This window comes from Balaenoptera musculus, chromosome 8 (assembly GCF_009873245.2).
Source record: "Balaenoptera musculus isolate JJ_BM4_2016_0621 chromosome 8, mBalMus1.pri.v3, whole genome shotgun sequence".
NCBI lineage: Eukaryota > Metazoa > Chordata > Mammalia > Artiodactyla > Balaenopteridae > Balaenoptera > Balaenoptera musculus.
The window spans coordinates 30,291,835-30,363,923 of record NC_045792.1 but is presented as its reverse complement, the minus strand read 5'-3'; the positions used below and the strand labels follow the sequence as shown (position 1 = coordinate 30,363,923).

Below are 72,089 nucleotides of genomic sequence, written 5' to 3'. Positions count from 1 at the left end.
TACCTGTGTAGTTTTTCTTAGTCCAGATAGATATATGAAAGCAGACTGCAGGCTCAAAATCCAGCTGAAAAAAGAATTCATTAGAGATAGCCTCATCCACCAGAGGGCAGACAGAAGAAGCAAGAGGAACTACAATCCTGCAGCCTGTGAAACAAAAACCACATTCACAGAAAGATAGACAATATGAAAAGGCAGAGGGCTATGGACCAGATGAAGGAACAAGATAAAACCCAAGAAAAACAACTAAATGAAGTGGACATAAGCAACCTTCCAGAAAAAGAATTCAGAATAATGATAGTGAAGATGATCCAGGACCTCGGAAAAAGAATGGAGGCAAAGATCGAGAAGATGCAAGAAATGTTTAACAAAGACCTAAAAGAATTAAAGAACAAACACCTAGAAGAATTAAAGAACAAACAAACAGAAATGAACAATACAATAACTGAAATGAAAAATACACTAGAAGGAATCAATACCAGAATAACTGAGGCAGAAGAATGGATAAGTGACCTGGAAGACAGAATGGTGGAATTCACTGAAGACAGAATGCTGTGGAACAGAATAAAGAAAAAAGAATGAAAAGAAATGAAGACACCTTAAGAGACCTCTGGGACAACATTAAACACAAGATCATTCTCATTATAGGGGTCCCAGAAGGAGAAGAGAGAGAGAAAGGACCTGAGAAAATATTTGAAGAGATTATAGTTGAAAAATTCCCTAACATGGGAAAGGAAATAACCACCCAAGTCCAGGAAGTGCAGAGAGTCCCAGGCAGGATAAAGCCAAGGAGAAACACACGGAGACATATAGTAATCAAACTGACAAAAATTAAAAACAAAGAAAAATTATTGAAAGCAACAAGGGAAAAATGACAAATAACATACAAGGGAACTCCCATAAGGTTAACAGCTGATTTCTCAGCAGAAACCCTACAAGCCAGAAGGGAGTGGCATGATATATTTAAAGTGATGAAAGGGAAAAACCTACAACCAAGATTACTCTACCTGGCAAGGATCTCATTCAGATTTGATGGAGAAATCAAAACCTTTACAGACAAGCGAAAGCTAAGAGAATTCAGCACCACCAAACCAGCTCTACAACAAATGTTAAAGGAACTTCTCTAAGTGGGAAACACAAGAGAAGAAAATGACCTACAAAAACAAACCCAAAACAATTAAGAAAACGGCAATCGGAACATACATATCGGTAATTACCTTAAATGTGAATGGATTAAATGCTCCAACCAAAAGATACAGGCTCGCTGAATGGATACAAAAACAAGACCCATATATATGCTGTCTACAAGAGACCCACTTCAGACCTAGGGACACATACGACTGAAAGGGGTAGGAAAAGGATACTTCATACAAATGGAAATCAAAAGAAAGCTGGAGTAGCAATACTCATATCAGATAAAATAGACTTTAAAGTAAAGAATGTTACAAGAGACAAGGAAGGACACTACATAATGATCAAGGGATCATTCCAAGAAGAAGATATAACAATTATAGATATCTATGCACCCATAGGAGCACCTCAGTACATAAGGCAACTGCTAACAGCTATAAAAGAGGAAATCGACAGTAACACAAAAATAGTGGGGGATTTTAACACCTCACTTACACCAATGGACAGATCATCCAAACAGAAAATTAATAAGGAAACACAATCTTTAAATGACACAATCGACCAGATAGATTTAATTGATATTTATAGGACATTACATCCAAAAACAGCGGATTACACTTTCTTCTCAAGGGCACATGGAACATTCTCCAGGCTAGATCACATCTTAGGTCACAAAGCAAGCCTCAGTAAATTGAAGAAAATTGAAATCATATAAAGCATCTTTTCAGACCACATCACTATGAGATTAGAAATCAATTACAGGGGAAAGAAACGTAAAACACACAAACACATGGAGGCTAAACAATACATTACTAAATAACCAAGAGATCACTGAAGAAATCAAAGAGGAAATCAAAAAATGCCTAGAGACAAATTACAACGAAAACACAATGATCCAAAACCTATGGGATGCAGCAAAAGCAGTTCCAAGAGGGAAATTTATAGCAATACAAGCCTACCTCAAGAAACAAGAAAAATCTCAAATAAACAATCTAACCTTACACCTAAAGGAACGAGAGAAAGAAGAACAAACAAAACCCAAAGTTAGTAGAAGGAAAGAAATCATAAAGATCAGAGCAGAAATAAGTGAAATAGAAACAAAGAAAACAATAGCAAAGATCAATAAAACTAAAAGCTGGTTCTTTGAGAAGATGATAAACAAAATTGATAAACCATGAGCCAGACTCATCAAGAAAAAAAGGGAGAAGACTCAAATCAACAGAATTAGAAATGAAAAAGGAGAAGTAACAACTGACACTGCAGAAATACAAAGGATCATGAGAGATTACTACAAGCAACTCTATGTCAATACAGTGGACAACCTGGAAGAAATGGACAAATTCTTAGAAAAGCACAACCTTCTGAGAATGAACCAGGAAGAAGTAGAAAATATGAACAGACCAATCACAAGCACTGAAATTGAAACTGTGATTAAAAGTCTTCCAACAAACAAAAGTCCAGGACCAGGTGGCTTCACAGGTGAATTCTATCAAACATTTAGAGAAGAGGTAACACCCATCCTTCTCAAACTCTTCCAAAAATTTGCAGAGAAAGGAACACTCCCAAACTCATTCTATGAGGCCACCATCACCCTGATACCAAAACCAAAGATACTACAAAAAACAAAATTAAAGACCAATATCACTGATGAATATAGATGCAAAAATCCTCAACAAAATACTAGCAATCAGAATCCAACAGCACATTAAAAGGATCATACACCATGATCCAGTGGGATTTATCCCAGGGGTGCAAGGATTCTTCAATATATGCAAATCAATCAATGTGATACACCATATTAAGAAATTAAAGAATAAAAACCATATGATCGCCTTAATTGATGCAGAAAAAGCTTTTGACAAAATTCAACACCCACTTATGATAAAAACTCTCCAGAAAGTGGGCATAGAGGGAACCTACCTCAACATAATAAAGGCCATATATGACCAACCCATAGCAAACACCATTCTCAATGGTGGAAAACAGAAACCATTTCCTCTAAGATTAGGAACAAGGCAAGGATGTCCACTCTAGCCACTATTATTCAACACAGTTTTGGAAGTCCTAGCCACAGCAATCAGAGAAGGAAAAGAAATAAAGGGAATTCAAATTGGAAAAGAAGAAGTAAAACTGTCACTGTTTGTAGATGACATGTAACTATACATAAAGAATCCTAAAGATGCCACCAGAAAATTACTAGAGCTAATCAATGAATTTGGTAATGTAGCAGGATACAAAATTAATGCACAGAAATCTCTTGCATTCCTATATTTTAAGGATGAAAAATCTGAAAGACAAATTAAGGAAACACTCTCATTTACCATTGCTACACAAAGAATAAAATACATAGGAAGAAACCTACCTAGGGAGACAAAACACCTTTATGCAGAAAACTATAAGACACTGATGAAAGAAATTAAAGATGATATCAACAGATGGAGAGATATACCATGTTCTTGGATTGGAAGAATCAATATTGTGAAAATGACTATACTACCCAGAGCAATCTACAGATTCAATGCAACCCCTATCAAATTACCAATGGCATTTTTTACAGAACTAGAACAAAAAATTTCATAGTTTGTATGGAAACACAAAAGACCCCAATGGCCAAAGCAATCTTGAGAAAGAAAAACGGAGCTGGAGGAATCAGGCTCCTGGACTTCAGACTATACTACAAAGCTACAGTAATCAAGACAGTGTGGTACAGGCACAAAAACAGAAATATAGATTAGTGGAACAGGATAGAAAGCCCAGAGATAAACCCAAGCACATATGGTCACCTTATCTTTGATAAAAGAGGCAAGAATATACAATGGAGAAAAGACAGCCTCTTCAATAAGTGATGCTGTGAAAACTGGACAGCTACATGTAAAAGAATGAAATTAGAACATTCCCTAACAGCATGCACAAAAATAAACTCAAAATGGATTAAAGACCTAAATGTAAGTCCAGACACTATAAAACTCTTAGAGGAAAACATAGGCAGAACACTCTTTGACATAAATCACAGCAAGATCCTTTTGACCCACCTCCTAGAGAAATGGAAATAAAACCAAAAATATACAAATGGGACCTAATGAATCTTAAAAGCTTTTGCACAGCAAAGGAAACTATAAACAAGATGAAAGACAACCCTCAGAATGGGAGAAAATATTTGCAAATGAATCAATGGACCAAGGATTAGTCTCCAAAATATATAAACAAGTCATGCAGCTCAATATCAAAAAAACAAACAACCCAATCCAAAAATGGGCAGAAGACATAAATAGACATTTCTCCAAAGAAGACTTAGAGGTGACCAAGAAGCACATGAAAAGCCGCTTAACATCACTAATTACTAGAGAAATGCAAATCGAAAGTACAGTGAGGTATCACCTCACACCAGTTAGAATGGGCATCATCAGAAAATCTACAAACAACAAATGCTGGGGAGGGTGTGGAGAAAAGGGAACCCTCTTGCACTGTTGGTGGGAATGTAAATTGATACAGCCACTATGGAGAACAGTATGGAGGTTCTTTAAAAAACTAAAAATAGAATTACCATATGATCCAGCAATCCCACTCCTGGGCATATACCCTGAGAAACCATAATTCAAAAAGACACATGCACCCCAATGTTCATTGCAGCACTATTTACAATAGCCAGGACATGGAAACAACCTAAATGCCCAATGACAGACGAATGAATAAAGAAGATGTGGTACATATATACAATGGAATATTACTCAGCTATAAAAAAGAACGAAATTGGGTCATTTGTAGAGACGTGGATGGATCTAGAGACTGTCATACAGAGTGAAATAAGTCAGAAGGTTAAAAACAAGTATCATATATTAATGCATATATGTGGAACCTAGAAAAGTGGTACAGATGAACAGGTTTGCTGTTCAGAAATAGAGACACAGATGTAGAAAACAAATGTATGGATACCTAGGGGGGAAAGTGGCAGGAGTTGGGGGGTTGTGGTGTGAAAAAAAAAGAATTAATTATATAGGACTGAATAAATTGATGTTGGAAACTTTTTTTCATTATTTATTTTAAATTTCAAGAACCATTATGAGGCTTGAAAATGGAGAAAAAAGAGATCACTAAGTGTTCTTTCAGTGGAGTGGTCCTGAGTGTTGTCTAGGTGATCCTCCAGGGATTATTTAGTTGTATTTGATTATTTCACTGTCTGGTTGACTAATCTATTTTATAGCTGTGTAGGGATAGGAACTAAGTTGTAGAAAACCGATAACAATCTAAGTTTTTCCAGTCCACGGTAATGCAAACAGTCTTGTCCATAGAAATGCAAGGAGTCTAAAAAACAAAACAAATGAAGAAACAGTTTCATAGAAACAGAGAATAAACTGGTGATTGCCAGAGAGGAAGGGGAGGGGCTTTGGACCAAATAGGTGCAGGGGAATAAGAGGTACAAAACTTCCAGATAGAAAATAAATGTCAAGGGGATACAATGTACAGCGTATGAATTATAGCCAATAATATTTTAATAACTTTGTATGGTGACAGATGGTTACTAGACTTATCATGGTGATCAATTCATAGTGTATATAAATGTCAAATCACTACGTTATGCACCTGAAACTAATATAATATTATATGTCAACCATACTTCAATTAAAAAAATTTTAAAAAGGAATGCAATGGCATATTGTCTCATAGAGATAAAACTTTTAAATGTAAAATTTATATTTAATTGACCTATAGAATTTTAACCAGTTTTGTGTTTATTAGCAAAATCACTTCAATGTTCCTATTTGCACATATATATTCTCCAAAATCTCTTACTAGTACACTCATTAATTAATTGAATAAACAAATTCTTTGACATATGTTTATTTTATGTTTGTTTGAGAGTCATAATTTTACCTTTTAGAAAATTATAGTTTGGCAGTTTGGGAGGTTACACTGAGAAGCCCAAATGGGCTGTCTTGGCAAAGTATCAAGTAAACCGCATTTCTGGAGAAGTTCACTAATGGTTATATAGCCTGGACACATCCTTTCTTGGCCTCCAGAGTGAATTCCATGTAACAATAGAATTTTAGCTTTGCTTACTCTGTTTCTCTAGTTTTTCTTCTCTCTCTACTGATTTTCCCATAGTCAATAATATATTCCCAAGTGGTTGCATCAGTGACTGGAAATTTGGTTTTATAGCATAACCATTTGATGATGTTTCTAGATGATGGAGATGAATTCTCTGTTGCATGAGAAACAACAGAGAAACTGATTGGTTAGTCTTTTTTGTTTGTTTTTCTGTTCATCTATATTTTCGTGAGCTCACATCAATTCAGAATTTTGTGCCCCCTGGGAAAGAGGATAACTCTTTAAGATCTAGGCCAGTTTGTTTTTGTATTTCTGTGTTTATTCTTGACTGGGCTGAGGTGTGAGGCTGAATCCATAAGTTCACGCTCTTCCCATCCTTATTTCTTCTTTCTTTCATAATGTGCAGCAGCAAGTAGAGAGATCTCTTGAAGGTTACTCCAAAGCCCATGAAAGTGAAAGTTCTGGTAAACCTGGGGCTCTGCTGATGGGGGCCAGGCCATCTAGGAGCAATGTTGGCACCAGGCTCGGTCACCTCTCTACCACTTGTGGTGGCTAAGTACAGACAAAAGCACAGGTAGCTCCCCAGGAGGAAGCTCAGCACCACAACAAACCCCAACAGGAAGACAATCCTTGGGAAGGTCAGGAACAGGTGCTGAATAAGAAAGACAGTGTCAACAACCTGCAAGTGTCCAAGGTCATCAACATAAGTCTCCAGATACAAGTCTGACACCACCAACTGGACCAGAAACAGTGCTCTCCACAGCCATGGTGGCAGCTTAGGCTGTCACCATCAAGAGGAAGAAGAGGCAGTACCTGGTATTCCAGGCCCCAATGCAGTTGTTCATCCACACACAGTGATGGTCAAACTGGTGTAAACACCAGTTATACATGCTTCAGTGCTTGGATCACGCTGGTTTCCTTAAATCACACATAGAGCACTTCATGTTCTTTGGGAACATAACTTCATCGAATTCATAAACTTGAAGAAACAGTAATTCGTTTGCTTTTGTTATGGTACTGGGGTTGGTTACACAACTTAGGGCAAAAACAAACAAACAAAACAGGTTTACAATCAGCAGCCGATAAGGCAGAAAAAAGGTAATACAAGAAGAACTCCAGCTCTTGACAAAGGCAAAATATTTCCCAGGTGTATTTGGTATAAACTATCCCTTGCAAGATGAGATGCAGGATAACGAAGGTGTGGTTCCGTGTATGAAAGTGGTAATGAAGCAATCTTAGCATGGGTCTCCAAAGACATTCTGGAATCATACAGGAAAAGGAATCTGTGCTCTTCCTCTGACCAGGCCTTTCAAGCAATGGGTTTTTGAGCAGATGCAGATTGTAACAACACCAATCAGCACCAAAGCCAGGTAGAACAAGAAGAGAACCAGAAAGTCCATCCTGGGGGAGGTGATTCAGGGTCCCCAGCCTACATATATCTTTTGTTTGGATAGTTTTCAGCTGGCAGCTCTGGCATTCCTCCTCCAAACATTCACGGAGAATTCAAACGGCATCTCCTCTTGTGCAGTGGCATCTGCCTGGCACAACAGGTGGCACCCAAAGCTGCAGGACATGGTTCCTCTAAGACAGCGGTCCCTAACCTTTTTGGCACCAGGGACCGGTTTCGAGGAAGACAATTTTTCCACCGACAGTGGGGGAATGGTTCAGGAGGTAATGCGAGTGATAGTTCAGGTGGTGATGTGAGCGATGGGGAGAGGCAGATGAAGCTCCGCTCACTCACCCACTGCTCACCTCCTGCTGTCCGGCCTGTTTCCTAACAGGCCATGGCCTGGTACTGGTCTGCGGCCCAAGGGTTGGGAACCTCTGCTCTAGGAGGCTGGATCTGGCACCAGGATCCTTACATAATCTTAATATGTCCCAAATTCACAGAAAATTAGAAAAGTAGTTTTAATATAGTAAATGTATTATTTTTTAAAATTCTTTTTTACAGATACTATTAACTCAAACATCTTAAGAATTTAAGTTCACATAATAACGGTAAGTCTTTGGCAAATCAGAATGGTTTAATAATCTTGGTTTTATGAATAAAGCTAAGTCTTTTCTCTGATTTATTAGTGTTAAGTATTATACAAGTATACACTTTATTTTATTTTAAAATAAGAAATGAGTTTGTTTCCTCATGAACATACTAGTTAATTTGTACTTTCTCAGTGAGTCCTTCCCTGACTTAGAACACTTTAAGTTAAGAACTACACCTTAACCCCTGACTCCCAATTGCCTGACACTGCCTTACAAGTATTTTTCCCATAGAACTTATCATCTTCTAACATACTATATAATTTAATCACTTATTATGTCTACTGTTTATTGCCTGTCTTTCTCAGGCACATGGGAAGCTCCATGAGGGCAAGGGCTTTTGTTTTGTTTGCTGACATAATTCAAGAGTCAAGTAGATGCTCAATAAATATTTTTGAATAAATTAATGTGGAATTGAGGCTGAATGCCAGCAAAGATGGGAAGTCAGTAACAGGATATATAGTCAGCCTGACCAGTTCCTGAAAAATAACTTCTCTCACTCCTCCCCAGACTAGACACTAGAAAATTACAGAAATAGCAGCAGCCCTCAGAAATTCTCAGAACCTATTGTTGAATTTCTGAGGTGTCCCTGAGGGGAGGATCCACTGATCAGGTTGAGATATGAGAGTGGTTGAGTCCAGACTTCCAACACCAAGCTCCCTGTCCTGAGGTGCTTCAATTTCTTCCTGGCCCCTAAACTAGGCAAGAAGGCACAAACTAAGATGAAGGCCCTCATCCCTCCCCCAGCTAGGGACACTGATAATCCATGAAAATATGAGCTCACAGAGCAAATAAGTGAGGCATCCGAGGAGAGAAAGATGTCCAAAAGAAAGTTCACATGCTGAAAACCTATATCTGTGAGATAGGCTGGGACCTGGGAACTGGGACCTTTACTGGAGTGCTTGCACCTGGGAAAATGTCTCCTCCAGCAACAGAATACAAAGAAACCTACAAGGGACTAAAAATAATTGCTTGCATGTGAAGTTGGGGCAAATTATGAACAATAAGATACAAAAAGGCCAAAACCCATCTGCCACTTCTGCGGTGTCGGGAGCAAAAGCAGGGTACTGTGCCTGATCCCTGCACACAGCACCACCAAGACCACATAGAGAAATATTGAAAGACTCCAGAATCAGATTGCTAGAGTTTTTCATGTGATACACTTTCCGGAACAGCCTTTACTTTCTGTAGTAGTTTGAAGCCTGCTTCAAATATAGTGAAATTTCCGTTCATATGCATGTAACCTATTTAGGTTTCAGGCTTTCAAACTAAATTTGATCTGGCTGAAACTTATTCACATATTTTTGTGACTAGCCAGTAATTAGCAAAGAGTGAGAGTAGGGGGAGAGAGGGAACGAGAGAAAGATACAGAGAAGGAGATTGATTATGTAGTTGTGTTTATGGGACGTGGAAGTCCTGGCAGTTACACCTAACCACTTTAGGGTATTAATATTATGAAAATAACAGAACTGAACTTCAGGTTCACTTGTAGGAAGGAAAATCTGAGACTCCTTTCCTCTTTCCTTCTTTCTTGCCACCTTTTCCTTATTTGGGTTTCTGTAGCATGTGTGGTTTGTGCTACTTGCTTGGCAATTAGTTAGCATTGATTTTATTCTCTGTGCACATTCATGTACATTTCTAGTCTTACCTGTGTGACCGTGGAAGTAATAATACCTCTCAGGGTTACCACAAGTCTCAAAGCAGATTAGGTATGTAATGATGCTTGAAAAACTATGGTACTAAATATAACTCTGGGACACCAGCCAAGTGATCTGGGGGTTCAGCCAAAGTAGGGTTATAAATCTGTGTACTGGAACAAACACTGAGGCGAGGGCCTGTTTGCACACACTTGGTTAGGCAGAAGAAGGTGTACATCTCTGGGATTCATCCTAACCCTTGGTATACTGGCCCACTGGAGAGCAAGACTGGCCCTTCTGATATGAGTGCCACTGATGGCTGGACTGAGGTTCCAGGCATAATGGTTGTTTTGAAGATTGACTTGGGTACTGGGGAAGGCCTTGACTGAGTGACTCTGGCTTTCAGGCAAAGACAGAAGAATGTGGTAGAAAACTTGCTAGTCACTTTCTCTGTAAGGCTTGGTAAGATTAAAAATAGAAGTGTTTTCACTTCTATTTCTATTTTCACTTCTATTTTAAGAACAAAATGGCTTTAAAAAAAAAATCTTGAAACTTCTTTTTTAACCTTTTAATGAAAGTCCTAGGCTACCAACAACTTTCTTCCAGAAGAGCAATCCTTAAGATTTTGTATTTTCTTTTGTGATTTATTCTTTGATTTTTGTACCAAAAAATGTAAATACCAAGGGAGGAAAACCCCTCAAAACCTTGAAAACTCTTGTTGAAAATTAAACCATGTTCTTGAAGAGGGGAAGAAGAATGGATTAGTAGACTGAGCACTGGATGTTGATTAAAAAACTTGAGATCTTTTTATCTGCTTCCTTATTCTTTTATAATCCGTTTTCCCTGAGTTTCCTATGGGGGAAGGGGGCTCAAAACGTTGTAGATAACAATATAAGGGCTATCTATGACTCCCAAATTTCTAGCTCCAAATTCTTCCTTGAACTCAAGCTTTTATATCTACTACCTAATTGGACATTTTCTCTTGGATGTGTAATAGGCAACTCAAACCCAGCAAAGTCAAAATTTCCCTCTTGATTTCCAGCCCTCATAAACCCATTCTTCCTTTAATCGTCCTCATTTCACCACCTTTCTCCCACTTGCTTAGGCCAAAAACTTTGGAGTCATTCTTGACTCTCCCCCACCCTTTTATTCCCTAAAATCCCACAGGCACTTCAGGAACAAATCCTGTTGGCTTTACCTGGAAGAATTTCCTCGATCTGACCATTCTTAACATCTTCATTGCTCCTTCCTTGGTCAGCACCGTCATCGTCTCTCCCCCGGCAAATGCCACTGTCTGGTGTCCCTGCACCCACTCATAAGCTTTTACAAGCTCTTTGCCACCTGGCAGCCAGACTGACCCTTTGAAACCTAGCTGAGATCATGTTATGCACCTGCTCAAACCCTTCTCACGTCATTAGCGTGAAGTCGATCTCCACAGGTGGCCTGCAGGTTCTGGGTAGTTTGGCTGGCTTTCTCTCGGGCCTCACCTCCTTCTACTTTTCTTCTCCCTCGCTGCCTCCAGCCATACTGGCCTTTCTGCTGTGCCTCAAATGTGCCTGACCCCTTCCTAGCTGAAGGCCTTGCACTTACTGCTTCCTCTACCTGAAACCCAGAGACACCATGTCTCCTTCCTCCCCTCACTCACATCTTTGCATAAATTTCCCTGACTCAGCATATCCTTTCTCTACACATGCTTTTATAAAATGGCACTCCAACACCCTTTATCCCCTTCCCTGCTTTGTTTGTTTTTCACATCATTTTTAATGTCTTTAATTGCATCTAGATTTATTTATTCATTTGAATATTGAATGTCTCTCCAATTAGAATGTAAGCTCCTTGAGGGCAGAAGTTTACACTTGAAAGCAGCTGGACCTAGACTGGTACCCACATAAAGTAAACACTTAATCAATATTTTTTCATGCATTAAGAATGAGTACTGAGGGGGATGGTGGGATGGCTAGGGCCTTCAAAAAAGGCTGAATTATTTGTGGAGATAAAACTGTTTTAGGGAAGGGGTGAAGTCTTTCAAAATAAATGGTCAAAAATTTATTAACTTCCAGAAATTGTCAGTTCATACATGCAAATATGCCTAAAGTTTAGTCAAGTGACACACTACAATTGTTGGGCAGCCTGTGATTCATGTGGAATGTGCTCTAATAGGACTTTTGACATCCCATCCTCTACCGAGGCAGCTGTGAACACCCAACCTCAAAAGCTCACATTATTTACACTGCATTACAGTCCTGGGCTTTTCCAAGAACAAACAAATTGCTAACTATTTACACAGACTTGCTTTTTTTCCCCCACTGCAGATGAGCTAAAATGGGTTTGAATGTTACATTTCTCAACTGGTCTTTTGCAACAGTTTTTTTCATCCTTCTGTCCTTATCTTTTCTGATCTCTCCCTCTACTCTTGTAGGAACAACATGCTGCATTGTGCAACAAAGGTTTAATATTATCCCCAACCATTTAAAATGATATATTGAACGAAAGGAAAGTATGTTGGATTAAGATTAATGGAGAAGAGATTAACACGAGGATATGTGCATTAGAAGCATCTTCTTTTGGACTCCAAAGTCACTCACTAATTTCCTACTCTAACTTATTTACCAGCAGGCTTCCCAATTCTGCTCTATTTCAATTCCAAGAGTCTAAGTGGTGAAAGCAAGGCAGAGATTATGGCATTTTGAGTATAATAGGATGCCTTTTAGTCTTGCCATGTTGACAAGCCACTTGGGGATGGGAATGAGACCAAAGACAGGCTCAGCAGATGGAAGATAATCAGAAGATGCTGTTTAGGCCTACTCAGGCCTGTAGGAGGGAGACACAGAGAATCTTTTGGCCTAGACTTTTCTATGATCCATTATGGGAGTCTAAAACTCCAACCTGTTGACAAACATTATGCATTTCCTCTCAAATGGTACTTTGCTGGGTAATTTGGCTATAAATATTCACAAAAAAACCTTCAATATCATTGTACATATAAATGAAAGCACTTGAAGACCCTGTGATATGTTTTTAACATATCACACAGAATTCCAAATAAAAAACGGTAGTTCGTTTGTGATCTACCATGTGAAATGGAAGTCCAAGGTGTTTCCAAAGAAACATTTGAAAAAGAACAGAGGACCTAGAAAGGTGGGTCTGCCATTTCACACCAGGCTAACTGGAAGAGAGCTTGGTCCAGCCACAGAAAATTTAAGGTTGAGCTGTTAGGGAAGCTCCTCACCTAGGTGACTCCATTTGTCCTTCAGTAGCCTTTCTGGTACTTTCCAAATAGTTATCACTGAGGTTAATAGGACAATACACAGAGGTCATCAGAAAGCAAACTCTGTTCTGCTTCCTCTTGATCTCAAAAGAAGCAGTCAAACTACACTTTGTTCAAAACTGTTATTTAACCGAATATTTTTGCACTGTTATTCTGAAAACAAGTGAGGAGCATATGTTATAAATTACTTCTGCACAAAATTCCTCTTTCAGATGAGCATATAAATGCTCTGACTGAGTTCTGACACAAACAAAATCACTATTTCTTGTGTTTTAGAGAGACTATATCTTTCCAAAATACATACAACTATATCTGGAAGCCAGTTCTCTTACTCAACAAAGGAATAAGGATTTGTAAGAATTACTTTCGGGGAATGGAGGTTAACCACAGTCAGCATATTATTTGATTGTTGATTTAATTTGGAATTTGGAAAAGAAAAATTTCAGGTCACTGGTTATCAATCCTTGTGGTACTATAGCTCAGCTATCTCAAGGGATATACACAAATTCTCCAAAGCATCTCAAAATAAAATTAATTCCAATTACTTCAAAACCAACAGTTATAGACCCCTTATAAGGTACCAGGGACTATCTAGAGTTCTACATATTTTGACTCATATATTTAAGCCTCTAAATATCCCTAGGATGTAAGAACTATTCTTACTGTAATTTTACAAAGGAGGAAACTAAGACAGAAATTAGGGAACTTGACCAACCTCACAAGGCTAAAAATAGCAGATCTGGGGTTTGAATTCAGTCAGGCCTCAGAGCACATGCTTTTTGCATACAGTAACATTCATTTATTTAGTGAAGTGTTTACAGTGGACATGCCCCTTGGCTAGCCCTGGACGTAAGGAGGACATCTGGCTGGTTGTGCTCGGCACCAGATGCCTTCAGGCTGATGTTTCATTGCTATGGGGTCCCTGTCACAGCTGACCAGATTGCATGGCCTGCACAGATAATTGCACCACCTTGATCTCCTTGCTTATTATTTAAAACAAATAATAGGTTTATTGAGATATAATTCACATACCATATAATTCCTCCATTTAAGGTGTACAATTTAATGGCTTTCAGTTATTCACAGATCACCTTTAGCGTGTCATCCATCACCTTTAGCCACCATCACCTTTAGCGTGTCATACCCATTCGTAGTCACAGCTGCCCCCTCCCTCCAGCTGCTGACAAGCAGTAATCAGCTTTCTGAGTCTATGGCCTTTCCTATTCTGAACATCTCATATAAATACGATCATACAATATGTGGCCTTTTGTGTTTGACTTCTTTCACTTAGTGTAATGTTGTCACATTTCATTCATGTTGTAGCATGTATTAGTCCTTTCCTAAATTGCCAAATAATGTTCCAATATGTGAATTTACCAGATTTTAAAAAATCCATTCCTCATTTGATGGCCATCTTTCTACTTGTTGGCTATTACGAATAATGCTGCTGTGAACCTTTGTGTGCACTTTTTTTGTGTGGACATATGTTTTGATTTATCACAGGTATATACCTAGGAGTGCAATTGCTGGGTTATGTGGTAACTCTATGTTTAGTGTTTTGAGGAGATGCCAGACTGTTTTCCCTCCTTGCTTGTTGATACTAAGAAGTTTTCCTCAGCTGACTGTTTTTGAAAAAGTGAATTTTCTTACTCTGTAGAGTCAGTTGACATTGGAAAGCAGGGATGCCAGATTTTGTCTTCAACAGTCAAAGGTTCAACATCTGGTTGGCTGTAAATAGCCACTTTCAGTAACAGAAACCAAATGGAAAGTTTAGAGTAACCTTGAGTAACTGCCCATCCTTCTTTTTATTCAACATTTTATTTTTTTAAAAATATTTTTCTACTTCTTATATTTTATTTTTTAATTTTATTAATTTTATTATTATTATTATTTTTGGCTGCGTTGGGTCTTCGTTGCTGTGCGTGGGTTTTCTCTAGTTGCTGTGAGCTGGGGCTACTCTTTGTTGTGGTGTGTGGCTTCTCACTGCAGTGGCTTCTCTTGCTGTGGAGCACAGGCTTTAGGCACGTGGGCTTCAGTAGCTGTGGCACGTGAGCTCAGTAGTTGTGGCTTGCTGGTTCTGGAGCACAGGCTCAGTAGCTGTGGGGCATGGGCTTAGTTGCTCTGCGGCATGTGGGATCTTCCCGGACCAGGGCTCGAACCCGTGTCCCCTGCATTGGCAGGTGGACTCTTAACCACTGCACCACTAGGGAAGTCCCCAGTCCCTTCTTAATATTGTCTTTTTAGTGAGTGTATGAAACAAATTTAATAAATGATGGTAATAATTATAGCTAATATCTGTTGAACACTGTAGATGTTCCAGTCTATGAAATATGTTAAATGTATTTTATCATCTAATTGTAGAAGTACTGAAAACTTTTTTTAATTGAAATATAGTTGATTTACAATGTTGTGTTAGTTTCTGGTGTACAGCAAAGTGGTTCAGTTATATGTATACATATATATATATGTTCTTTTTCATATTCTTTTCTGTCATGGTTTATTACAAGATATTGAATTTAGTTCCCTGTGTTATACAGTAGGTTCTTGTTGTTTTCTATTTTATATATAGTTGTTTGTGTATGCTAATCCCAAACTCCTAACTTATCCCTCCCCTCCCTTTCCCCTTTGGTAACTATAAGTTTGTTTTCTATGTCTGTGAGTCTGTTTCTGTTTTGTAAATAAGTGCATTTGTATCATTATTTTCGATTCCACATATAAGTGATATCATATGGTATTTGTCTTTCTCTTTCTGACTTACTTCACTTAGTATGATAATCTCTAGGTCATTCCATATTGCTGCAAATGACATGATTTCATTCTTTTTTATGGTTGAGTAGTATTCCATTGTATATATATACCACATCTTCTTTATCCATTTTTATGTTGATGGACATTTACTTTGCTTCCATGTCTCAGCTATTGTGCATAGTGCTGCTATGAACATTGGGGTGCATGTATCTTTTCAAATTAGAGTTTTCTCCAAATACATACCCAGGAGTGGGATTGCTGGATCATATAGCAACTCTATTTAATTTTTTGAGGAACCTCCATACTGTTTTCCATAGTGGCTGCACCAATTTACATTCCCACCAACAATGTAGGAGGGTTCCCTTTTCTCCACACCCTCTCCAGCATTTATTATTTGTAGACTTTTTAATGATGGCCATTCTGACCGGTGTGAGTGATACCTCATTGTAGTTTTGATTTGCATTTCTCTAATAATTAACGAAGTTGAGCATTTTTCATGTTCCTTTTGGCCATCTGTAGGTCTTCTTTGGAGAAATGTCTGTTTATGTCTTCTGCCCATTTTTTGATTGGGTTGTTTGTTTTTTGTTATTGAGATGTATGAGCTGTTTGTATATTTTGGAAATTAAGCCCTTGTCAGTCTCATTGTTTGCAAATATTTTCCCCCAGTCTGTAGGTTGTCTTTTTGTTTTATTTATGGTTTCCTTTGCTGTGCAAAAGGTTATAAGTTTGATTAAATCCCATTTGTTTATTTTTGCTTTTACTTCTATTGCTTTGGGAGACTGACTTAAGAAAACGTTGCTATGATTTATGTTAGAGAATATTTTGCCTATGTTCTCTTCTACAAGTTTTATGGTGTCATGTCTTATATTTAAATCTTGAAGCCATTTTGAGTTTATTTTTGTGTAGGGTGTGAGGGAGTGTTCTAACTTCAATGATTTACATGTGGCTGTCCAGCTTTCCCAGCACCACTTGCTGAAGAGACTGTCTTTTCTCCATTGTATATTTTTGCCTCCTTTGTCAAAGCTTAATTGACTGTAGGTGTGTGGGTTTATTTCTGGGCTCTCTTTTCTGTTCCATTGAACCATACATCTATTTTGTGCCAATACCATGATTCCTGTAGCTTTGTAGTATTTTCTGAAGTTTGGGAGGGTTATGTCTCCAGTTTTGTTCTTTTTCCTCAGGATTGCTTTGGCAATTCTGTGTCTTTTATGGTTCCATATAAATTTTAGGATTATTTGTTCTAGTTCTGTGAAAAATGTCATGGGCAATTTGATAGGGATAGTGTTATATCTGTAGATTGCTTTGGGTAGTATGGCCATTTTAACAATATTAATTTTTCCAATCTAAGAACATGGGATATCTTTCTATTTCTTTGAATCATCTTCAATTTCCTTTATCAATGTTTTATAGTAGAACTACTTAAATGTAAGATTAAAAAAAAATAGGAATGACAGACAGCTGTATTTTATCTGTACTAATGACTAGGTAGGAAAAAAAGGTGTATCTTGAAGTGAGAAAAACTAAAACAAAAGACAAACTTCCCTAAATGGAAAGCTGTTCAGAAGAGACCCACTTAGATGGGTTAAATATAGTTTCATTGAGGGCATTTTATTTTTGGGAAGAAGGAAAAAGAGTGAATTATGAGTATTTTTTCTGGGTCTGCATACTCATGATACTATATCAAGGTTTGAGTTTTCTATAGGTACACAGAATTTGTTGCCAAAGTGTGATAGAAGCTAGCAAACATTGATGAAAGAGAAATGAGGAACTATTCTTATACAACATTTTTATTGGCTTTGTTAAAATCTTCCTGTTGCAAAGTGCCCACCTCTTACCTAGTATGAAAATCCATTTGAGTAGGTTTGCCCATTGTAACCTACTTCAAAGACCAGTGAGCACACATAGAGTCAAACAAACACACACAAAAACAATGAGAAACAAAACTTATACAGTATGTTGTCTGTGATATGTTTAAAGTAAAGGTGGCTACATTTATATTCATCATAACAAATGTTAAGGCCAAAAAAGCCACTGCTTGTAAAGAATTATTATAATTTGTATAGTAATGCTATTTCCTATTAAAAGAATTATAATACATGTCAGGGAGTCCACAAGTAGGCTTCTTCCTGGAAATAAAAACCAAACTTATCAATTTGCCTCAGTGTAATAGGTAAGAAAAAAATGACGGATGTCTAACTGAAGAGTGCATTGTGTTGATTCTGATTTTGTGTAAAGCTGACCATATAGGAATTTTCCATTTGGATTAAAATTCTGAATCCAAAACTAAGAAACAGTTTAGAAGCATAATTATTTTCAACAAATTCTAAATTACCCTTAGAATTGAAGGCCATGGGAAGAATACATAACCAGAGTTCTGATTTAGTCCTTAGGATCCGGTTACCAGCTGCTCTCGGTCATCTTCATTTCTTAGGAAAGACTAGACTTTTCTATTTAACAACCAATCCAGGAACTAGATTTCAGTGCACTAACCACATCTTCCTTCTCTGTATCATACTTGTATGCTTTGGGTCCTGAAAAGAAGTAAATGTAGCCTAAAAGAGACAAAGTTGAAATTATGGTTACTGAAAATGACTTGCAAATTTATAAATGGGATTGTCTTGTAGTTGTAACTTTCTTGAGGTAGCACCAAAGGGGGACTGAGAACGTGTCAGGTGACAGTTAGCTAATCCTCTGCACAGCTCTCTCTGAGCCCTAGAACTTGACACCCCTAACATGTCGATCATCTCTCATCTCTCTGTTCACGCCAGAGGTGCTTTTTGCTTCTACTCAGGCTGTTCCCCTCCAGGAAATCCAGCCCCCGCTGTTTTCTTTCCCTAGTCAAATCTCTAGCCATTCTTTAAAACCCAGCTGAAGTCCCACCATGAAATCTACAGCACCTGATGCCTGTTTTGATCTTTTCTTCCTCAGATCACCTCTTGCAATTATTGTGAAGACTACTACACAATTCAATACTAAATTATAGATTGTCTTGTTTTCTAGTAATTTCATCTGTGTTGGATGGAGGGTCATTTCCCAAAGAGAATAACCATTCCACAAGTGCAGAGACCATATCAAACTGTCTTTGCGTTTCTGAACAGTGTCCAGCTCTGTGCTATGTGCTCAAGAAGAATGTTTTGACTGATTCAAAAGATCCAATTAAACTTATTCAACCCAGTTCAATTCAATTCAACTTTCCCAGCTATGTGTTGAATTTCAGGAGTTGGGTGATGGTGTGGGGAAAGGCACTGGGAAGGTTGAGAGTATGTGCATTTTAAAGATGAAAAAGGTAATTTTGACTGGACGGCCTTTATGATGTAGCTGACTAATGCACTGAAGCTATACTTTTAAAACTTTCCATTTGTAAGGAAAGAACCATAATGACAGACTTTTTATACCCTTTCTGGTGGTTAATCTTGTTAGCTAAATTTATAAGGGACTCAGGGACAAAAAAATAAGAACCAAGGACTCCCATTTGAAAATCCATCTTCTTCTATGTTAAAGCAGAGACCAGATTTCTTGTTACAATTTCTACAGAGAAACTTTTCGGTGGAAACACTTACCATTTAACTCCACAGCAGCATCTATTTGGCCATTAACTCCTGAAAATTCTTCTTCAGTATTCTTTGGATAGTCTTTTTCCATTTTCCTTTTTCGTTCATCATAGCTGGAAGAAATATTATTTCATAAATATATAAACAAGAAGTATTTATTGATTGTAGAGGACACTGTGCTAGTCAGGCATATTTAGCCAGGGCTGATTTATGATTTACTTTAGATCTCTCTCTGTCTCTCTGTCTCTGTCTCTTTCAAACACACACACACACATATACACATATTCTGCCATTTCTCTCCCAGTTTCCAGAGATTCTGGGAACACTAGTTTGGGAGTCATTTGTTCTAAACATTCTCTTTAAATTGTTTAGAAGTAGTTATATTGTTTAGAATTATAGGATCATATTTCTATAATTAAAAAAATACTGCCTTTCAATGGGAACTCTACATATATTTTTAGTGCTTTATTTACTGTTGCAATTTCTGTCTCTCTTATGTTCTGTATGTATGAATTTCTTGGCTTACCAAACAGTTGAAAGCCCTTCACAGAGGCTTTCATTAATGAGCTTCTTGCTGTGTACCCATAGAGGAGGGATTGAACAAATAATGCACAGTGAATGAATAAATAAATGTGTGAATGCTCAGTAGATAAAGACAAGAAATGAGAAAATCTGGAATAATGGAGACTTTGCCTTTTAAATTGTTTTAATTGAATTAAATTGTTTTGTTTACTAGAAAGATTATACAACTGACCAAAGAGTAGATTAGGTTTTTTTTTTCTGAATCCACAACTACCATGCAATGATAACTCTGAAGATTGGTTAATACATCTCTTTGTGATCTAAATTACCCCTTGTAGAAAAGACTGTGACTTGTATGAATCAGTATGACTTGTATGAGTTCAGCATGCAGGCAGGGCAGACTCTTTTCCCTTCAAGAAGATTTCATTTAAAGTGTGAGAAAGTCCCTTCTTCATTAGCATAGAGCCCCCAATGCGGACATTCCCAAGGTGGACACACCAATACTTTCCCACCCAAAGGTCAATTTCTCCTGTGACTGGGCCACTGAGAGTTTCCTGCAGCAGCAGATCACATCCACCTTCTCCTGAAATGTGCCTTTCATGTGACTATGACTGCACAGGCCAGGGGACAGATCTTTCATGATACTGAGAAGATCAAACGTTGGGAAAGAAGTATTCAGGTTGAAACTGACTAGTGGGCTGAGGTGCTTTATGGGGTGTTGAGGATAAGAGTGGAAGCTAAATCCTAGAAGTATCAATAGGAGTCCAAACTCCCTTTCCAGGAGAGCTATTAGAATCTTCCAAGTAGGCCAAGGGGAAAACCAAGCTATATGAGTTACTGTAAGCACAAATAAACATGGAAGACATTTACCATATTTTGTTGTCATCAGAAGTGCCAATAAAGAGTGGGGACAGGACACCTGTATGATATTAGAAGGAGTGGTCGCAAGGTATCTGGACTGTAATGAGGGAAAGACTGGAGAGAAAGAACAGACAGGCATATTGCCTCTCCCATGGCTTGGACTTTTTTGTTCACTTTGTTCCAGTGTCTGAAATCTAGAGTCAGACACTGAAAGTATAGATTGTTTACATATTAATCTTTGTTCACTAGGTTTTCTTCTCTCAATTCCCTGAGGCAGCTGTACTGGGAAAATGGATGCTTTGAGTGAAGGGTGTGAGGAAGATAATTCTAAAGCTTAAAATATTTGGGGAGAGGGATGCAAAAGGAAGAACAAAGAAGTGACCAGGAGACATTTGGTGTCTGTAGATATAGAGGGAAATGTGGTGGGGGGATGCCAGAGAACATGACATTTTGAATTCTTTGCTTAATGTTGACCCCTAAGCTCAGGGAAAATGGTGAAATGCCTTTCATGTCTTTATCCTCTTTTGTCTGCTCTGAATAGAGGATTAGAAGCTGAGCTATTATAATTAGAGCTATGCCTTACCTTTGTGTTCATTAAACATTTATGAGTGATTTTGAGAACTTAATCACAATTTATATTGTTTTATGGCAAAATGTGTTCTCAGTTCCAAACAAGTGACTGACTAAAGAATATCTATAGGGAAACCTATTACAAGTTGGGATCTGCTTGTATTATATTTAAATTGGATTGAGAAATCTGGAAAGTATGAAAGGAGAGAGTAAAGATCTTTTCTGAGACTAGAAAAACCGTTTAAATAATACAGGAATAAGTTTTAAAGAGAAAATGATGACTATTAATCCAATAGAAAGATCTGAAAAAGAAATCTTTCTCTTTTTATCTGTCTGCTTAGTTTGCTAAGGTGGGTGATGGTGACATCTAAAATCTTATATATATATGTTCAGAGGATAATGGAGGTAATAATATTATATGTAAATAAAATTTCAGAAGAAATTTTAGAGACGCAATGTTTGGCTGAGAATTTTAATTTTCAATTGCATTTATAAAAACGTAGGCAAAAATTTTGGCAAAACTGTGAAATCATTTTTTCTTTCCTCCATCCCTTCTACCACTTGTGTATTTAATAGTCCCTCTCCCTTTCTGCCAACCCCCTCTCTGCCTTCTTGCCTCTTATCCTATAACAGCTTTCCAAAGAGTATTACTCTCAATAAAATCTATCTCAAAGTATCATTCTGACACATAAGTCACCATTTTAAGATTAGCTGATAACATGTATATTTCATTTGGATCTTTTACGTAGACACTGTGTAGATGGGCCTACATAATTAACATAGGGTTACCTACTTTTCATTTTACCAAGTAAGAACATTACCATCAACCCTCAAAATAAAAATTACCACCTATTTTCATTATCATTTCACAAAGAAAAGAAACTTTAATACTAAAAAAGGCAGAAAGGACATAATCTCAGAATAAAAGATGGTTCTTGCCAATAATACTGACCCAGATCACACCCCCCAGTGTTTATTATATTGTGCTATTTTTATTTTTCTGTGGACTGCTGAAAACTTTGTGATGATCTAGCCCTTGGTTTTTGGACAGATATTTGAGGATTTCTGTTATAGAGCAAAGAGTGTATAGTCAGATGATTCTGGGTTTGAGTTCTGACTCTGTTACCTGCTGGCTTTGTGATCAGGAGAAAGTGCTCTGAGCTCTGAGCCCTGGTTTCCTTATCTGCAATACAGTAGTCATGAGGATGAGAGAAATCACACACACACACACACACACACACGTGCCTGGTACATGTCAACGTGAAGGTCTGGCCCAAGCTATAAGACTTTGTAGTTTATTTTGGTCCCAAGAAGCAATAACTGACTGGCTAGTATGACGTTTAGTGAATGTTGCCATTTGGTCTGGGATCCTAAGTCACCAAAGAGTTTAGTCTTTACCTAATTTTTAAAACACAGTTCATTAGGATAACATGCAATAGTAGGCAAGGTTGAGAAGAGGAGAAAGGAGGGCTAAAGAATGTTGGAGGTAGTCCAGAGACCTCAGCAGGAAAGGGGTTAGGAGGTCTACTAGTATGTTGAGGATTTGGCTGCGGGTAAAAGAAAATAAAATTATATGACAGGATGAGAATTATGGGCATGGGTATTTTAATTGACAGTAAATAAATAAATCAATGGTGAAGAGAATAAAAGGTGACTATGTATGGGAGATGGGACGGATCTCTGGATTTGGATTCAGAGGGCATAAAATATAGCCTCAGATGGACTATTTCTAGCTGTGTGACCTTGATCTAATCACTTAATCTCTTAGATGCAATGTTTTCAACTATGAAATCGAGGTAGCAATATCTACTTCTCAAGATTGTTGAGAAGGCAGGTGGGAAAATGAGAGAATATGAGAAAATACTCAGTGTGATTCCTAACACATAATAAACCATCAATATTTGAATACTAAGAAAATATTTATTGTAAATATACTAGATACCTGCTAAAATCATTGCATACGTCTTCTCATTACTGAGGTCTTGTTTGTGAAACCTAAATACCAACTAAAAATGATTGACCAGTAACTATGTTTATTTCCTTTAAGGGTATTTGTTTCATCATTTAATATTGATCAATAGGTATAGATATTAACTAAATCATTACTGACAGTGACACTTTACTAGCGATATTGCCATAGATATCTGATGTGGTTTTTCATATATATTACCTTACTCTCTACCTTTGTAATCTAAGAATTTGGGGACTATATTGGTAAAGTACTTGCATATTGTTTAATTGTATGCTCAGACCTCAGATTTGTTAGGAATTTCTGGTGTTTTCATTGTGATGATTTCTAACTTATGTCAATGGCAAAACTTAACTCCATTCTGCCCTCTTTGAAGTACTCAATAGGGAGTTCAGTCTGCTAAAAGATGCTTAAAGAAAATGTGAGAAAGGATGACAAAAAGAGGAATTTATTGATAAGTATTTATGGTATATGTTTCAGGAAGTTTCTTCAAGGAGATCTTTTTAGTGAAATCTAGTGGAATTTCTAGTGGAATCCCCTTTGAAGTTAATAATCCACTTCTAGCCAGGAATCACATGGCTTTCATGGAGGAAGGGACCTTTGTGATCTCACTAGAGAGGGCAGGAGGGAGAGTGGTCAGGAATGAAGAGAAGGGAGAAGAGTAAGAAGCTGCAATGTACCATCCTAGATAAGGGTCAGGAACCAGGTCCCCATGAGGAAAGTGACTGTGAGAAAATTCTGGAACAAAGAATTAATAACAATGTTGGAAAGTATTGATGGTCTCAATTACTATCTTATTGTATGATGAAATGCAAATTTATATCTCCAGCCTGAATTCTCTGAATTCAAGACCTGTATTTCCAACTGCCTTCCAGACATTTCCATTCTTCAGTCTCACTAGCATTTCAAACTACATATGTACAAACTGGAATTCTTGTTTATTCCTTTAATTTTGCTTTACTTCTTAATTTTATTCTTTCCCTATTGAATGGCCTTAGCTTCCTTGTAAAAAATCAACCAAGCATAGATATATGGGTTTATTTCTGGACTGTCAATTTTATTCCATTTACCTATATGCCTATTCTCATGGTAGTATCACATTCTCATGATTACTTTTGCTTTCTAGTAAGTTTTGAGATTGAGAAGTCTGAGCTCTCCAACTTTGTTCGTCTTTTTCAAAATATTTTGGCTATTCTGGGTCTTACGAGTTTCCATATAGATTTTAAGATCAGCTTGTCAGTTTCCCTGAAGAAACTGGTGATATTCTGATAGGGATTGTGTTGAGTCTGCAGATCAATTTGGGGAGAAACTGCCATCTTAAAAACATGAAGCCTGACCCATGAACATAAGATATCTTTCCACTTAGATCTTGTTTAGTTTCTTTCAACAATGTTTTGTAGTTTTCAGATTACAAGTTTTCTACTTGTTCTGTTAAAATTTATTTCTTAGTATGTTTTTCTTCTTGATGCTATTGTAAGAGGAATTGTTATCTTAATTTCATTTTTGCATTGTTCATTGAAGTGTATAGAAATACAGTAGATTTTTTTCATATTGAACACATACTCTGCAAACTTGATGAACTCATTTATTAGTTATAACAGCTTTTTTTTTTTTGAGGATTCTTTAGGCTTTTCTATGTAAAAGATTATATGACATACAAAATAAAGATAATTTTACTTTCTTTCCAATCTTTTCTATCATTAAATTTTTATATCATTCATTCTTGCTTAATTGCCCCTCTAGAACCTCCAGTAAAATGTTGAATAGCAGTGGTGAGAATGGAAATTTTTGTCTTGTTCCTGATATTAGGGGGAAAGCATCCAATCATTCACCACTGAGTATGATATCAGCTGTGGGTTTTCATAGATGCCTTCTATCAGATTGAAAAATTTCCTTCTATTCCTAGTTTGCTGAATGTTTTTATCATGCAATGGTGTTTGATTTTGTCAAATGCTTTTTCTACATCTATTGAGATGATCATATGGTTTTTAATTTTTTTATTCTATTGGTATGGTGTATTATATTACTTGATTTTCAGATGTTAAACCAACCTTGCATTCCTGGGAAAAAAATTTCCCCTTGGTCATGGTGTGTAATTCTTTTTATATGTTTCTGGATTTGGTTTGCTAGTATTTTTGGAGGATTTTTGCATCCACATTCACAATATATTAGTGTGAAGTTTCATTTTCTTGTGATGCCTTTGTCTGGTTTCCATATAAGGGCAATGCTGGCCTCATACAATAAATTGGGAAGTATTCCTTCCTCTTCTATTTTTTGGAGGAATTTGTGAAAAATTGGCAATAATTCTTTAAATGTTTTGGTAGAATTCACCAGTGAAACATGTAGGCCTAGGTTTTTCTTTGTGGATAATTTTTAAAATTATGAATTAAATATCTTCACTGGTTATAGGTGTATTCAGGCTGTTTATTTCTTCTTGACTCAGTTTCATCTGTATCTTTCTAGGAATTTGTCTGTTTCATCCAAATTTTCTAATTTATTGACACATAATTGTTCATTCCTTTATAACCCATTTTGTTTCTGTAAGGTTTGTAGTAATGTTCCCTCTTTCATTTCTGATTTTAGTAATTTTGGTCTTTTTTTTACTAGGTCAATTTAGTGAGCAGTTTGTCAATTTTCTTGACCTTTTCAAAGAACCAAATTTAGTTCTGTTGATTTTCTCAAATTGTTTATATATTCTCTACTTCATTTTCACTGTAATCTTTATTATTTCCTTTTTTCCTGCTTATTTTAGGATTAATTTGCTCTTTTTTCCAGTGTCTTAAGTGGAAAGTTAGGTTATTGATTTGAGTTTTTTCTTCTTTTTTAATATGGGTATTTACAGCTAGAAATTTCCCTTTGAGCACTGCTTTAACTTCGTCAATAAGTTCTCATATGTTGTGTTTTAATTTTCATTCATCTTTAAGTATTTTCTAATTTCTCTTGTGATTTCTTCTTGTCCCATTGGTTGTTGAAGCGCATGAAGTATAATTTCCACTTATTTGTAAATTTTCCAGTTTTCCTTCTGGTATTGATTTCTAGCTTTATTCCAATGTGGTCAGAGAAGATATTTGGTATGATTTTAATGGTTTTAAATTTACTGAGGCTTGTGTTTTGATCTAACATATCACCTGTACTGGACAATGTTCTACATTCACCTGAGAAGTATGTGTAGTCTTCTTTTGTTGAGTGAAGTGTTCCATAGATATCTGTTAGGTCTAGTTGGCTTATAGTGCTGTTCATGTCTTCCTTTCCTAATTGATCTTGTTGTCCGGTCGTTCTGTCCATTATTGAAAGTGAAGTATTGAAGTCTCCAACTATGATTATTTCAGTTGTGGTTTTCTCCCTTCATTTTTGTCAGTTTTTTTTCTTTATCCATTTTGGGGCCCTGCTGTTAGGTTGTCTTATATTCCTGGTAGAGTAATGCTTCTATCACTATAAATGATCTCTCTCTATTCCTAGTAATACTTTTTATTTTAAAAGTATTATTTTAATACGTTTTGTTGCCTGGTATTAGCATAGCCACCTTGGCTTTCTTATGGTCATTGTTTGCATGACGTATATTTTTTCCATCCTTTTACTTTCAGTCTATTTGTATGTTTGAGTACACAGTGACATCTTGTTTTTTTATCCAGTCTGACAACCTTTGCAATTTGATTAGATTGTTTAATCTATTCACATTTAATATTATTGATATAATTAGATTTAAATCTGCCATTTTGCTTTTATTTTCTACAGGTCTTATATCTTTTTTAGTTCCTTTTCTCCTCCTTAATGCTTTCTTTTGCTTTAGTGAAGAATTTCCAGTGTACCATTTAAATTTCTTTCATGATTTTTTTACTTTATTTAATAAAGTTATTTCCTTAGTGGTTGCTATAGAGCATACCATATATATATTTTAAGTTAACATAAGCTGCTTCAAAGTTTATATATAAATGTATATTATCTTTCTATATGTTATAGGCCCAACCATACAACTATATATATATATATATATATACACACAGCTTTATACAGTTAATTTTAATTAATTTAAAAATCAGTTAAGAGAACAAATACACATTTATACTATCTTTTATAATTACATAATTACATTTACTGGTACTCTGTTTTTTTATGTGGATTCAAAATTTCAAATAACTGTCTGGGGTTACTTGCTGAAGCCTGAAGAATTTTCTTTAGTACTTCTTGTAAGGAAGATGCTAACAACAAATTCTCTGTTTTTGTTTATCTGGGAATGTCTTTATTTTGCCTTCAGTTTTGAAAGATAGCTTTGTATAATATAGGATTCTTGGTTGAGAGTTTTTTCTTTAAGCACTCTGAAGATGTTTCCCACTACTTTCTGGCCTAACTGGTTTGGCTGACTTCCAGTCTTGTCCCCCTCTAATCCAGTCACACTGCTGCCAGAGTGATATTTTAATAACACAAATCTTAATGAGTTACTTCCTTGTTTAAGACATTTAAAGATATCCCTCTTTTCTATAAATTAACACTGATCTCCCTAGAAAGGCATAGGCCCTCCATGATCTCCGTCCTTGGGCCAAATTTCTCATTCTAGCCCACGTTCTAATCATACTGAACTGCTTGAGGTTTTCCTCCTATACACAGGCTTTTTTATGCATCAGTGCTTTTGCTTCAACTGCTCTCTCTGCCTGGAAGCACCCTGCCCCTCCTGTTTGGGAAACTCCTACTCAACTCTCAAGATGAAGCTCAGTCACTGCTTCCTCTAAGAACTCTTTCGTGACAATTTTCTAGAATTGGCCATTTCCTCTTTGTTTGCCCCACTGATCCCTGTGCAGTCTTTTACGAGGCCACTTGTGGCACCTGGATTGCTCTTAATTACTTATCTATATATTTACCCTCAACTGTAAGACTTGTTGAGGGCATTAATAACACCCAATATGAACTGAGTACTTACTATAGGACAGGCATTTCACATTTTTCTCATTCATTTCCACAACTCAATGAAGTAGATATTATTTCTGCCTCCATTTTGAAGATGATTAAACTAAAACAGAAAGGTGATCCAGGTTGCCAGATGACTGCTGTTAGAGTTGACATTAACACTCTCTTACTCTTGTCTACACTCTTATAAACAGCAAACTTTGTGCCTTCTCATGTGTCAAGGTCCCAGTACAGATCCTGACATGTAATGCCCAATATATGTATGTTGAATGTGGTAGTTTGGCAATACATTAAAAAAAATAAAATTAAAAAACCAAGATTTTGAACTCCACCCATCTTTTAAATTTTTATTACTTATTATTTATTTCTCTATGGTGACTAACTATAAAATCCTTAAATAAACAGATCCAGTTCCAGTATTCTTGGAGTATCTAGGAAGGAAAGAATTTAGAAGACTGTATCCTATTTTGCATCAATCATGCCTCCATATATATAGAAAGAGTGATTTGGGGTGGAAAAGGGCTGGAACCTGGAGATTTGTAAGTCACTTTACACAAAATTTAGAAAACACTGACCATGTCAAAGAATGATGGAGTTGATAGCACCTCCCCGTCCTCCCCCCCACCCCCACCCCCACCCCAGTTCTCAGAAACTCCATGGTGTAATCACTGCTCTGGTATTAGTAGGCAAGGGAGAACATCTATAGGGAGAAATTAACCATAGGTAGTGGAAGTAATGTAAAGAAAAAAACTGGCTGGATCATTGAGGCCTTCTAGGAAAAGAAAAGGAAGGAATGAAAGCAAACAAATGTGTGGGGAAGTAGCCCTTGTTAGTAAAGTTTAACCAGTATGTCATTTGGTAATGTAGCATGTGACGGCATCAGCATGGCAGAACCCCCTTTTGGATTTCACTTTGTAGTTCTGTGGGCTGCTCCTCTGTAAGTTACTATCAATAGTACACTGACATGTGGGTTCTTACTCTTACAGCCTGGATCAACCTGGCCCCAAGCCAACACTCAAAGCTCAGTGGAGGAATTCTTCAGTAGTTTTCTCATGCCATTTCATTCACTAAAACGGGTCCCCAGCCCTAGGGGTTCATGGAGAATTTCCCTGACAACCTGCATATCCAGAGACTTTTCTTCCCTTGGCACATTATTTGTGTCACAGACTTAACTAGTATGAGGACCAAAGAAGAACCTGAGGAATGACTAAGGAAAATAAATCCTAACACAATGTCAATGGGTGTCAATAGTAAAATTATTGGTCTGTAACTTGAGGCTTCTGTATTTTTTGAGTGTGTCCATGTGCTTTACCTATAGAATTCCATTGCCTCCTTTGCTTTTTCCTTCCAGCCCTCTTTCTTCCTATTTAGAATAGGATGTAATGGCTGATGCGCCATTGGCCACCTTGAATCCTGTGGCAACCATGAGAGTGGAAACTACCTGTTAATACTAGAGCAAAATGTCAGAAGGAACTTGTGTCCCTAATGGCCATGGACCCACCTTACCAGCTCTAAATCTGATAAACTTCAGACATTTTACATATATGAGAAAAAAAGACCCTTATGTGTTTAAGCCACAGTTATTACTGGGTCTCTCTTACTAGCAGCTGAACATAATTTCTAACCAATATAGGGCTTTACAAGACAATAAGATGTCATATTTATGCGCGAAATGTGTGGAATTCAGGGGGATTTATTAATAAAGATGATATGTTAGCTTTTCCTGAACTTTTGAGGTTATTTGAAAATAACGTTTTCAAGGTTATTTGTCTTATTCCTTAGTATGTAAACCAGTGTCTATGTTGGAGAGTATAAAGTAGAAGACTCCGATTGCTGAAATGACTGTCTCTGCCTTGCCAAAAGCAGAGATTTCAGTGCAATTTCAGGGCCCTTCAGTATTTAAAAAGGAAATCCCCTATGACCAGCTCTTTGACTAGATTGCTGTTTATAGGAATACAGAAGTTTAAGCAATCATTTGTTAATTATCACAACTTTTAAAGCAATTATTTGCTAATTACCATATAAGTTCCTACTATTACTGAACTGTCACTCTTTTTGAGCACCTACTATATGCCAGGCACTGTGCTAGGTATCTACATGCATTATATCACTTAATACTCTCAATAACCTGGGGAGGTTAATATCAAAAGTGCCTACTGCAGTTTCTTTTCCTTTCCAGCAAAAGGAGCTCTTTAATATTTGCATTAGTGCCCTAGGCCAACTTTTTAATGGATCTGTTTTATCTAGATTACTAAAGACTTTTCCTTAATAGACACTCACAGAGGTTCAGCTGGAAAGGTTCAAAATTATTTCCTCAGGGGGATAAGACATCGTTAAAATCAGGGACTCTCCCCTCCCCATCCCTAAATTTATGGAGAATTAAAAACCTCTCACCAGGCCCCTTGTGTTAGCTGTTAAGCCTCAGTCCTGCCTGGTTGGAGGTCCATGCTTTACTGCGGGTGCTGGTGGGTGGTAGATTAGTCCAAAGACCAGGCAATGAATAGAGAATAGAAATAATAAGAGAGTGGATAATCACCCCAAGGAGAATCGGGCTATGAACAGGCTTGGACAAATAACCAAATAATCATAACTCATACTCTCACACACCTGCTCATACACGCATCTCTGGATGCCATTCTCTGAAAACCTAAAATGGGAGTTGAATTTCTCAATATCTATCTTCCTGCATGTCAACACGGTGATTACAGCCACCTTACCTTAAAGAAAGACTTTGGAGAATATGCCCAGCAGATATTAGGGACTTAATAAGGGAATAACTATTACTATTTCATAAAGGAAGTTCTGAAAGAAAATTAGCTGGCTTAGTGGTTTAAACATTGGACTGGAAATGACAACTCATGACAGCACGTGATACTTTGAGCAATGCTACCGGGGCTCTCAGTGGCCCAGAAAAGTCAGCAGGGTCCACATTTTGACATTCATTTTTATGAAATAAATTTTTCTTTTCATGAAGTATATCTGTGTTTCAGTTATATTACTTTCTCAGCTCTAAATTGAGGAAGATGACAGATATTTATTTATAAATTTATTTTATGCCACAGAAATGGTTATTAAAAATAGATAGTAGAAAATAGAATGAAAACCCTTGGACCAAAGTTGGGTCCTCTGCCAACCAGACCCTAACAGGGACCTAAAGCATTTAGCACAGTCACCTGTTTAGAGTCTGTTTTGGTTTCTTTCTTATAGTTCAGAAAAACAAGCAATGCTAAAGTGAGAACTGTGAATAAAGAAGGTGCAGAGGCAGCGCTTGACAAAGAGTTGCACTCAGTTCTCTATCATGAGTCAATTAAAGTGGTAAGATGAGGCAGGAGAGATGGGGTGTGACCCTGTGTGCAGTGATTGGATCTGCTTACAATAACCTCCTGCAAGACGGGCATGGAAATGATCTGTAATCCTCCTTGGATAAGAAGAATCTTCATGTTCTGGGTTAAAGGACTTAGCAATAAGGCCTTTGCCTTTCAGCAAAAATTTCCTTCAAAGAGCCCCATAGTCATGACCACATTCATTTTGCACAAAATCACAGACTATGCTGGAATGCATAGATACTCAAGAGGGAATCAGTTCTTCTTTCAGGCATTCCCAGTGGGTAATTATATACTGGGAGTGCTATATCCACTCTTTTAGGCCACTGGGGGTCCAGTTAATGAGTGATTTGAAAGCTTTGGATGATTCATGTGCTAAAGACCAAACAATGGGATTATTGAATGAAAGTTTCACTTATTTGGATGGTTCAGTATCTTGAAGACAGTATCAACCATCAGTAAATGACACCCCAGTGGCTGAGAAGAGTCAATGGGCCTATAGCAAACTTGCCTGTATTCTTTTCTGCAAAAGAATTTTTCCTTCTCACTGAATACATCTGGACAATCAAAAGGAGAAAAGCCATACCTGTAGTATTCATCTCCCACAAAGAAAAGGGTCTTCTGTGCATCCTTGACATAGACGGCAGCATCTATTCGCTGCACGTATCTTGGGAACCCAAAGTCATAAATAGTCTGAGGAGTATCTTGCATTTGGAATCCTCTTGTTATCCAGTAGTGGGGTCCTGGAAACAGAAATTAAAATTTACAAAAACTCTGTACCATTTAGTGATGCTCTTCACTCATGAGGATTTCTATGCAGGATCACAAATAGGGCTAGTTTATCAGATATTTACCATGGCTAAAACCTAGGAGGAGAAAAAAGCCTCTATGCAATTCAGTAAAAGACTTAAAACTTGCTCTGGAGGCAAAATCCCTAGTGATGCCTTAAGAAAGCAATAATATTGATACAATTATGTTTTAAATTTAACACATTCAATTTTTTCAAGATGCCTTTCGTCTGTATAATCTCATTTCAGTTTCATATATGTATGAGAGACAAGGGGCAAGCAACTCACAAAAGCTGATTCTTGCTTAAATTGGCACTGACCTTCTACCCTGAGCCCTCAGCATCAAGAAAATACAAGCTAAAACTGATAGTTACCACTTATTGGACAACTTCCATTGGCTAGCCATTGTCATATCTTCAAGGTTGTTATTATTATAATTATTTTGCACAGAAAGAAATGAAGACTGAAAGCAGTTAGATAACTTCCCGAAGTCACTCAAATAGTAAAGGTCTGGAGCCAGAGACATATTGTGTGTGTCCACCTCCTGAAGTTGCAGGTGTCTCTCCACTCCCAGCTGCTTGTATTGTTCTCCTGAGGGTCCCATGCTGATTTTTGTGAATTAGAGGCTCTCAGTAGAGTATACCATGTCACTCAGAGCAGAGGTCCAGGGGTCAGGGACTAGGTTTCTACCTTCCTGGACACTGTCACTTATCACAGTGCCTCACTAGATGACATCTTTGGCTCTGAGGAGAGTTTGATGGTCACTGTCACTCCTGTCATTGTCACAGTACAGTAGAGGGGCTTTTCATCCCCAATCTGAGGAGACGAGTGACTGGAACATGCTCTGTGATAGCTAACAAATGCTGACAGTACTAGGTGTTCCAAACACACCAAGCACTGTACTCTGCCACTTCTTTCTTTGAGGGTTCTTTAGGGTACCTTTAAAGAAGTAAGCTGTGCCCCTCTCAGCCACTTCATAAGCTGCATCCACATTGGACATAAGCTGGGGGAAGGAGCTGGTGATGGTGCTGGGCCGGATCCCTGACATCAAGTGAACCTGCTGACGCCAGAAAATCCTATTGGGCAATGGAAAAGAAATCAAGGTCAAGGGTTGACTTAGATCTTCAATTGAACCTGGGCTGAAATATACTGCAAACCACACTTCAGAGGCCATTTCTAAATGCCTCTTGCTCTTGCCTTGTTTTTAAGGAGAACATAATTTTTTGACTTTAGTAAATAGTTTCCTCTCCCTTTTCATTCTTTTAGCATCTCTGTAATCCTCTTTCCTTCATTTATTTAAGGATGTTCAAAACATGAAAGGATAGCAAGGGTTGACATCAAAAATTTATACACTTAAGCTGTGCACCTTCCTATTCCAAGTATCATTTACTACAAATTTCCCTTTCCTCTTCTGATCTTTTAAAAATTAAAATCTCATAAAGATAAATACCATCCAGGTGCACTTTATGGATATTATATAAATGAGCCAAACTTTTGTGGTTGGAAGAGGCTAATTATTTACTGTAAAAACAGCAAAAACATTAACAATTATAAATGATGTTGCCTATGTACTTATCTATTGAAAATGTTTATATCTTTGGACCTAATGGCTTTTTCAGAGAAACTCTGGTACACACACATTAACTTAAGATTTATCAACTCAACCACCCATTTATCCAGTATTATTTACATAAAATTGTGGGAGTATACAAGAGGGTACTGGGCTGAAACCTTCAATGTAAATGAAGTCCACTTTGAATTTTGGAGACAAAAATCATTCTTATAAAATACGAATAGTTTATTTGACTCCATAGAAGCTAGAATCAACACATAAAATTATTTGTGGACAGGGAAATTGTAATAAAGTTCTGACATTTAATTTTCCATGTAGTAAGTTTAGGCACTCCTCAAATCTTGTGTTGAGTTTTAGTTAATTTAACAAATATTTATGGAGCACCTATCAGCAGGCACTGAGGTAGACATCAAGGATGAAACACTGCCCTCAAGAAGATATAATCTAGTAGTAGAGGCAGATAAGTGATTAGACAATTATAATTCAGAGCAATTCGTGCAATGAAGAGTCAAGCTCATGATGCTCTGAGAACATAGAGTGTATCCCACAGGAGGGATGTGTCATTCCATTTAGGGGGCTGGCGAAGCCATCCAGGTGAGGCACTTTAAGCTGATGACAAAATCTAAAGGAGAGCTGTATTGAGAGAAATACTTCATGTTCCTAAGCAACATCAAGCGGCAAAAGGAAAAGCACATCATGTTTTAAAAGGCTGTAAGCTGGAGTTGCAATTCCAGTGCTGACCGGTATCTCCAAGCCTGTTCCATAATCTCTATTTTTTTTTTTTTAGGTTCACTAAATTTATTTTAAAAATCATAAAACGTTTCTTACAAAAGAATATTACATTCTGCACACTGCTCTGAATAGATGCCAGGGACATATGGACTATTGTTACTTCTCCTCCCTGTCCCACCCCCCCAAATGTTACAGTGACCACAAAGCAAAGTGTTCACAATAATTACATGAGGGGATTTTTTTTAAAACCACCAACAATGAACAAAAATTAAAATTCACTCACTCTGCTGCTGTTTCAAAATTTTAATGTTAGTTTCTGCACACCCTCCCCCACCCCCCACCCCTGTTTGTAAGGAGCTAAAACATTACATCTGGTGAACAGCAAAGATTTCACTGCATCTCAAATGCAGAACACCTATGAAGCAGAGGAATGTTGGCTTTTTAAACAGAAGCAGATAAAAAAAAAAGATGCAGGACTCCTTCAGTTCCTCACTAGTCTTAGGTAAACTTTCCAGAATACTGCTTCGCACTATAAAAAAGAAAAAGTATCTTGCATTAGAATCCTTCAGCATCTGCATACTGCTTCACACTGTCCTGCAGCAAATATTGTGCATTCTGTATCTGGTTCTGTGTTCCTATAATGGTAATGATCTGATCTTCGGACCCTTCTAAAGGCTCATCAATTTTGATCGAAGCTCCTGACTCATGACGGATTTGTTTAATCCGCTGACCACTTTTGCCAATAATAGATCCAGCCATAGATCCAACTATATCTTTGGGAATAGTTACTTGTGTAGTAATAATAGGTCCACCAAGATCACCATATGAGCCATGACCCCCTGCGTAGGAATAATCATATCCAGAGCCACCCTCTGGTTCATAAGTCATCTGCCACTCTGATGGACTCCATGTATCTATTGCAGAGTCCCAGGTTTCATCAGCACTGAAACCAACCATGCCATCATAACGGTCTCCAGGTCTTCCTCTTCTGTCATAGGCCATTAGATCTCCCCCTCTAGGTGGTGGTGGTGGAGGAAGAGGAAGATTCCAAGCTCTGCTACCACCCCAGCCACCTCGTCCAGGAGGAGGTGGAGGAGGTCCTCAACGAGGGCTCATATCATCATAATCTCTTCTGGATGGAGGCATGGGACGCCCACCCCAACCAGGAGACATTCTGTCAATACCACCTCTTCCCCACATGGGAAATCCCACGAGACATCTGGCGGTTGTTGAACATCGTTGTAAAACCACCATAATCATAGGTTTCATCGTAAAAATTGGGACCATAAGGCTGAGCACGTCCTTTGATGGGAGACTCTGATATAAGATCAAGGATGATCTTTATGCACTCTACAACCCTATCAGGTTTTCCTCCAATAAGAACGACTCTGTCAGTGGATTGAGGACAACATTCCTGGAAAAGCTTGATTGTTGTCTGAGTGTTCTCTCGAAGTTCTTTGATTTTAGCACTTTTGACCCCAATAATTCCTCCAGCCAGACTCTGATGAATCAACAGTCTTAACTCACAGTCAAAGTCGCTTCCTTTATAGTGTTGGTAATTTAAGCATTCCACAGCATCAGATTCCAGCGGGAGCTGGCTGGTTGCAGTGGGTGATGGCAACTGCAGGCCCTCTTCTAAGGTAGGGATGATTTTCTTCAGAATTTCTCCAATTGTTTCAATATCAGCACTGATACTCAATATGTTCTCGGGGCCACTGCTGTCTGGGACTGAAACACTGGCATTGTAGTCTGTATGGAGAGCCTTAATATTCTTGCCTCCTTTTCCAATCACTGCCCCAGCATTCTTGCTCTGAAGCAGAATGCATAATTCAACCATCTCATCAGTGCTTCCAGATCTTTTAAAAGCTTGTTCCTCTTCCATATCTTCAGCAGGGCGTTTACTAAATTTGCCATTGGTTTCGGTGTTGGGAAAGGTTTCCTCTGGCTGTTCAGTTTCCATTTTCTTGTATTAAAGAGTAACACCAATCTATTATTAAATATATCCTTGCAGGGCAGAACTGAAATGTTCTGGGCGGGACCAACTGACACCCTAGTGCTGCAGTAGCTGGGCAAGGCTACCGTCCCTATGCCACCGTGCCACCTCAGCCCTGCATCATAATCTCGTAAATGCAAATAATAATAACTGGCCTATCTCCTGAGATCCTTATGAGGATCAATTGAGATAAATCATATGAAAATGCATTATAAACTGTAAAGTGCCACTTGGCTGGATATTGTCCATTTTTAAAATTATTATTTGGGCATCTACCATAGACAATACTCAGTGTGGCAGGAGGCCATTGAGGGTACACTTCCTCTCCCCAAGCTCTACACATCACAGCCTTATCTAGACCATATGTATTAACAGATGGAAAACTGAGACCCAGAAAAGCTGATGGGCCCAAATGTCAGCAGTGGTTAGGGGCAAACACAGCCGATTAGACTAGAGCTATGTTGATTTTCATCACATGCCCTAACTAATCTACTTGCTCCTTCTCAGCCTGTGACCTCTGGTTTTTCTCTGTTTATAACTTGACCCCTTACCCAATGAGACCTAGCCTTTGCTGAAGGCCAGAGGGACTGCTTTCCCCCTCTCCCTTCTCTTCACCATCACAGAAAGAGCACAGGTTTGGGTATCCAGAAGAATCAGGTAATGAAAATAGAAAAAGATGTCATGTGAACAGTCCATAATCTTAGCTTTGATAAGGAGGACAGAACAATGGATTAACTGGGAACCTGATGAAGAATCCAAAAAACAAGTGTTTTCCAATTAATTCAATTTAATACATACTTCTGAAATGCTGACTCTGCTCAAGTCACTGTGCTAGAGTCTCACTAAGGCACAAAGCATGCCTTTCAGGCAATTATAATAGTGGGGATGAAGAAATGAGAAAAGTGGGCAGGGGGAGCAATGCTACTGGAGTCTAGTGAAGACAAGGGATGACATTTTAGTTTACATCCTACAAGGCACAGGACAGCCCAACATGACAAAGACTTGTCTGGCTCAAAATATCAGTAAGTGCCAAAGTTAAGAAACCTTAGTTAAAACACTTATGACATATTATAATGTATACACTGTATGTATAAGGTAGTAATAAACACTACCTATATGTGATACTTGTGTAAAGTATCACAAATTCCAAAAGAATCTGTACTCATGAAAAACTTCAGTACATTAATGAAGAAAAATTATGTCTGCTGGGTAATAAAGCAATAGAACACATATTCAGAGGATTTACAAACTTAGAGCTATAGATTACAATAATTAATAAATTAAAATTGACAAAAAATGTATAGCAAGTAACCTCCTAATACGGCTGTAAATGGATTTAAAATATAAGCAAAATGAAAATCTATAAAACTGTTGGAAAGGAACAGCTGAAGGGGGATGTAAAAACGTATTCTATGCAAATGGAAATCAAAAGAAAGCTGGAGTAGCAATACTCATATGAGACAAAATAGACTTTAAAATAAAGACTGTTACAAGAGACAAAGAAGACACTATGTAATGATCAAGGGATCAATCCAAGAAGAAGATATAACAATTGTAAATATATATGAAACCAACATGGGAGCACCTCAATATATAAGGCAAATGTTAACAGACATACATAAAAGGAGAAATTGACAGTAACACAATAATGGTAGGGGACTTTAATGCCCCATTTATGTCAATGGACAGATCATCCAGACAGAAACCCATAATGAAACACAGGCCTTAAATGACACATTAATGACAGATTAACTTAATTGATATTTATAGAGCATTCCATCCAAAAGCATCAGAATACACATTCTTTTCCAGTGCACATGGAACATTCTCCAGAACACATCACATGCTGGGCCACAAAGCAAGCCTCAGTAAATTTAAGAAAATTGAAATCATATCAAGCATCTTTTCCTACCACAATGCTATGAGATTAGAAATCAACTAAAAAAACACAAACACGTGGAGGCTAAACAATATGCTACTAAACAACCAATGGATCACTGAAGAAATCAAGGAAGAAATCAAAAAATACCTAGAGACAAATGAAAATGAAAACATGATGATCCAAACCCTGTGGGACTCAGCAAAAGCAGTTCTAAGAGGGAGGTTTATAGTGATACAAGCTTACCTCAGGAAAGGAGAAAAATCTCAAATATACAACCTAACCTTACACCTAAAGCAACTATAGAAAGAAGAACAAAGCCCAAAGTTAGTAGAAGGAAATAAATCATTAAGATCAGAGCAGAAATAAATGAAATAGGAAGAAAACAATAGCAAAGATCAATGAAACTAAAAGCTTGTTCTTTGAAAAGATAAACAAACTTGATAACCCTTTAGCCAGACTCATCAAGAAAAAAGAGGGAGAGGGCCCAAATCAATAAAATTAGAAATGAAAAAGGAGACGTTACAACTGACACCACAGAAGCACAAAGGATCATGAGAGACAAGCAACTATATGCTGATAAAATGGACAACCTAGAAGAAATGGACAAATTCTTAGAAAGGTACAATCTCCCAAGGCTGAACCAGGAAGAAATAGAAAATATGAACAGATCAATCACAAGTACTGAAATTGAATCTGTGATTTAAAAACTCTCAACAAATAGAAGTCCAGGATCACAGGTGAATGACTTCACAGGTGAATTCTACCAAACATTTAGAGAAGAGTTAACACCTATCCTGAAACTATTCCAAATAATTGCAGAGGAAGGAACACTTCTGAACTCATTCTATAAGGCCACAATCACCCTGATACCAAAATGAGTAAAAGATACCACACAAAAAAGAAAATTATAGACCAATATCATTGATTAACATAGATGCAAAAATCCTCAACAAAATACTAGCAAACCGAATCCAACAATACATTCAAAGGATCATACACCATGATAAAGTGGGATTTATCCCAGGGGTGCAAGGATTTTTTAATATCTGCAAATCAGTGTGATACACCACATTAACAAATTGAAGAATAAAAATCATATGATCAACAGATGCAGAAAAAGCTTTTGATAAAATTCCACATCCATTTATGACAAAAATGCTCCAGAAAGCGGGCATAGAGGGAACCTCAACATAATAAAGGCCTTATATGACAAATACACAGCTAATAACATCATACTCAACAGTGAAAAGCTGAAAGCATTTCCTCTAAGATCAGGAAAAACACAAGGATGCCCACTCTTGCCACTTTTATTTAACATAGTTTTGGAAGTCCTAGCCACAGCAATCAGAGAAGAAAAAGAAATAAAAGGAATCCAAATTGGAAAGGAAGTAAAATGGTCACTGTTTGCAGATGACATGATACTATACATAGAAAATCCTAAAGACAGTACCAGAAAACTATTAGAGCTCATCAATGAATTTGGTAAAGTTGCAGGATACAAACTTAATACACAGAAATCTCTTGCATTCCTATACACTAACAACAAAACCTCAGGAAGAGCAATTAAGGAAACACTCCCATTTACCATCAAAAAGAATAAAATACCTAGGAATAAACCTACCTAAGGAGGCAAAGACTTTTACTCCAAAAACTGTAAGACACTGATGAAAAAAATCAAAGATGATACAAACAGATGGAAAGATATACCATGTTCTTGGATTGGAAGAATCAACATTGTCAAAATGACTATAATACCCAAGGCAATCTATGGATTCAATGCAATCCCTATCAAATTACCATGGCATTTTTCATAGAACTAGAACAAAATAATTTTAAAATTTGTATGGAAACACAAAAGACCCAAATAGCCAAAGCAATCTTGAGAAAGAAAATCAGAACTGGAGGAATCAGACTCCCTGACTTCAGACTATACTACAAAGCTACAGTAATGGTACTGTTACCAAAACAGAAATATAGATCAATGGAACAGGATAGAAAGCCCAGAAATAAACCCATGCACCTATGGTCCCCTTATCTTTGATAAAGGAGGCAAGAATATACAATGGAGAAAAGACAGTCTCTTCAATAAGTGATGCTGGGAAAACTGGACAGCTACATGTAAAAGAATGAAATTAGAACATTCTCTAACACCACACACAAAAATAAACTCAAAATGGATTAAAGACCTAAATGTAAGACTAGATACTATAAAACTCTTAGAGGAAAACATAGGCAGAACACTCTTTGACATAAATTGCAGCAAGATCTTTTTGGATACATCTCCTAGAGTAACAGAAATAAAGACAAAAATAAACATATGGGACCTAATTAAACTTAAAAGCTTTTGCACAGCAAAGAAAACCATAAACAAAATGAAAAGACAACCTACGGAATGGGAGAAAATATTTGCAAGTGATGTGACCGACAAGGGATTAACCTCCAAAATATACAAGTATTTCAATATTAAAAAAACAACCCAATCAAAAAATGGGCAGAAGATCTAAATAGACATTTCTCCAAAGAGGACATATAGATGACCAAAAGACACATGAAAAGATGCTCAACTTTGCTAATAATTAGAGAAATGTAAATCAAAACTACAATGTGGTATCACCTCACACTGGTCAGAATGGCCATCATCAAAAAGTCTACAAATAATAAATGCTGGAGAAGGTTTTGAGAAAAGGAACCCTCCTACTCTGTTGGTGGGAATATAAACTGGTACAGCCACTATGGAGAATAGTATGGAGGTTCCTTAAAATACTAAAAATAGAACTCTGTGTGATCCTGCAATCCCACTCCTGGGCATATATCTGGAGAAATCCATGATTTGAAATGATACATGCACCCAGTGTTCATTGCAGCAGTATTTTCAATAGCCAAGACACTAAAGCAATGTAAATGTCCATGGACAGATTAATGGATAAAGAAGATGTTGTATATATATACAATGGAATATTACCCAGCCATAAAAAAGAATGAAATAATGCCATTTGCAGCAACATGGATGAACCCAGAGATTATCACGCTAAGTGAAGTAAGCCAGATGGATAAAGACAAATATCATATGATACCGTTTATATGTGGAATCTAAAAAAAAAATGATACAAATGAACTTATATACAAAATAGAAATAGACCCACAAACACAGAAAACAAACTTATGGTTATCAAAGGGGAAGGTGAGGAGGGATAAATTAAGAGATTTGGATTAACATATACACACTACTATATATAAAACAGATAACCAACAAGGACCTACTGTATAGCACAGGGAACTATACTCAAATTTTTGTAATAACCTATAAGAGAAAAGAATCTGAAAAAGAATAGATATACATGTGTGTATAACTGAATCACTTTGCTGTATGCCTGAAACTAACACAACATTGTAAATCAACTATACATCAATTTAAAAAAACAGCTGCAGGATGTATGGGAACTGGTAATGAAAATAAACAGATCATATCAACAGTCTATAATCTGCTGTTTGATAAGGAGGGCAAAACAATGGAGTTCATTGATATTATAGACCTGCTGATAGATATTTAACTGCACTGTTTATCTTTGTGTAGCCAGGAGCCACTGCTGTGCCTGGCAGATAGTCAGGGCTCAATAAATATCTGTTGGCTAGATAAATGGGTGTCAGAGTGTTGTGTGGAACTCATCTAATCATCAATTTTCATATTCTCTGAAATTTTCATTCTCCTTTACTAAAGAACAGCAATTAAATCATCAAGTTTGAGATGAAGTCACTGGTAACATTCTTGAACCTCTTTGCCAGTCCTGTGAGCTCCTTGGGGCAAGGTCATGTATTATTCATCTATGTATTCTCAGGCTTAGCAAGTGCCTGGCACATCTGGGACTTGATTCATATTTGTTGAACTTTTCTTGTTTTGTTTTACCCCACTGTCTTCACTCCCCGTCTGCTTAAACTGATCCCCTCAGTCTTTCATTTTCAGGGGAGACCTTCACCTCTTCTTTGCTGACTGTCAAGGTAATCCAGCAGGAGCTGATGGGTGCTTTCATTTTCTACTGTCTTCACCCCTTACTCTCCTTGACTCTCTTCTTCTCTGTCACCCTGTTCCCTAGTTTCAGGGGAATAGGTGTCTTTCTTCTTTTTATCATTTTGATGGTCTCAGATGAACTGATGTTTCTCTCCCCTGAGACTGGACACTGTGGTGCAGTGAAAGAAGAAAGGGGTGCTGCAGATCTTGTTTTATTATTGGATGTGTGACCTTGTATGAGTCACTTAATTTTTCTGGGAGTCAGTTTATTTCTGTCAAATAAGAATGATAATAATAATAAACCTGTGCTAATATTTCAAAGGATCAATTGAGACAATGCATATTAAAGCATTTTATAAACTCTGGACTACTCTTAACAATTATTTGTAAATACTTTAAAGAGACATGTTTTCACTCTACAGATTTATTAATTATGTAAAACTTAGAGTTTATCAGTAGAGCTAAGTTTCCTTCTAAATTTGTCTCGCTGATATAAAATTTTATCACTGGAAAATTTGAAATACAGTCACATCATTGGCCAAGAAGCCATTCATTTGAGGGGAGCTCACTAACCAGGGCTGTTTATATCAGGATATTTCAGAGGCCAAAAATCAGACATGCATCATCCATCTCACTGAACCCAAGAGAAACAGAGCGTATAAAATTAAAAACCCACATGCAGACAGTGGTTAAAATAGCCAAAGCTGTGCACAGTGTCCTTAAATTAAGTGTTTATATCCATGTGAGGAGGATACAGAGATCCATATTTATAAGCCTTAACCTGTGAAGATGTAAAGAACCTCGTCCTTAGTCAGAAGGAGGGTGTTCAGAAGAAATGGCAATGAATCAGCAATCTTAGTACACCTTCTGCCTCTTTGTCTGAATTTGTAGTACATAACAGAATCAGTCTAAGTAAATACAATGCCTTGTGTTGACTTTCAGTGATGCAACCTTATAGCCAGAAAAGAAAGATCCCCAGGGAGACTGAAGGAGGAAGACTTCCTCTTTAGTTGTGCAGGCTTTCCTCAAGCCCACGGAACCCTGGGAAATGCTAAGTTCCAATGGTGCCATTTAATAGCAGAGGTTACTGATTTTATTGTCCCTCCTTCCCAAAGTGCTTTGCATTTCTTTTTCTTCATTGGCTCCTTTTCATGTCTTCAAATGTGCCCAGGTATTTCTCGTCTTGAAAAAAATCCTCATTTGACCCTGCTGCCTCTTCCAGCTATTATCTTAACTCTTTGTTATTAACAAGATTCTCAAAGGAATGACCTACATCTACCATTACCCTTTGCTCCCCACCATTTGCCTTTTCACTCCTCGGGATCTGGGTTCATTCCTTACTACACTGCTAAAACTACATCCCTTCATCATCCTGCCCAGTCGGTCCTGTTCTTCAGTCCTCAGTCTGGTGACCTCAGCAGCATTGTCCACTATTGATCACTTATAAAAAAAGATAATTCTCTTTTCCCTGGTTTATCTGGGGCTCCATTATAGGGATTCTGTCTCTGAAGTCAAGTAGACCTAGGTTAAAAATTCTAGCTAGGAAAAAGAACAGTGTGGATTAAATGAGCAGATGTCTATAAAATGCTTAGCAGAACACACAGCACATTGTAAATGATCATAAAATGTCAGCTATTGTTATTATAATTATTAGAGTTTATTTTCAAATCTTTCAGTGCCTCCTCCATGTGGGAGATTCTGTAACCTATGAAGCCTTCAACTGTGACCTCTCCCCTGAGCACTGGCTTATTTCTATAAAACCTCACTAGAATTGTCATCACCTTAAATTCGACACATCTAAAATTGAGTTTTTCTTCATTTGTCCAATAAGTCTTTTGGATTTTCCTATCTATGTGGGCCATGCTGCTTCCTTTTCCATTGTTCTCACCAAATCAGTGTCCAAGTCCTGCTGGTGACTCCTTCAGGATGCCTCTTACATTCGCCCTTCTCTTCAATCCCTACTTGCATGACCCTTAACCATATTTTTCTTTCCATTCGAATCTACTATACATAATGTCTTTCAAATGTGACAATTAGTGATTGACAGATGTTTTTAAATAAAGAATCCTATTTTGAGAATAAAACAGAATGTGAAGAAGCCTAGCAAACATTTTTGGGAAACCTGGATAGTCTAAGACCTCCTTCTTCTTTCCCTTGCAGGTTGGGTAAAGGTTGTGGCTCTTTATCCAACCCGCGGGCCAAGGGCCCAGAAGCACAGGAGCCGCCCCAAAGTGCTTTTCCTACTCACTCCAAATGCATTCCAGTCAAAAAGCATTCATTCATTCAAGTCAAAATACGGCGTTCTCTTCGTAGTTCCATCGCACAGTCAGAGGTTATCTATGTGAGTGATAGGGTAGACTCAGCATCATGAGTCAGCAGACCCGGGTTGCAGTGGAGGGTCTGCTGGGCTGAGAGACCCGGGCCTAGCTTTCTTATCTCCAAAATGAAGGATTAGGACATGATCAACCTTTATGCTTATTCCATATGTAAAATGCTATTATTCTTCTAAGGTCTATAGCTGATTGTGATATTCTTGATTTTATCGTTAAAATTATATCATGTAAAACCCAGAGTAATCAGAGAGATGCAAATATCATTTGGGTATGACTGGAGTTCCAGTCATCTCGAGGAAATCTGGGATAACTTTAATATTTTGTCATCTATTATAAAGAGAAATCTATATGAATTAAATATATACATATATTTATATATATATGAAAGTCATATATACTTATGACTTTCAACTTATTATAGCTGAAGTTTATATCTCTTCCAACAGAACATTTGAATGTACCAATGTACCTTTATACACTGCGGAGAATATGTAACAATCTCACGGTGACTTTAAAAGGCACTGCATTCCATCTTGCTTTGGAAACAAACTGTGTGGTTATTACATCCACAGCCTGAAATGTCTCATCAACAGGTTATTGTTGGTGATGGGGAATTCCAGGCTGGCAGGTGGGAGAGAACAGACTGGGAACACTTTCATCATGGTCCCCAGGTTGCCATGATGACTGTGACTTGATAGAATTCTTTGTTCTTTGTCCAGGCTTAGCAAGAACTTGGGGACTTTTGGTGACAGCTGGTAGGAGATCAGAGCCATGGGATTCTAGCTCTGGACAGCACCTTAGGAGGTGGTTAGGCAGGGAGGTTAGGAGCATGGGCTCTGGCAGAGGACAGTGTGGGTGTGGGCCCCAGCTCCACCCCTCACTAGCGAAGTGAGCCTGAACCAGTTATCTTTTCTATGTCTGATAAAAAAGGAATAATAATCCATATCTCACAGGGGTGTTGTAAGGAGTTGATAACAAAGAGCTTAGCATAGTGAGTACTGGACACACTGAAGTCGCTATGAATATCAGACAACACCTCATTTTAAAGCGGAGAAAGAGAGGTTCAAAGTCCCAGGTTGGGTCAGTGGCAATTCCAGTGTTGAAAGGGTACCACTCCCGGCTCCTTCTAGCTCCTCCTAGACCTTTGGTATTACCTGCCCTACCACAATAGCTCATCAGATCAGAAATGGGAGATGACAAGGTGATGGCTGAGCAGATACAAGTTCCCTTTCTTTAATCCCTTCCCTAACCACTCCTTTCTAAATGTCCCTTATATCTATGCCTCCCTTTCTATTCTGTTACCACCCTCAGTATTTACAGTCAAGATTTTGTCAAAGGATGTATTATCTTCACTTATGGCAATTTTTGAATGCTTAGAGTTTGATAAACAGAAGGTTAAAAAATGTTTCTTTTGCTTTTTTAAGAAAACAATTATAATTGCATGAAAGGGCATAGTATCTTTGACTGCACTGTCTCCTTTGCCTCCATCACAAACATTGATATTACCAAAAGAGTAAGCTGTGTGCTGCACTGGGGCACAAGTGCTACATGCACTTGTCTGGGCAGCAGAGTCTGACAAGGTTATCCCTCAGATGAAGCTGACGTCACCTTGCACGGTGTCCAGGCTTCCTGCTCTGAGCCTTGCCTATCACTCCTGAGTCAATGTTTACCGATTCCCCTTTGGTTTACTTTTTGGTTATAAACAATAAAAATAAAGTAAATAATCAATAAGGCTTAATAAAAAAGATAATAATTAAAAATACCTCAGGTTGTTTCTAATCCCTAATCTGTTGTACATGTTTTTTGATTTCCACTCCTAAATATAGTAACTGCCTTTTATTGAGTGCTTGCTACGTGTCTGGCACATTACTTGCCCAGTGTCACCTGATCAGTAAGAAGCATGGCCAGATCTAAACCAAATTAGCCTAAGTCTAAAGCCTGAGTTCCTGGGCTTTCCTCTCATTTGCCTTTGAAAATCAGATGCCCATTCATTATTGAAGCTGTTCCTAATTTTTAAAAATCAGAAAAAATCCAGATGTTCATTAATTTGGGATTGGTTAAATAAGTTAGGACAGATTTATATATTAGGATAATATATACATACATAAAATAAAGATGAAAATTAAAATTCATTGACATGGAAAAATGAGATATTATTGAGTGAAAAAATGTACAAATCAGCACATCCAGCACATTACAAAATCCCACTTTTGTGGACATCCCTGTCTCCCTCCCATATTTACAATAAATCTCTACCCAGAGAAAAAGTCTGGATGGACATCCAATAACATGTTTAACAATGTGAGTACTCTGTGTTATGAGCTGAATGTTTGTGTCTCCCCATAATTCATCCCAGCCCCCAATGTGATGGTGTGATGGTATTTGGATGGGACCAGTGGGAGGTAATTAGGGTTTGATGAGGTCATGAGGGTGGGACTGATGGGATTAGTGCTCTTATAAAAAGAGACACCAGAGTGTTTTCTCTCTGTCTAAATGCGCACATGAGCACACAGGGAGATGGCAGCACTTTTTGAATGTCCCTCTCCCTCATCTAACCCTGAAGTGTACAAAAGCAAGGGGACTATTGATCCATCTTTATAGCTCCAGTCACTACAACAGTTTTTAACACTCTGTATGAGCTCAACGACCACTTTTCCAATGAAGAAAAAAGAATAAAAAATAATGTCACACATGCATATGCCTGAGCCACCTCTGCCTATTCTGATGTGGTTGAATTCAGTCCCCAGTAAGGGGAGGAGTGGAGGTGAGAGTTGGGATGTTTCTCTTTTTGTCCAAGGAGAGAAGTAATTATGCTCCCTGAGAAGCCACAGAACAAGGAGAAAAGGAACAATTTAACTTAAACTCATGAGATTTCCAACAAATCTTCATGCTTAACCTTGGTCATTATCTGCTTCTACTAATGGGGCTTCCAGCTGTGGCTGGTAAATCCGCCCAGCTTGGCCTCGCCCACGACTTCCCTCAGCCACAGGAAGCCCAGCAACCGCCCCAGCATCATTCAAGCACAAGAGTTGAAAAAGGTGTTTTTTACTAATTTGCTTTTACCATTGATAGAAAATAATAAAACTATTCAAAACACTGACACTCTGTCTAGGTGCTATCACCACACTAACTCTTCACAGCAAAATGACATTAAGCAGACTGTTGTCTTCCCTACTTCAAGCCAGTTAGGCCTAATAGTTACCATTGGTATTACCCAACCATACTTAGCATCCTTCACATCTGCACACGTGTATTTTTAAATTCCATGTTGTTTATATACTCTGGGTCTATTATTCATAACTTACTGAATGAGACACTTGAAAAATAGGCAGCTTATTTAGAGCTTTACCCTTTACTTCAACCTCACTTATTAACAGAAGCCTAGAGCTCACAGGTAGGCCTTCCCTTACAGGCTTTTACTCCAAAGCCTTAATTATCAAACTGCTAACACACTGTATACCAATGCCTGAGCCCTATTAGTTACTCTCATTGCTACTTCCCTAGCAGTTGCCTACAGTGTTCAAATTATTTTCTTCACCTGTCTAGCACAACCTCATTTTTTCAACACTAATTCTAATGAATGAAAATAATCCTCTCCTAATTGATTCTATTAAACATCTTTTAATCAGAAGCATTTTCACTAGATTTTTTACTTCCAACAAGATTACCCCAACAACTATTCCACATATAACTATGCCCTACGACCTAAAATGAGCAGCTCTCCCTGTAGCTGTTTCAGGTTTTATTCTAGCACTTGAACTTTGTAACACAAAACCTAAAATTTAATTCCCCTTTGCACCTGTATAAATTTTCCAACCTCTTCAGGTTTTTTCCGATTGTTACTCACTGCCTGCCACCATTCATCAACATTTCAGCAAGCCAAAAAGCTAGCATCATTAATATTACATTTAATTTGGCTAGAAAACTTTATTACAAAAACTTCTTTTTATCTTCAGATAAAAACTTCCACATTGGGACTTCCCTGGTGGTGCAGTGGTTAAGACTCCGTGCTCCCAATGCAGGGGGCCTGGATTCGATTCCTGGTCAGGGAACTAGATCCCATATGCGGGCCGCAACTAAGTTTGCATGCCACAACTAAGGAGCTGGCAAGCTGCAACTAAGGAGCCCGCCTGCCGTAACTGAGACCCAGCACAACCAAATAAATAAATAAATAAATATTAAAAAAAAAATTTCCACATCAATTTCAAACCAAAAACGTTTAACTTTCCTCTTTTTCCTTATTACACTAATGTTAAAGTTACTTATTTTAATTTTGATGAGTAATCTCCATAACAATAAAAATACTAAAAAATAAAGATCAACCACCTATCACCACTAATCATAGCTGTATCTGATACTATAGCTACTCCTATAGCTCCTATAGTATCTTCACTGAAAACCCAGGATCTCTAGTATCATAAATTACTCAATCTCCTACACTATTAAAGTTAAATACCAATGCTATCTCATCATTCTTTACAACTCACAGAACTACTGAAACTTCTACTAGTAAGCCCAGAAGAAACATTCCTAAAACAACAGTAATAGAAACTTAAACCTCAGGGTATTCTTGAGTAACTAAAGCTGTAGTATAACAAAAACCCACCAATATTCCCTCCTTCTCTGTGCTTTCTGACAGCTGATAGTTGAAAAGTCAGGAGGCCTTGAGAAAGAGGGGTTTAGGAAGAATACTAACTTTAGAACCATCCACCCATCTATCTATCCACCTGACCAACCATCCATCCATGAATCCATCCATTCTTGCAACAAGCTCTCTGTCCATCTTTCCATCTATCCAACCCTCATAACAAATATTTATTGAGAATATACTATGTGCTCTCGCTAGGGATACAGTGGTGAACAAAACAGACATCAGATAAATCTGGGCTGGTGTCATAACTTAGCCACTTAATACAACTGTGTTACCTTATGAAGTTACGTGTTCTCCTGAGCTTCTGTCTTCATCTGTAAATTTGGGATTCTAACTCTGCTTCACAGTGAAAAAGTTTAGAAGAAACACTGTACTCGTACAGAAAACAGTACAGTGGCAAGAGCATAGTAGGTGCTTTTTGGGTTTTGGCAGTTCCATATCTCCCCAAAGACTCCTGCCTCCCATCCAAATGCCACACAGGACAGCACTTCTGCATGATCGCCACCCATGGCAGCAACAAGGTCTTCTAGAGTGACGTGTGTCTGGATACGGAGCTGAGGCCTGATAAGAGTTGATGGCATGTCTTAATGCTTACCGGTCCTTGAAGAACAGGAGCTCCTTCCCCAGCATTGCCACAGCATCAGAGGCTTAGCTGGAGTCACAGAGGTCAGGGATAATAGGATTATGAGGGGGGCTGTGGGGCACAGCGGGCTTCCCTGGGAATGTCTTCCAAGGTCCTAGGATTCAAAGCAACTTGGTCAAAATGGTACCAGGAATGTAGAGTCTGTGCACTTCTGCTCCAGGGACCTGCTTTCACTGTATATGACAAGGTAATAAAGAACATGGCTGTCGATGACAGGCAGACCTGGGTTTGAACCCCGGCTTCATTAGTTGCTGACTTGTGTGATACAGGTGAACCTCTCTAAGCCTCCATTTCCTCATAGTAAAATGGGGCAGTAATGGTACCTACCTCAGAAGGTTTTGGTGAGAATTAAATAATGCCTAAAAAGCACTTAGTGGAATGCTGGGCATATAATAAAAGTTCCAAAAATGTTAACTATTATTTCATTACTATGCATAATTTCTTTGATAGCTATGTGTGTTTCAAATTAAGAATCTATTTTGAAAATTGCCTCTGATTTTTTTCTTTTTGATAATTAAGTACTCTTGTTCTCAATAAGATTATAACTTTCTTGTGTGTTTTCTTATTATTTTTGAACAACTTCTGGGTGTCCTGCCCTGTGCACAAGCCTTTTCTTAGGCACCCAGAAGAGACTGAGCAAATTCTTGGGGCACTGAAGTACCTTGGAAGTGTTTGCCATTTAAAGTTATCTTCTGGTGGACCCTCTTGGAATGTAGGACCCGCCCTTTGGGAGAAGTGTTGGTGAGTTTTCATCCCCCATTCTGTTCCTGAGGACTGTCTGCCAGCTACAGAAGAGTGAGCTGGGGCTGGCTGAGCCACTGCCCCATGCAGGTCTCTGTGCTTGATGGAGTCTTGTTGTGACCAGAGCTGAGGATCAGGGAAGGAGTGAGGCACAGGGAAGGGTCCACTAAGAGTGAGAGATGGGTGAGATCAGGGTGGAGAAGGGTCAGCAATGGGGTGAAGATCAGAGGTGGGGTGCAGCTTCGGGAAAAGATCAGAAACTGGAAATTGGTCAGATCAGAAATGTGCTGCCAGGCACTCTGCCAAAGATCAGGGTGCTCAGGTGGTCAGGGGTGGGTGGTGTGTGTGCTTCTTGGCAATATAAAACCATGCTTCTGCATTTTGTTCACCTGTGTAAAAATGGTCATGTCAAAATATAAGCTGCAGCTCCTGGCCGAGTAAGAGTGGCCATCAGAATGGTGGTGGCTCTCCAGTGCACAAGGACCCATAAAGGGCAGGCACGGATTTGGAGTGGGATCTTCTTGGTGGCCACAGGAAATGTTTCACATTGGAGTCCTAGGGCCAAATGTGTTATATGGAGAGATTCACAGTATTTTTTTTCCTGTCAATCAAGGGAAGAGCAGGACTGGCATATACCCCTCTCTGAAGGGATACAGCTGGCCGAACACTTTTTGGGATGAAATTTGTCTTTTATGCCTCAGGTAAAATCTGACTGCAGATGTGTGTGCCCATTTCTAAGCAGTAGATGGGCTGGCTGGCATGCAGGAAACATGGGTGAGCTGGGCTCTACAGACCCTTTTCTAGGCTGAGGGGAAGAGGAGGGACTCCTATAAGTAAAGCCTGAATAAACAGGCTCTGAGGCTTAAGGAAAAGTCAGTTTCCTAGATTCTTCAGCTTTCATCCATCAAACACAAAAAAATGTCAAGGTCTAATGATGTTTCAAGATTTCATCTCATGGATTAACAGATTTGTCTTTCTGTTAAGCAAAATTGGATATAGAGTTCCTAATAATCCTTTATTACCTTTGAAAGAATGTTGACACTTGAGATAATTTTGAATATTTTGGGACAGTTACTGTGTTTGAGCCTCAGCTTTCTCAACTATCGATTGAGGAAAACATTTCACACCCCACAGGCTGATCATGAGGATGGTACGGAGATGACTCATGAACATGATTTGCAAACTGCAGATTGCCTATATGACTGAATGGTAGTTATTACCATCATCATTGCTATTTTTAGGAAGATAAGGTCACTTATCTGCAAATGGATAATCACCATATATATGAAAAATATCCATCCTCTCCCAATGTCTGACTCCTGATCGACACTCAAAATACACACAAATGATTGTATTTTCTATGGCCATCAAGGGACCAATATGCTCTAGAGGAAAGATGTAAAATTTAATTGTACATCTTACAAAAGAAAGCAATACTCATATCTGGTAAATAAGCTCTTCATAAGAGGGCATAGCTGGGGCTGTAGTTTCTAGCTTAATCTTCACTTATGCAGGTAACTCCTGACAAAGTATATTTTCTTTAAGTTGGAGACCAAATGCCTGTCACTTTCAGGGTTTGTGGTCAAAAAAAGTGTAGTGATTGTACCGTACAGTGCCTGGATCCCTTTCACATCATCCTTGGGAAGGTGGAATCCATAGGGATGCTGATACTTATAAGTTGGGTACATCAGTGCTGATGGGTCTGTGGAATGGGCCAGGTCCAGTGCGTGGCCAAATTCATGAGCAGCAACGGTGAATAAATTGAAACCTAGACAATATGAGAGAGAAAAGGACAGCATCAGCACAAGGTTTTATTTTCAACATTTCCTGTCTTCACAGGAGAATTTATCTCCAAATCACAGTTTATTCATTTTCTTTTCACAACTGGGTTATTCAAAGGTTGGTAGGTTGTCCTGGCACTTAGCTTTGCTGACTTTAGTCCAGTTCTCCCCACCTTGGTTAGGAGGGGCTTCGGGGTGGGAGAAGATGGAAATGTAAATCAGTTCATTTTGTTCATTGTCAATGGTGCTAGGTAGATTGATAAAGAAGGGCCTTAGAGCTAACAGTAGCAATAATACCTAGATTTAGGCCACAGATGACTTACTAGTTCCCTGCCTACTCCCTTTTATCCACACAAGTTTCACACTGAAGATTTCCAGTTGACATGCATGATGTTCTAGAACTTTTATACCCATCCCCATCATACTTCTCAGGAAAGTACTGACTCCCCTTAGGTCATTTCTGAATATAGCCTATTTCCAAGTACAAGTAAGAATCAAAAAATATTATGTAGTTGAAGAAAAATTGAGCCATGTGTTGAGTAGGGGATTGCTGTTTCTTGAGATTATACACTATGAACCAGAGATCAGAAAAGTCTACAGCACATTTGAGAGTGGATCTTTTTCCCTTACGGTGTTCCCTTTTGAATTTTTGGCTTACTTGTTTTTCCTAGCCAGCCCCCCTACTTAAAGGGTGGCTTGGGATGTTGAACCTCAAGGTTTTATGATGGAGGCCCAGAAGAAGGTACAATATTTTCCAGGTTATGGTGAATTGTGCATATATACCATTCATTCCCATAGTCCACTTCTCAGCATTGTCGAAATGTGTATCTCCTCCCAGGCCTTCTCCAGGTGCAAATGCGTGAGATAGAGTCCCCCAAGGCCCATCGAATGGATAGGAATCCCTGTGATCTAAACAAGTGCAGAGAAACACCAACAGGATTTAGTCTTTCTAGCAATTTTTGCAGGGTACCTAATATCACAGTGAATGGAAAACTTTTTCAATAGCATTGACACTTCTCATACAAATAGGTTTACTTTTCAATATTCATTTTTTTTATAAGAAGAAGCTCACATGCCAATGAGTAACCTATCCATTAAAAAAATAAAAGGGATATTTTGTATTTTAAAGATAGTAAGCATTAAAAATAAAAAATGTTCTTCTGATATTGTATTTGTTGCAATGTCTATTAATTGGCACAAGGCATACTGTAGACTATGAGCATGCCACAGATTACAAAAGGAGAAAGAGCAGATGGTCATTCGCAACCTTGTCCATTGACTGGTCTGTGAACATGTTGGCAGAGTGCTTTCAATGTATGATTCGGGGTTGGGGGGGAGGGATAAATTAGGAGTTTGGGATTAAATATACACACTACTATATATAAGATATAACCAACAAGGACCTACTGTATAACACAGGGAACTATACTCAATATATTGTAATAACCTATAAGGGAAAAGAATCTGAAAAAGAATATATATATATACATATATATATACACACACACACATATATATATAACTAAATCACTTTGTTGTACACCTAAAACTAACACAACATTGTAAATCAACTATACTGCAATAAAAAATAAAATTAATAAGAAAAACAAAAAACTAAACAAAAATATGATTTGACTAAGACAATTATAGTAAATTGAACAAGTGTGTGCTTTCTGCTTCTAGAGCACAATATAATTTAAGGAAGTGTCAAAAAAAGGAAAAGAAAAAGAAAATTTCTCTGTAATTTTGATATACTTTCATGCATAAAACTCATGAAAGCAATAAAGGTGTTTATAAAATTACAACTTTCAAAGCTTAATATGCTTTTGTATTATTATCTACATTTAATTAAAAGTTCATTACAAATATAATGGAAAAGGAGGAAGAATAAAACGAGGGATAGTATAGAAACTACATTTCACAGTTTTTCAGGATTTTCGTGAGGATACCTTGTTTTATTAAAAACCAACAAAACAAATTCTGGTGTGCCATTCCCCAGGTTTCAGTGCAGTGTTGTTTAATCAGATTACATGCCCTGAAGGCCTGGTTAAATGGCAGCACAGTCCCTAGTCAACTTTGTTTTAGGGAACAAAGCACAAGCTTGGAAGATCAAGAGACAGCCAGATGTTAACTCCATCACCTCCAGAGCTGCCTGAGCCCACTGCCCTGCCAGTTCACTGGGGGTGGCCTTGGTCCTCTGGGAGGAACAGGATCTGCCATGCACCAGGCCACACCCAGGGCCACCTCTCAAGGGGTCACACTCAGGACTTACTTGATCTTCTCTCTCCCAGCTTCTAAGCATGTATCTCCCCAGTGACATCAGATTAAAATTAAGATAAGGACTTGAAATAGGACACTTAGAAATGTTATCTGTGGAGGGGAAGAGGCAGTGATACCTTGACTCTGAGGAAGCTGAGAGGGGAAAGGAATTACATGGCCTTTCCATCATCTACTACTAGACATGCTTCTCTGAAAAGGGCTCTACTCCTTGCTGGGGGGAGTTGGGGGATGGAGAAGAAGTGGGCAGGTTGGAGGCAGGCCTGGCATCTCCAAAAGATGGTATGCAAGTGTGGACAAGACGGCAATGCCAGTCACTCTCCTAAACATTGCTGCACAGGAAAGCTGTCAGGGCTCCTGTGGAATTAATCCTCAGTGAGGATTCAAGATGGGAAATCCTTGGCTAATATGGGAGGGGGTATATGGCGATGGACATCATCATGGGAATGGGATGAGGTCAGATGACCTCCTAGCCAATGGGAAAGCTAAATCTGACAGCATTTGTCCCTGATGGGGCAATACCACTATGAAAGCTGGTTATGCTGAGTCCATTCTACAGCTCAGTCTAATGATGACAAGAAATGCTGAGAACTCCTCTGGTTCTATATTCTGGCCAGATGAAGATTGTGACTTTGCCATGATCTTGGCCTCTGCCCTTCACAACTGTGTGAAGGAGGATTGTGCTGATCACATGGATTAAATACTGTAGAAGGAAAAGTGTTGAAACATTTCTCCTCTGATTAGTAGACAAAATCTAAGAAGCACCACAGTACCTCCAGTTTCAAAAGATATCATAATATCTGCTTCTCCTGAGTTTATTCTGACAAAGCTCAGAGGGACGGCGCTACTCCAGGCCTGCAGGGCCATCTCCACTGCTTTGTCCACTTCTGCAGAAGTCATGGAAGGTGCGTATTTGGATATTCTGTGAAAACAGAAGGAACATGTCTTGATTTCAGTAAGTGCTCCTAAGTGAAGAAAGCAAGAATTACGTCAAGGTTGTATTAAAAATAAAAATATTGAACATAAATCTACACTTCAGATTTCTTTCTCCAAAATAATAATTCTTATTTTGCTTTCATATTTGTTAAATTACTGAAACATATTAAACAGTAAGAAAAATGAAGGGGAGAAATGAGAGAGTTGAGATAATCTGGTGCTGAAACAGTTTGGCTTTCATTGTTATTATATATCACTAACTTTAAAGAATAATACCTTGTGTAACTTTACGAGTAGCCGGAAGTCCATTTTCCCTAAAGTGGTTTTAATTGAGAAGGGACCTCTTTCCCCAAAAGGTACTGAAAATTTTCAATTGTAAAAAATAAAAACACAGAGTTTTGAGGTTTTTCAAATTCTTATTCAAAGACCATCAGGATTTCCCCAGGGCCATGGGGAATGTTTTTTCTTAAAATAATATGTATCTTAAAGGGGAAGTGCTAGCTCCTCACAAGGATGCTCACCTGAACTGAAAAAGGCTTGAGTCTTTCATCAAGTCCTGGCCTGGCAATGACATGAGAAAGCAGAAAAGTACAGAGCATTTTGGACAAACAGTGGGTGGAGACAGTTGGTGTTTTTCTAGGACATGCCATGCTGGAGGCCAGGGGCTGGGGGTTCTTGGCAGCATGTAAAGGAAGGGCGGGAGAAAGGAACTGCCACCCAGAACATTGGGCTCAGATGGAATCATGGGTGCAGAGTTAGAAGTGAATTCTGTGAGATCCAATCTTGAGAGCAGACACTTAGCCAACTTTCTCTTTCTCCATTTCCTAGTCCAGGCCCTTGCACATAGTAGGCACTTAGCAAACACTTGCTAAGTGGATGAACTAATGAATAAAAGCTAGTGTTTTTTAGGGCCTACTCAGTAGTTCTCAAAGTTTAGGACTTGTGATAACTACTTAGGAAACTTGTTAAACACACATGTGTGATCCAGAAATCTGCATTTAACAAGTATTCTAGGTTATTCTGATGCAGGTGGTGCATTCTCAGCCAGAAACCAACAGTGCTTATCCTGGGGGCCCAAAAGGAAGGGACCATGTCCCACAGAGACGATGGGAAATAGCTAAACCTCAGTAATGGAGAGGGAAGGATCAAGGAGATCTTTAACTCCAGGGACTGGGGCCAAGAGGAGGGAGGTAGAGTGTCCGGGGGGAAACCCGAAGGACCCTTGAAGGGACCATTTAGTGTTTTCAGAATATGCCACGCCCACTGCAGAATATGAATCTGTGATTTATCATGGCTCTGTGTAGCTGGTATCTCGAAATTCGCTCACATTATAGACAAGCTATCCATCCCCACAGAGCTGCCTGTGTGTTGAGCTGGAGAAGACAGGGATGGAGAAGGGACGACACCAGAAAGGAAGAGCATGTGGACAGGTGTCCTGACCCAGGGTCTGGAGACTGACACAGCAGCAGTGGTGACAGTTAATGTTCTGTGAATACACACTACGTGCTGGACCTCGTTCTAGGCACTTTTAAATGCGGTACACCCTCTAACTCTCACAGCAACCTTCAGAGATAATAGTAACACTCTACGTTTTATGACTAGTCAGGACTTGAGCCCAGTTCTTTACGACTCCAAAGCCTATGCACATAAGCACTATGCTATATTTTGTCTTTTGCAGTCCTTTGGACTATGTTAAAAGGAGTTATTCTGAGATCCAGTAGCTATATAGACAGAGTACTAAGATAGTCTCTAGTTCCTTCTTGGGTGGGGCGGGGGAGAAGGAGAGTTGTTCGGGAGCAACTGGATGGGCAGTGTGGAGGGTGCTTTTGGGACTGCCCAAAATATTATCACAAGAATATTATACTTCTTTAAGTCCCAAATTAGCTTGATCTATCCCCTTGTCTTTGCTGTGCATAATCGCTGACTAAAATTCTATGATACAGTTTATTTTAAGAAATGACAGAAAAAACTTTGAGAGTTTATATAAAATATTTCTGTCTTACCCTTAATCATCTCATAATCTCTTGGGTGTTTAATTCCTTATAGGGTGTTTCTTCCCCAAGTGCTTTGATTTTTGTGGAATTCTTATGCTGGAGCAGAGGCTAATAATTGTGTTCAGCACCACCTTAATGGACTCTTAGGCTCATAGCAACTAACAAGTGGCCTAGAGGAATCATGTGATCTCTCCTTGGGTTTGAGCCCCCATTTGATCACAGGGAATCACTGGTGTGCTGCTACAGTTTAACAACCGGTTCTATGACCAAAACTCCTCGTCTGTAGGGTTTGCTGATTTCCATACTGTAAGTACGCTCACTATGGCTAATTTCAACAACCAACTTGCCACGAGTGAACGTAAAGTTGGGAGGAGATGAGCAGCAGCACATCATTTCCATCATACAGATAAGAGATGTAAATGACCTCGTGAATATAGATAATAGTAAAATGTAGTATAATAATTAGGAAGCACCATGGATGGTCCAACGGAGGAGGGTGGACCAACCTGGGAAGGAGGCCTTTACTGGCCCCACAAATGGATGCAGGCTGTGGGGCTGGAATTCTGGCCTGAGAACCCAGAGTACAGTGAGGGTGTAGATTCTGGTTGGGTGAATGGGTCCTCTTGGATCGTGCAGAATCCTTGTTCCGTCTGGGAAAGGAGGAAACCAGAGGATGGCCAGGTGGGGACCAGGCTCAACTGTGGAGGTGGAGGGGGGATAAGGTGGGAGATGGGGGAGCCTGGGGCTAGGGGCTGACTGGCTCCCGCTTTGCCTACAAGTCAGTCTCAGATGTCACTGGCCAGTCCCTGGGTGACTTGGTAGCTCCCTCCATGTGCTGCCACAGTTGTCTGCTTAGACCTGTAGTTTCAGACTTCTCACCCGGAGCTGCGGCTGTTTGTATGCGTGTCTCCCCCAAAGGAGAGGAAAGGTGATCTACTCACCTTTACATCTCCAAAATTGAATGCCTATGGTAGACATTTAATAAATTGTCAATAAATTATTTTTGGAATTAATAAAAAATTAATTTATTAGTAGGTGAGTTTATTTACTTCTGATTTAGAAGATTGTTTTAAGAAAACTGGTTGGTACCATCAGGCTATTAATCCTAGACTAGTTTATTTTTCTTTAGAGAAAAATGTGTTGTCTCTAATTGGTAAAATTGTAATGCCTAAAACGGCCAGCCATTATGATACTCTTGAGATCATATTTTCTAGTGAATTCTCCACTGTCATTTTCTAAAGATTAGACCTAAAAAGTTCTTATGCTCTCTTATGATTGTGATGAGTCATGATTTTTATACAGATCAGAAGGAAGATATTTTTAAATGAAAAGAAAGAAGGAGAGAAAGTCTCTTTCTCTCTGAATTTGGAAAGACTCGATCTCATTACCTGTATGTCAAAGTATTTGTTTTCCATTTGGGTTCACCTGGGAAGAGGTGATAGTTTGCCACATCAGGAACTCCACAGCGAGGCCTCTTGATCACATCCATGGTGGCCCGGTATAACTTCCCGGTGACTCGGAGGCCGAAGAAAGCCTGCAGCTCCTTAATGTTTTTTTAAAATTAATTATTTATTTATTTTTGGCTGTGTTGGGTCTTCGTTTCTGTGCCAGGGCTTTCTCTAGTTGCGGCAAGCGGGGGCCACTCTTCATCGCGGTGCGCAGTCCTCTCACTATCGTGGCCTCTTTTGTTGCGGAGCACAGGCTCCAGACGCGCAGGCTCAGTAGTTGTGGCTCACGGGCCCAGTTGCTCTGTGGCATGTGGGATCTTCCCAGACCAGGGCTGGAACCCGTGTCCCCTGCATTAGCAGGCAGATTCTCAACCACTGCGCCACCAGGGAAGCCCTCCTTAATGTTTTTAACCATGGAATTGCCTCCTCTTGCAACCATCTCACCAATCTGGCGCCCTCCTTTCTTTGTGTAATATTTGTCAAGGTATGCCTGAAACAGAGAGGCAGGTTGACGTCCACAGCACAATCTCTGGGCAACACTTACACTCAGGTAAGACAGGGACGGTATTCTTGATATGCTAAAGATAGTGTGCAGAGCATATTCCCACTTTTGAAAAAATTAGATATATTTTCATAGATGAAGCTTAGATATATGCCAAGTTATTAACAACAATTATCTTTGGGCGGTGGGATTTTAGATTTTTTTATTTGTGTGCCTTTTATACTTTTTCTACAATGAATAGTTATTTGAAGAGGAAAAAATAATGGAAGGAGAATAATGTGAACATTTTCCCCACGGACCATTTATTTGTCATTGAGGTCTTTACCAATTTGCAAAACAAAGACTGTCCTATTTTTCTGGTAAACAGTTATTAGTGTCGTATTTTCATTATACATTATGCAAGATCAGTATGTTCTTAACTCTCTGCGGCCTTATATTGCAGCCTCTCATCTTATACAAAAGCAGCAGGTCAATCTGTTTCCCAGCTGAGACTTTTAATTAATTCAGGTGTGTTCAATACATGGGGTGCAAATTGTTTCCAAGGGGCATGTTTCCTAGGACTGGCTCTTTGTCCCTTGAAGCAAATGAAATTAGCCATAAATTAGAAGGCTTTTATTTGCGCTTAAAGGCTTAAAACCCTAATGTATCACTCAAAACACTCTGTATGACTTCTTGGGTGAAGTGAGTGAGACAGGGTTGTGAAAATGTAGGGTCAGAGCCTGCTGTTGGCCCAGGAATTTCACCCACCCAACTTATTTCAGGAAAACAAAAAGCAGCTAAATCTTTATATCTGTATTTTATCAAATATAAAATTTTATATTTGTACATTATTATAAGGTACTTACCTGTTGTATATAAATAATATTATTTATATATTTTTGAAAAATATTTAATGGCATGGAGTAATGCAGTCAATATAATGGCAATATACTGAGAAAGGTAGAAGTGAAATATTTATACATAATTTCATAAACAAAATCATATAATGTAAATATGTTATATTCATGTTTATTATATCTGTATATTAATATAATAATGTTAACATCTATATTAACGTTTAAAATTAAGACATTAATCAAGACATTGATAATTAACATATATATAATTTATAATGAACATAAGTAACATAAGTAATGGAAGGAAATAAGTCTGAATATTAATCTTGTTTATCTCTGGGTTTGAAAATTATGGGTGACAATTTATTCTTTATCCTTTCCTATATCCCAAAGTTTTCTGCTATGAACATGAACTGTAATTGTTAAGGAAAAAAAGAAAAGGAGTAAGACTCGCTCACTTGTTTGGACAAGGTGCTCTGTGTTCTTACGGTGGGGTCAAACAATCCTTACTCCTTGCCCTGCTTATGAGAGGAGCTCACTTCCCTGGTGGTCGTTCTTTGTAAAAATCTTACTGAGATGAGAACCCAAGAGGAGGAAAAGGGCGATGGAGCCCTGAAACCCAGGGCAGGTGCCCTGAAACAAAGGTGTAACTATTTGCTTTCATTTCCGTGTCTGGTTAGGCCATCTTAAATCAGCATTTTATGTTCCTGATCTTTTTGGCAGGATGACGTTGATTCTCTGAGCCATTCTGTTTGCTCAAGCTGATGCTGTGATAACATGATGCTCATGGTAAGTCTGAATTACGCTCTTCAGAGGTGAGCTCTGTGCGGAAGGCCAGATGCTCCATATGTTCTGAGGCCGTTTTGATTTCAAATATTTTATTCCCTTGTTAGGTTATGTGTTACACTTACACTCTAAATTCTAATTTTGGTTTTATGAAATATGGTCATATAAGAAGAAGCTTCTGACATATTAAGTGAAAAGAGGTTTACAACTATTATTATAGTACAAGCCACCTTTGTAAACAGAAGTCTGTGCCTATTAATACACACAGATATATAGTCATAAACTAGGACTAGGATGAGGAAGTGGGTGGGGGGTTGCCAAGTACTCAAGGATCAAGAAAAATAATGTTTAATGCAATATTTTTGGAAAAAAATAAAAATTAATGCATAAAATCCATGATGGACAAAATATCAAAATTTTAAATAAAGACAGGGTCCAAGCTTGTGTCACTCCTTCACGTTAGTCCCAGCACTGAGTCATAGAAAGTGTTTTGAAAAATATAGACTAAGGGATTAACAGTGGTTATATTTTAGTGATGGAATTGAGAATAATTCATTTTTAGTTATATATGTTTTATATATTTTTTTGCTGTGAACATATATAATTTTTATAATAAAATATTTTTTCTTCAATATATGCTTAAGATACTAGACCTGCAGCTCGAAAGGTTTAAGGCAAGTCATAGTAAATAGGATTAAAACTATCTTTAACGAAGTAAAGATAAAATGAGAAACTATTTCTACTTAAAGAGACCACAAGGATTGGTTACTGCAGTGACACAGGTGAGTTGCTCCCTACTGGGTGCTCCCACGGAATGTGGTTCTTAGACTGGTGAATACCTGCCACCTTGTACCACAGTCCACCAGCTTCTCATACTCTCACCTGTGGGGTCTCAGGCTGGGGATCGTGATGCCTTCACAGATATGGCCCTGGCCTGACCCAGTTCTAGGTGCAGAGTAGATGTTCAGTTACCATTTGAGCTATTTTTCTTTAGCCAAAATATAGAAAATATGCTTCTTTGAAGAATTATCAAACTCTCTGAGGTACAGAGAGCCCAAATTATTCTGTACACTTTCTTGCCAAGGTTATTGATGAGGGTTTAGCATACTTTTCAGAGTCAAAATGTTCAGTTAGGCACAAAGATGCCCACTTAGAACTGTGTTTGTGTTCTGTTCTAACACTTGTGTGCTGTTGGCTCAACACCTAATTGTGGGCCTGGGTCAAAGATTTCAGGACTCACCAGAATTGTCCTACGTGCCTCCCCACCCTCCGTACTCCCCCATTGTTGAAACCTCAGGAGTCTAGGGTTGGCAATATGGCGGTCCCCTCTCCGTGTCTCTAACAATGTTTGACAGATAAGACTAGCAGAGGCCTCGAGGGCAGTCCCAGAAGCTAGTGGCCCAGGTCCCCCTCCCAACTCTTCTTTCAGTGCACTTTCCTAGTGTCCTTCCTGAGAGTGAAGAGCTTAAAGCTCAGATTTAAGTGTGCTTCAGGACAAGGTGAAGTTCAAGATACGGTTCTTCAATATTTCTTTCTGTTTTGGCTAAGTCACAGGAATGGAACTGTGGGAACTTTTTGTTGTGTGACAAATCCTAGGTTCTAAAAAGCTTGGGCAATTCCTTTTGGTATTAGGTTTCTCACCTATAAGATGGGGTTGGTGTCTATCCTACCCACACCAGTATGAGGATCCAATGAGATCCTTAGTGTGAAAATATTTGAAATGTATCAAAAGACTTTAAAATGTATATACCTTTTTACTCATTAATTACACTTCTGGAACTCTATCCTGAAAAGAATAATCCTTTAGATTAGGCTGACGTACAAAGATGTTCATAGAAACATTATTCATATGGAAATATTCCATATATCCAACAAAGGAAATGGCTAAATAAATTATAACTCACTTATATTCTGAAATATTTGTAACTTTTTAACATGATCTTTATGAACATAGTATAAAATCAAAATTTTATTGTGTTATAATAATAAGAAAGGTAGGAACCAAATTTTGAGTATAATGACAATTAAAAAGTATCTTTATGCACAGAAAGTAAAATGGTAGTAAAAGTACCTGAATTTAACAGTTTGTATTTGGAAGGTTTTTTGTTTATTTTCTTTAATTATAAGCTCATAATAATGTGATTATAAAAGCTTATATTATTTTAAGGACAATTTAACAGCCTGTATTAAATGTTGTATTGATATTATTATTTTTTAAAAAAACAAACAAAAAGTAGAATAAAACTCTGGATTATGAGACTAAGTATTTCATCATTTTCCAAGCCTTTATGATAATTAGCCAATCAGAATTTAAAAGATACAAGTGGGCATTAAATCGACTAAAAACCTGTTTATCTTTTCAAGCATAGATTATCGTGTTCATGGGTTTAGGAAGAAGCGAATAGTATTTGGAAATGTTTCTTGCCTGGAGTTTCCAGGCACAGGAAACCATTTGTTATCTCTTAGTGAGCGATCTAGAAAGAAGAGAATAGTGTAGAAGGGGCTTAACCTGGCCTGGGCCCCCAGGCCCCAGGTATGTGCTGGCCTGGCCTGACTCTGGGACTCAGCCAGTATCTTCTTGCCACGCTAGCCTGATGCTCCAATCCAAGCTCCTTCAGCCCCCGGCTGCTGCACTCGCTCTTTTCTCTGCCTGGACTGCTCTGTCTCCAGATCTTCACACGACTGTGAAGTTTAGGTTCACATAGCTCTTTATCTCAAATATCACTTCCTCAGAGAATCCTTCCTGGACTACTCAAGTGAAAATGCCCCCCAGGGTCCCAGTAACTCGCTATCATCCTAATTTATTTTTTAATATCACTTGGGGACTTACTGATTGACTTGTTTGTCTCCTCCCAGCATCTTCCCACTCCTCCATCATCCCCATGTCAGCGCCATAAGAACAGGGACTTGACTTGTTTTGTTCACTGATGTTTGTCCAGTGCTTAGAACAGGTCCTGGCACATAGCATACAGTAAACTTTCAATAAATAATTACTGAATGAATGAACTTAAGCTATTTTTATGAAATAAGTCTATTTTCATGTCATTTCATTTGTTGTATTGTAAGGCTGCCTAAGTTGTTAAATATTTCTATAAACTATAAGGTGGGACGGTAATTCTTTCTAGACACTGGGATCCACTTGGGAGGTTTGCCCAAATCATTCCAGCTTGCTGCAGAGTGATACCTGTTCCTGCCCAGAGCTGATGACTGGGGCCATTGCAGGCAGGAGAAGGTCTGTTTGCCAGGTGTTGAGAAGTTTCCTTGATCCTTGGTCGAAGGTCTTTCAGAAAGTACGACATAAGGGAGACTGAGGAGGGCTGACTTGCTTTGGAGAGGAAGGAGTAAGGGGTCACTACAGATCCCCAACAGTCCAAGAACACCTAATTATTTCTAAATACTCCTAGCAAGGTTAGCTTTTTCCAAGGCTCACTGGCCTTATTCCTGCATAGACCACTATGGGGTCAGCTAATTGTTTTCTGCAAAGGCCTGATAATTAATATTTTTGGTTTCATCAAGTGGTTTCTGCCATTGTGGTACAAAAGCAGTAAATGATGATTTGTAAATGAAGAGGCATGGCTGGTTTGGGCCCAATGAACATAGTTTGTCTGAACCTGGACAAAACCACGGTCTTCAGCCGCCAGATCAGCTCTGGCCTCAGCATGACCCTCCTTCTGGAGGTCCCAATGACTCTAGTTTCTGCATCAGAGTGGCATGAGGCTGGGTGATGGAAGATTACATCTGGGGAGAAGGGATTCAAAGCTTGGTGGCACCAGCAAAATACAATTTGAAATAGACCCCCAGTATTGTGAGATATGTTATTTGGAATTTAGTTCGTCTGAAAGTGGGCTCAAGTCAAAGGAAGTTCAATTCAGCAGGTCTATGCTCGGCATCCACTGTGCTGCTTATATGCAGGGTTGATGTTCAAAATGTTTAACGACTGGTGTGGCAGGGGGATGGACCAATTAGAATGGAAGAGTGGTGTAAACAATCAGTAGGGACACGCCGGTGTGTACAGGTGAAAATCAGCTCTGCAATGTTGTACACAGGTGTAGCCTGGCAGGTAGGAAAGCAACCCGGAGGCAGGGTTAACAATCACAGATGCGCTATCATTTTGACAGACACTTGAAACGGAGGCGCTGGTGTAAAAACATCTCACCTACACACCTTTCATGAATGTTGGAAATTCTTTCATTGAAGACTTGTTTCTTAAGGTTAAAGTTCGCCACTTCCCTTGAAATGTTAAAAACAAAAAAATAAAACGCTTGGAAGCAAATATACATTGAATCACTTTGAGTCACACTTAGTCTTCGAAGAAATTCTGATATGAACTATTTTATCAGATCCTCTCCGACAGTCAGTTAGGAGAGATTTTAAAGGAGGGGAAGGTACAGAAATTGTAAGTAAATAAGGTGCTTGGGGAATATGCTTTATAGAGGAGAGACCCTCACATGAGAAGCGGGTAGCCACCCAGCAAAAACTTGGTTCACTTCAAATTTTGATCAAGTTTGCCCTGAGTACAAGAGCCATTTTTCTAAAAAGTGAACACAGGAAATCTTTCTGTTGTGACTGTTAGGAATCTTAGCACTAAGTTTCCGACCCACCTGTACTGTGCAAATCTTACACTTTGATTTTTATTTTTCTGCCCTTATTTTTCCTCCTACGCTGTTCCTCAAATACTTCTTTTGCCTTTTTTTTGTAATGCATGTATTTTTGCAAGCCGCCTCAAATTCTGTGTGCGGCAAGATACCTGGAGAGACATTCATTCATTTATTTATGCAATCATGGAACACAGGCACTCAGTGTGTACCAGACACCAGCCTTAGCTCTACAGGGGATCATATCCATTAGACTTCAGGGGACTTAGAAGATGTTTTCAAAGCCATAACAGATTTTCCTTATTTTCTCATTATCCCCTTTAGGTTTTCTGGGGCAGGAGGGGGAAGAGGGAATTGTGCAAAGATTCACAAACCTGTGTGAGCTGGTAGCTGTTCCTTGAGGTCCTGGGTGGGTGCTGCAAATAGGGAGGGGGCTGCAGTGGAAAACTTCAGAGCCGTGACGAGGAGGACAGCAAGGCCAGATGCAGGGAGCACCTTCATCTCCTCCTGGTGGCTTGGTAATTATAGCAGCCCGGGGGATGGCACTTCGACCTTGAGCTGCTTTTATAGAGTCAAACAGGTCTGGGCCCTCAGAGCAAGGATGATTCATGTCTCAGAAGGTAATTATACAGCTCCTTTCTACCCTGATGATGGGGTAACACAGTGGTACACAGGAGTCAGGGAACGCTTCACTCTTTTCGATTTACCAAGTGGCAAAAGGAGAAAAACAGTCACTTTCAATGCAGTTTGTCAGCTACTTACGTGAACTGGAGTAAACGTGATTAATTTGAACCCACCTCAACCGAAACATTTGATGAGTCTCAGTTTGGGGCTTTTCCATTCTGCTGGCAGAGAAGGTAAATGAGTAGAATGTACTTTAACTTGTCCTCTAACTCTGGGCTCCCCACACATCTACCCCATTCACCTTCTTCTGTATCCACTTGGACATTTCTCAGAAACAAATGCTGTTTATAATGATGGTTCTGGGACACGTAAGATCCTGAATCATCAAGGAAGCATTACATTATACCATGCTGACTTAGGGTGGACGGTGCACTGGTAATTGTTAGAAAGCTTTTGAATCAGTTAACATAAGAGAGATGTTCTTCATTAACCGAAACCGTCAATTCCCCATTCTCTGTGCACGCTGGTTAACTGGAGTCATACTCTTGTTCCTGACTCTGATTTGGATGGATCCTGATTTAGAGATAGCATGGAGAAATGGTGTTGTATGGTGGAAAAAGTACTTTGGCATCGGACAAACAGATTAAATTTTGTTTAAGATACTTCCTAGCTGGGTGACTTTGGGCAAGTTATATAACCTCTCTGAACAGCATTTTTTTTTTAATCTGCAAAAGACTGACAGTAGTACTGTGTGTAAGCCCCTCATGTTACAGAGGTAGCATAGCATGTGACATGGTGTCTGTGGGTGTCACTTGCATCCAGTAGACCTGGGTTCAAGTCCTACTTCTGACACTTGTCCGTATGACTTTGAGCAGGTTACTTAATCCCTTTCAGGGGTGGTAATTTTGCCTGAAAAATAGGGAAAAAGGTACCTACTTTGAAGAATTGTCATAAAGGAGTAAATCAGGTCATAACAAAGCCCTCAGCAGAGCGCTCAGTAGACGTCAGCTCTTACAGAATAATGTTCAATTTATCCTTTTACTTTATTACCAGGCACCAGGTAGGCTTTTTTTTTTTAATGAATTAATTGTTCTTAAATTATTTCACTCTGGAGGTTTTTTTTTTAATTTTTGAAATTTATTTAATTAATTAATTTATTTATGGCTGTGTTGGGTCTTCGTTGCTATGCGTGGGCTTTCTCTAGTTGCGGTGAGCGGGGGCTACTCTTCGTCGTGGTGCGCAGGCTTCTCATTGCAGTGGGTTCTCGTTGCGGAGCACGGGCTCTAGGTGTGCGGGCTTCAGTAGTTGTGGCATGCGGGCTCAGTAGTTATGGCTCGTGGGCTCTAGAGCGCAGGCTCAGTAGTTGTGGCGCACGGGCTTAGGTGCCCCGCAGCATGTGGGATCCTCCGCAGCATGTGGGATCTTCCCGGACTGGGGCTTGAACCCATGTGCCCTGCATTGGCAGGCGGATTCTTAACCACTGCACCACCAGGGAAGTCCCACCAGGTAGGCTTTTAATTAATGTTTTTTGAACGGATGAGTGGATGACTCAGTTAACGATTCTCAAAGTGTAGTTCCTGGGCTAGCAGCATTACTATTACCAGGGAACTTGTTGGAAATACAAATTCTCAGGCCCCACCCAGACTTACTGAATCAGAAACTGTGGGAATGGGGCCCAGCAGATGCATTTTAACAAGCCTTCCAGGTCATTCTGATGCATGCTAAAGTTGGAAAACCACTGGAGTAGATGAGCAAGCAGGATTATGAAGTATGGGATGAAAGGAAAATATATACAAAGTGCCAAGAACATCCTGGTCACAGAAAGTATTCAGTATTGCCCTTGCCATCTATAGCAGTGTGTCTTAGTGGTGACATACCTGGTATTTAAAGTCATTTGTGAAGTCTGTTGCAAATATTTTAATACTATTATTTGTTAAATGATAAAAATACATAAATGTCTTACTTTCACACTTAGGCTAGATTCAAAGTTATTACTATAGTGATCTCTCTCTCTCTTGCTCTGTTTGCATGCTGACACATTTTCCTGCATGAAGAGAAAACAGTGGGGTTATGGCCATTTATGGTGTCTAGTGAATAACCCCAGGTACTCAACAAGAGTTTGTCACACATGTGAACATCATCTCTGTTATATGCTGTGAGGCACACAAAACATGATCCTCAGAAGAAAAAAGAAAAAACCACAGATCTAGTAGACTAATTCAACTAACTGAATTATAAGTTCCTTGAAGAATGAATGATATAAAAGTCACGTAAGTTTGTTTTATAAATGAATGAATGAATGTACAAACATATACTCATTGTCACTTTTTGGTCTAAGTAAAGGAAAATACTATGACAACAATCTTTTAAAATTTGCATTTATATGTTCTCCTGCCCTCTGCAGTGCTACTACAACACTTTCACAGCAGCTGCCACAATTGAAGAACAAAGAATGAGTCCTTGAAATTTCCCTCTATTTGATCATCTCATTCCCCTGATTTCTCCCCAAACCACTGTTGCAATTCATCGTGATGGCCCCAATGCAGGCAGGGAGTGAAGAACGATAGCCAGAAATTCTGGGACCTATAGACAGAAAATACTCTCACCTCCAGAACTCCAAAGAATTTGCGAAGTCCCATTTTTGGAAGTAAACTGAAGTAAATAACTGCTTATAAGGTATGATCTAGATATTTCTAGAAGATTCCAGTATCCACTCTTCATTTGTGTGAATGCAATCAATCCCAATATTCCCAAGTATGACACTTCGATTGTTAAGCACAAAAACTGAAGAGGAGTAGCAATTTATGTTCTTATAAGTCATTTACACGTTAATATGAGTAGGTATTACCTCAAGGCCAGTTCTAGGCAACACCCTTGACCCTTCCAAAGTGAAAAACTCAAGCTGGTAATTTCTCACTAGGTGTTTTTTTGTCCTGACTTTCTCTCTTCACAGGGGAGCAAAAGTTTCCTTTCTTTCTATCATTCTTGTGTCAAATCTAAATTAAATCCAAATCATTCTAACCTAAAAAGATCATATCAAAGCAAGTCAATGACTAAAAGGGAATGGAATGAGAACACGTATCACAGAGAAATATGGAAAGCATAGTATCTGTAGAAAAATCAGATTATAAAAATAATATACATGATGAAACAGGAGGTTGGTAGCCTCTGGGCAAGGTTGATGTTTTGGGGTCCTGCAGACTTTGTAGAACTTTACACAGAACTCAAGTTTCCATGTACCACTAATGTAAGAGGATAAGCATTTTAAATTACAGAATCAAGTTTACTGCAAAGAACTGCTTTTTTCTAGACCCTAGCTGAATTTGATTCCATAAGGGTTTTAGTAAATACTCAACATTGAAATTGCTGAGATAGTGCCTGCTGTGCATGCTATGGATTGATGAATAATTGTTGAATAAATTACTGATTGCCCAGTTGACTTATTAAAGGGCTCTGTATTTAGACAGACCTAGAATTAAATATTGACTTGGTCACTTTCTAGATATATTACTAGTCAGTGTTATTATGTTTCAAGCTATGAAAACCAGTTTTGGATAATTTAAAAGAAAACATTTATTTAAAGGATATCAGATAGCTTAGAGAACTACCAGGAAGCCTGGAGCATCAGGCTGGAAGAACCAGCAGGACTAAGGGCAGAAGAAACCAGAGCCAAGGAGTGATCAGTTGTTGGGACCCTTGCCTCTTACTACTGGACAATGTTCCAGATGGACAGTCAAGGCTACTGCTGCTCTTGTTTCTATGTCTTTTTCTCACTCCCTCAGCATTCAGTCATTAATGAGAAATTCTATTGGTTGGGCCTGGGTCATGTGCCCTCCCCCTGATGTCCAGAGGCAAGAAGAAGGCCTCCACACTAAGAGGCAGGACAGCTTCCATAGAGACCACCAATTATATATAAATATATATATGATGGGAATATCCCCCAGAGAGAAAAATTGGTGCTGGGCAGCCAAAGAACAAATCAAAACCAAACCCAGAAAATGTCTACCACAATCTGTGAAACCTCCTAAACTACTCCTGCATTGTCAAATGGCGGGTGGGCGATGTGGGGATAATACCTATGTCAAGGGATGTTGAGAGGATTAAATGGATGCTTAGTGTTCAGTCCAGTTCATAAATAGGAGACTACAGAATTGCTTTCTGCCATGATTTTCAAAAATTCCACAGAAATATTGTGAAGGATTAATAAAAAATGAATATATGACATTTTCTTACTTCTAAGATACCATTGGTTATTGAATTGACCATTGATTAAAATAACAGTTGTGGGGAAAAAGTAAAACATTACATCATTAAATGTATACACTGACATGCTATATATTGTTCAAGTGTTTTTTGTCTGTCTTTCACTTCTAGAATGTAAGCTCCATAAGGATAAGGACTCTATCTTTTGTCTGCAGCAATATCCCTAGTGCATAAAACAGTGTCTGGCACAAAATAAGTTTTCAATAAACACCTGTTGAATAAATGAATGTATGAATGAGTGATTGATTGAATGATTAAAGTTAGGAATAAGAAAAATAAGATTGCCCTCAGGGAGAGAAATTTTTCCTTAATCCATGTAATGAATCAAACAAAAGTGTGTAGCATTACCCTAAGATATTGAAACTTTTATTAAACCCTTATTATATGCCAGACATTGAGCCAAGCACCTTATGTACATTTTCCACAAAACTATAGAACACCTCATTTTACAAATGAAGAAACTTGGGCTTAGGGAAGGTGAATAATTAGTTGAACTGCATGTAGATATTAAGTGGTGGCTCCATGATTTTAACCCAAATCTGTCAGAGCTCAAAAATCTGTGTTCTTGACAGTTACAGGAATACATACATTGATGCATGTGCCAAGCAGTGTCCTAGGGAACACTGGGCACAGAGTTGGCTGGAGGTGGACCACTTGGCTGACCCTGGTGGCCAGGCAGCTCCCTAGCACTCCCACGAGTCTTGCCTACACTGAAGGGGGGCCAGCCAACCTGCCCAAGCTCCCTGACTGATGCTATTTCTCATTGCAAATGATTCAACTCTTTCTCTGGTTTCTACATCTCAATCTCTAGTGAGTTTAGCTTTCATAAATGATTACATTTCTTGACTTGCAAGGAGTTCAGCCCCAGTCTGGAAGAATGCCTTCCAGTGAGGTAGGCTCCTAGCAATCAGCCACCAGCTGGCCTTCCAGCCCACAGCCAGCCATACCACAGTCTTTCTTTCAGACTTCCCCAGTAAATATACTCCACTTTGAATGCCTGACTTGTAAACATGTTTTCTTTAACCCATAAATCATATCATACTCCATTTTGTAATGATATATATATTTTTAGTTTAGAAGGTTTTTCTTCAGACTATAATAGAAAGCTATAGTAATCAAGACAGTACTGTACTGGCACAAAAA

At 38.5% G+C, this 72,089-nt stretch overlaps 2 protein-coding genes and 1 pseudogene across 2 annotated transcripts; all 3 read right to left on the bottom strand.

The window, feature by feature from the left end:
- Positions 1–6,551: 6,551 nt before the first annotated feature.
- Positions 6,552–7,574, bottom strand: LOC118898983 (annotated as a pseudogene).
- A 10,741-nt stretch (positions 7,575–18,315) lies between these two features.
- On the bottom strand, positions 18,316–66,560 carry MMP20 (matrix metallopeptidase 20). Its single transcript, XM_036859862.1, is given in 12 exon segments — positions 18,316–18,416; positions 19,425–19,528; positions 32,149–32,305; positions 33,290–33,426; positions 50,116–50,257; positions 52,511–52,672; positions 53,469–53,594; positions 55,736–55,884; positions 59,281–59,441; positions 59,744–59,830; positions 66,434–66,472; positions 66,474–66,560. Coding segments are annotated over 12 exon segments (1,452 nt in total).
- On the bottom strand, positions 35,211–36,630 carry LOC118898980 (heterogeneous nuclear ribonucleoprotein K-like). The gene is given in 2 exon segments (XM_036859859.1): positions 35,211–35,868; positions 35,870–36,630. Coding segments are annotated over 2 exon segments (1,404 nt in total). The 5' UTR covers positions 36,616–36,630.
- Positions 66,561–72,089: the final 5,529 nt, after the last annotated feature.